We start from the raw sequence: 72089 nt of genomic DNA, 5'->3' as shown, positions 1-72089 counted from the left end.
CTATTATTTAAATAAAAAAATTAGTATAAAACAAAAATTTTTACTATTTCATATCAAATATTATTATTATTATTATTATTTTATACAAATTAATTTATGCTGCAGTAAAAATGCCCAAAGCCTTTGCCAAACAGGACCTTTAACTTTGAGTAATGCTAAATTAAAAGAATAATTATTAGTTTGAATAGAAGACTTTGAGTTAATGCTAAGGGGCCGTTCAAGAAGCATTGTCTTTGACCAATTGAGCTATATATCATAACAATAGTCTCAATCCACGTGATGCACCATCATTTTGTATATGGGAAACTTACCTGTGGACAATGTGGTAAGCACGTGGAAAAGTTCGGTTCAAAAAATGTTGAACGAGCGGATTGGGCCAACTCTGAGCAGTGTGGTACAAGAAATGTTTCGTTATCGGAAGCGAATTTGAAGGAGAATGGGACATTTACCCAAAAATAGGGTCCTCAAGCCTAAATGAACTCCTCATGGCACACCATTACTTGCCACAAACCATGCCTTTCTTCATCGGTCTTCAAGCTTATTCAACAGTTTAATGTTTCAAATACCTTTCTTCATGGCTTCTTGGATTAAAAAGTGTGTTTACGGAGCAACCCTGAGGCTTTATTGATTCTAATCAGCTTGATTTTGTTTGCCGCCTTCATAAATCTATCTACGGCATCAAGCAAGCATCACCGGCGTGTGAACCTACAATTATGTACGTGTGTTAAACTAATGATTAAAAGTAATTAAATTTACTTCTTTTTATAAGCTTAAGTTGTTGGGATAAATGGTAATTTAACATGGTTTCAGAGTCAAAGGTCCTGAGTGTTAGACCTCACCTATTAAAAGAAAGTGTGAGCCCATACGTGAAGTGAGTGTTAAACTAATGATTAAGTAATTAAATTTACCTCTTCTTATCAGCTTAATCTTTTGGAATAAGTGGTGATTTAACAATGTGCAAACCCACCGTCTTGCATTGCATAATCAACTATATATCACATTTTTATTTTATAATTATTGATTTTTTTTTAAAAAAAAAATTATGCATTTTCTATGCAAATAAAGTGGGTACAGTGCGCGAGCAAAACCTGACTTTCCTACACAAACATTGAATCGAAGAGGAAAAATCTTCCACCCACATAAACATTAAAGATTTGAAAAGAAAAGAGAACTTAGTAATAAAAGCTACCAGATAGTGTAGTATGAGAACAAGAAACTGACTGATAGGCTTAATTAGTTCACTTGTGTGAGAATTACAAAACTTTGTAAACCCATTTGATGGATTTGGTATATGCAAGAATGATGCAGCGTAACTTGGTAGGCTGTAGCGAAGAACATTAATAAGCAGCAGATAAATAATTATAGATCTTGAGTCTATCAATGATCAGATAATTTTTCTCAAAATATAGAGTCTATCTATGATTTCAAGGAAAAATATGAAGAAAACTCATCTATGAGTAATTCTTATTCAACAAAATTTAATAAACAACATAAACTGTTTTCTCTGGAGGCTATAAGTATATATTTATAGCCTAAAACCCTAAACCTAATAAAATATGACATAAATAACCCCAAAACCCTAAACCTAATAAAATAACGAAATAAAGACTCCAAAACCCTAACCCTAATAAAATAACAACATAAAGTCGGTTTAGAAAATAAGACAGCTACGCAATCTGCATCATTCTCCCCTTGTTGGAGAGAATTCGTCCTCGAATTCGGCCAATTCTTTCCACGGTCCATCGGATGCCCAGTTAACTCATTCCACTCGCTGTTTCTCAAGACCAAGACAAGGTAATATCCCAAAATAAGCGTGACACTTCTCATCATCGAAATACCTCGATGTTTGTCGTGAAATCCTCACACACCCCTTTGCTGTGTAGACTTATCATGCTTCTCTCATACTTTGCTCTTCCCACAAGCCATGAGAATCTCCAAAGAACTCATAAAGACCCTTTCAATCTTTGACAAAAAAAGTCTTCTCCACCATATAGATCTCATCACAATTTTGGTTAGAATAATTAGATAAAATAGCATCTATCCCAATGAAATCAACATAGTCAATTAGCTCAACACTAAAATCGAAGACTTTATCTTCGGGGCTCTTATCAGACACATGATATGTAGATCAAAAAGTGCAAAACTATCCGAAAGATTTACCTCTTCTAAGGGTTCCTCTTCTTCATGAAAAATTGCGATACTCTCTGAAAGATTTACCTCTTGTTCCTGCAATTCTAAGGGTTCCTCTTCTTCATGAAAAATTGCGATACTCTCTAAAAGATTTACCTCTTGTTCCTGCAATTCTTCAAGCTTTTTAGGACTCTTGATGTTGTGCGGATGATTAGGAACATTTGACCCCGGCACCAAATCAAGTTGAGGTTGAATGTCTCACAATGATGGTATAGCTTTCGGTAATTCTGCTCGGACCACATCCACAAATCTTCCCAACAGCTCCTTTATCGGACCCAGTACCACTCCCTTGATGCCGCTTTTCGTGTCCGTCAACTCCCATTTGGCTACAAAGGATTGACCATCCCCTTGTGAAGGTTTTGGCTCCTCCCATGCGCTATGTAGCAACGTCAATCTAGTTTTACCCAACATGAAGCTGTACGTGTTCTTTGTTTCATCATGGATAGCAGCTTTATCATCTTGCCACGGCTTGCCCAATAACAGGTGACACGTCTCCATGTCGACCACATCACACCATACAGTATCTCTATATTTAACTCCAATGGAAAAGGACACTAGCCAACGTTTAGAAATTGTTACCTCGTTTCCTTTTGTGAGCCACTCCAATTGATAGGGAGTAGGATGTCTCTTGGTCTCAAGCCCCAACTTGCGAATTGCTTTCTCCGAGACTATATTCTCATGACTCCTCGGATCAATGATAAGCTTGGCCCCCTTGCCTCCCATGGTACATATAGTTTGAAATGGTCGGCACGTACGTTTAATGTATCGGGACACCGAACGACACTTGATCTCCACCCCCTCCTTAGGCACCAACTCCACCATCTTCCTAGGTACTTCTTTTTGTGGAAATTTTCTATTTTTTTCTGCCACCATGAACTCTTTGGGTTGCAAGCAACCTTGGAATTCCGGTGTATCGAGTTTGAATCTACTCACCCGTTGATTGGCATGAGCGTGTGCAAGGTACTGACGCCCCTGCGTTCGGCGCTTTGTAAACGGGTTTCTACATCCATGCCCATTGTGACACCACCAGTCAGATACTTGGGTAGTGAGGTCTTCAGTTTGATCCCTTATAGCCCTGAGTCGATCCTCCTTGTATTGCCATGCCACCACTCAGCATTAGATTTGCCTTCCACCTCTGCGAATCGCGGTCTTGGTTGGCGACGACAACCATTCGGCAGAACGACTGCCGTTTGCTCCCTATGTGCTACCTCCGTGCGCACGTGCACCTCGTTCATGTCTGGAAAGCGATTGCTCATCCCCATTCATGGAAAGTAATTGAGCTCTGATACCAACTGATGTAGCGTGACTTTGTGAGTTGCAGCGAATAACATCAATAAGCAGTGGATAAATAATTCTAGATCTTGAGTCTATCAATGATCTGAGAATTCTTCTCAAAATATAAAGTTTATCGATGATTTCAAAGAAAAATATGAAGAAAACTCACCTATGAGTAATTCTTATCCAACAAAATTCAATAAACAACATAAACTGTTATCTCTGGAGGCTATAACCATATATTTATAGCCTAAAACCTTAAACCTAATAAAATATGACATAAATACCCAAAAAACCCTAAAGCTAATAAAATAACGAAATAACGACTCACAAAACCCTAACCCTAATAAAATAACAACATAAAGTCGGTTTAGAAAATAAAACAAACTGACGGCTACACAATCTGCATCAAAGAACCCCAAAAAAGAATTAGTTAATTCAAGGAAGAGAAAGGCATCACTACAAAAAAAACGACATTTTCTGACGTGGCTACAGTACCTACTTTGTTGCCACGTCAGAAAATTTCTGACGTGCAAATTTTAAAACGTCAGAAATTTTTTTTCTGACGTGTAAATAGTGACACGTCAGAAGAACAGACACGTCAGAAAATTCTGACGTTTTAGATGTTGGAGCGTCAGAAAAATATTACAAATTTGAAAAATTTAAAAATAATATAATTTCTGACGTTGCAAAATTTGCCACGTCAGAAATTTTCTGACGTGGTGGTCTGCCATGTCAGAAATTTTCTGACGTGGCAAACCACCACGTCAGAATGCTATATATATGTATATATATATATATATATATATATATATATATATATATATATATAATCAGATATGTATATTTATAAATATAATCTAATATATATATATATATTAGTTTTCTGACGTGCCATGTGTCACACGTCAGAAATTTTCTGACGTGCTAAATATTGCACGTCAGGAAAATGAAAAATTTCTAAAAAGACCGAAATTTTGAAATTTTTCCCCCTCCTTATTTTCCCTCCACTTTTTTTCTCTTTTTATTCTTTCCTCCTCACTTATTTTTCCCAGAGTCTGTCTGTCTCCTCTCCCTTCTCTCCACGGCAGATGCAAGAAATTAGGCAGAAGAAGGAGAACCAAAAAAAGGAGAAGAGAAGAAGAAAAAGAAAGGGAAAAAAGAAGAAGAAAAGAAGGTGCAGAAGAAAAAGAAAGGGAGATCGAAGAGAAGAAGAAGAGAAGAAAAAGAAAAAAAAAAGAGTAGAGAAGAAGAAGAAGATCGATGATCGAAGAAGAAGCTCAAGGAAGATTATGAAGTGCACCATCTCTACAGAGATGGCAGAGATGTGCGATCTCTGCACCCATGGTGCAGAGATCGCACATCTCTGCACCATGGGGTGCAGAGATGGTGATCCATCTCTGCACACCATAAACACATGTATGTGTTTATGGTGTGCATTACCTGCACGGCAGGAATTCTCAAAAAAATAATAATAATTTAAATTAATAAATTTTTAATTCAAAAACAAAATTTCAAAAAAAATTTTTTTTTTTAAAAAATTAATTTTTTAATTTTCTGACGTGTCAGAATTACCACGTCAGAAAATTTTCTGACGTGGTAATTATCACACGTCAGAAAATTTTCTGACGTGGCAGAAATGCCACGTCAGAAAATTTTCTGACGTGTGAGTGTGTAACACGTCAGAATTTTCTGACGTGTTGCCTACTCACACGTCAGAAAATTTTTTTTCCTGACACCTACGTTTCTGACACTCGACACGCGTCAGAAATGACCCGTCAGAAAAATTTTCTGACGTGTCGGACACTAGAACACGTCAGAAAACTCCTGTCAGTAAAAAATGGTTTTTTTGTAGTGCATGAGAGTGATTATTTTATTATTTTTAAGAATAAATATCAAATTGGTTGATGTGGTTGGCCTAAATTATAAATCACTCTTTATGATATAAAAAATAATTTATAGGTCTATATAGTTGGCCTAAACTACAAATTATTTCCTATGATATAAAAAAATAATTTATAAGTTCTCAGGATAGGTCAAAATAACAGTTTATCTCCTAAAATCTTTTTTTAGTAGCTTAACAAAGTCCATTACTTTTTCGCATCACACTCAATGAAGCATTTGTTATTATTAATTTCTGACTTTAAAACCTCAATTACAGTGCCCCATGTGTTCTTGGTAGTAAATTAACTAAACATGAAGGTGAGCTTATGTAGGATCCCTCAGAGTATGGGGCCCTGCCTCTAGGAATAGGATAAATGAAATAAAGAGGAACTGTTGGTTGAAATTTGAAGGGCAAAAGTCTAATCTTATTTTTAATGGACAATTTTATCCTTCAAAATAACCAACCGGATCCCTTCCATATATCTGTTTGCCTCTAACTGCCAATATTCGTCCGAGATTAACTACTCTCTCAGCCTTTTGTGAGGATGACGGACCAGGATCCCCTGGAATTAGGGGTGAATGCCAGATTCTGGAATTCATGGTCAAGATCTCTTGCAAGAGATCCAACGCCTACCGTGATGCCACATGTCCCACTAAATAAATAATAATAAAATAATAATTATTTTAAAAAAATAATAAATAAAAAACAAATAAATAGAAAAAAATAAATTATTTATTTATTATTATTTGGCCCTTGGGGGTGGCCGAACCACCCTCATGGCCAACACCCCCAAGGCCCAAAAGTTCAAAAAAAACAAAAAAAATGATTTGACCCTTGGGGGTGGTTTGGCCACCGTTTGGTCATGGGGTGGCTGAAGTGGTTCAGCCACCCCTAAAGGCCAAAAATATAAAAAATATAAAAAGAAAAAAAAAGTTTGGCCCTTGGAGGTGGCTGAACCACCCCAAGGGGCCAAATAATAATAAATAAATATATTTTTTTATTTTTTATTTTTTCAAAAAAAGTTAAATAATAATTTATTATTACTTATTTAGTGAAACACGTGACATCACGATAAGCTTTAAATCTATTTCAAGAGATCCCAACCATAAATTCCAAAATCTAAAATTCACTTCTAATTCCAAGGATCCTGGTCCGAGGAAGACAGGTGGATGTACATTCTACTGGTGTTTTCGTGGGCGATTTTCTTATCTCTTGGAAGCATAGCATGGACGCCTAGTAAATAGAATCATAAAGCACTCAAGTAAATTATCAATCGTTCACGTGATCGACAGTGTGCAGAGTTTGCTTTGGCTGGAGAATCGCACTCGTCATCTTCCATACTTCTTGGACAGAAAAAAGATGGGATTGGCTCAAATACTGTTAATCATTATTTTTCAAAAAAATTAACATCAAAACATTTTAATTTTTTTATTTTTAATATCAAATCATTTACTTTTTATTATTATTCAAATAAAAAAATCACTACGGAACAAAACTTTTTCACTTTTTTATTCTACTTTTTCATTTTTTTTATACCAAATATTCTTATTTTTTCTCACATCAATTTACATCAACTACAGTATTTAAGCCATCCCATTTGCCAAACCCTAGGTGTAATAGGGATCCACTAGAAAGTTTGATAGGTAGGGCCAAATTCCCAGGAATTCAACAATCATTCACTTACCAACCAAAAATTAACTATGCATGCCGACCATAGGTATTCCGATTTGGGTCAGATATTGTCGATAGTTCACGTGATATAGTCAGTGTGTAGGACAAATGATGCGATGTTACGCACTTGTCACTTTTTCACACTGTCTTGGACAGAAAAAGAAAAGCAGTGGTGTAAATGAGCTTGAATAAGCCGTACGTACGTACGTGGTATAATGCAGTTCTATTCAGATAAAACGAGGAGGGAAACAATTTAATAGGTGTACGTGCTTCTTCTTGCATTTGAGGTCATGTCCTTTCACTTCATTGTTTCTGTTTCACTTCGAAAGCCTTTGAGATTTTGGAAAATGTTAGCAAAGGAAGTGAAGAAGTCATCATCACAATTCACAAATTTGCTGGTTGTGGCTGTGCATGTATTAGCCTAGCTATAAAGTGCCAAATGACAGAAATTTTGTTGTTTTATTCCCACAAGCAAATTTGTAAGAACTTGACATACCATAACAACATAACATTCACACAACTATCCAGAAGCAAATTTGCTTGTGGAGATTTAAATATTATGTTGTTGTATGAATTAGTTGCTTCTGTTGAACAAAAGATGTATTATCATGTAATTTATGGAAATATATTATGTAATTTACGTACTTTGTGATTAATATTGTCTGACCTATGATTAATGAATTACAATTCCAAATTTAACATTCACTGACTAGAAGGAAAAAATAATTATTCGGAGGGAGGGGAATGGATTACCATAAGAGTAAATCTTCCAACTACCATGAGGATAAAGAAACAATAAAGAAAGAATTAAAAGAAATATTTAAATAGATTAGAGAGCAATTTAGAGAGTTTGTGGGGGTGTGTTTAAAAAGTGCATTTTTTGGTTCAATTTTTTTTTTTTACATGGAGAACAAAAACCCGATAAAAATATACTTAATTTTCGATCGTAAAATGCTACTTTTTTAATATATGACATTTTCAAAGCATTTTAATGTTTAAAAAGGCCTAAATTGCATAATTTGAAATACAAATATTACTCAATTCTGTATCGAAGTTGACTGATCATTGAAGTGGATATAAAAGTCCACAAAAGAAGGCCGGAAGAAAAAAGTTTTGTAGATAAGCACTCTCGTTAAAGAGCACTATAGAAATCAAAACAATATGGGTAACTTCACTGTAGACCCATAAACTTCTATCCGATTTGACAAACTTCTTAAATTTCAAAATCTTTCAATTTAGTCTCCTGAACTTTCAATTGTAATCAATTTGGACCCTTCCATCAAATTTTAAACATCACATGACGTTTATATTCCTGGCTTTTTTTTTATAAAATTTCAACTTTACCCTTAATTCTAAAAAGTTTTTTTATTAAAAAAAAAGAAAAGAAAATCAATGATATTTTGGTCTTTTTTAGTATTTCTAAATTCTAAATTTGACGGAGGGGTTTAAATTGAGAGAACTAAATTGAGAGATTTTAAAGTTTAAGAGAGCTTTATCAAATTAAGTAAAAATTCAAAGATCTTCAATAAAATTACCCAAAAAATCTACATTAATTTCTTCATTGACTTCAATTCCTCATCATCCATTTCCTCGTTTCTACCAACTTGTCTATATAAAAGTGAGTGGTAGACAGTAATGACTAATGAATCCAGTACAATAATAGCACTACCTTAGAATAATTTCATGTGAAACACAAATGTTTCATTTGATAATGATTTTATAAAAAGTGTTTTCTTTTTGGGGGACAATTTGGATATATTTAACAAACGTGGCCAACTTTTCTATAGAAATTAAGCAAAAGTTAGCCATGTTATTGCGTACGCGTCGACCTAAGAAGGGTGCCTTCTTCTTCGACAATTGGTGAATACTTAACAAATATGGCCAATTTTTCCACCAAAAAAAAAAACATTAGGCTGCGTCCTAAAAAGTGTGTTTTCTTTTGTTAACAATTTCGAGATATTTATTGATCAAACAGACAAAATTGGCCCAATTTTTCCACCAAAAGCAAAACTAGGCCATGTGGGGGTGTTTGTTAAACGACACCCCCACACCACGGCAATGTTTACTTGTAAAAATTAAAAAAATTAAAAAAAAAAAAATTGATATGGGAAAAATGAAAAAATGGTATTAAAAAGTAAAAAATTTTGTTTTGTAATAATTTTTTTATTTGAATAATAATAAAAAATAAATGATGTGATATAAAAAGTGAATGATTTGATATAAAAGTAAGAATGTTTTTATTTTTTATTTTTTATTTTTTTATTTAAATAAAGTGAATAGTGTGGTGGAATGTGGGGGAATGTGAGGGGGTTTAACAAACAAGGCCGTTATCGTCCTTTCATTGAAGAGATTTTCCTGTTCAAGATCTAAGAGGTAGACCGAAGAGTCCTCCCGATTCACAAAGTGCTATATATATATTTTCTCATTTTTTTCTTATTTTATTTATTTATTTAAATTATCATTGGATATATGAGACTCATGTGTAGAACTCATATAACTCCACAGATCCAATGCTAATTTTCAAAAGAAAGAAGATGAAAAAACGATCAAACGAGAAAATGAAGCATTTTTCTTCGCAAACTAACTTGTTTCAATCGATGAACTGCAAGTTTATTTCAGAGTCTCAGCTTCTACCATTATATTAAATAAAATGAAAGTTTACAAGCAATCACTCAATTGAGAAAAGCTATACACATTCTCTCTCATATATTTTTTAGTGTACATTTTCTTACGTGATAGTGAAAATAACTATGAGATTCAAAATCTAATGATGATTTTCACTGCCATGTCATAAAATGTGTATTTGGAAGTGTGGGAGTGGAAGTGTGAGTTCTCTTTTCTTATTAGCATGGGTTGTCCCAATCTACCAAAATTTTTACTTGTTTCGGCTTGAGTCGTCCTCTTTTCGAACAACACATTCAAAGGTAGGCGTGCTAAAAAGTAGGGCTAATTATTTTTTACACGACTCTCAAATTCGACATGAACTCAAGATAAAATTGATAGATTAAAATTGTGGAATTTGACTCATTTAATTAAATAGACCAAATTATAGTTGGCCTATTGAGAATAGCTTAAATGTACTTAATTTCTCTATGGTATTTAATTGAAAAATATTATTTAATCATTAAACATGAGATTAAATAATATACTAATTCAAGCGAGTGGGAATTAAATAATAAAACCAAGAAAGAGAAAAAGAAAGAACAAAGCAAAAGATGATGATAATTGTGGCTGTGCGTGAAAGAAAGTGTAAATCATTGTGGAGAAAAAACAAGAAAATTTTGTTTTCTTTGTGAAAGAATGGGCCGGATAAAGAAGTGGTGCATGAACAAAAGAGAACTGTCAAGTGGGCCCAAAAAGAGAAAAACAAGCTAAGCCATAAGAAAGAGAGTTGACCAAGAAAGTTTTTCATTCTTATTAAGTCACCGTCTATAATTGAGGGTGCCTTTAGCATTAAGATTTTATAAACTAAAAGCGCAATTTTAAATTAAATTACAGAAATTGAATTGCTTGGTATTGCATTATTAAGAAATTGTAATTTTGAAAATGTAAATTTTGTGCGTTTTCAAATCGCATGTAAGGATATGTTTTTTTGAAAATACACAATTTTAAATGATAAACTGTAATTTTATAGGCCAAACTGCAATTTTATCAAACGCTTAATTGCATTTTTAAAAATCACATTTTCAAAACAAAGCCTTAAAGTCCTTTTATGAGAAAAAAAAGAAAAAAGAAAGAAAAAAAGGACTTGTTTAAGCTCCTTTGCTATGTTCAGCTTTGCAAAGATATAGAAAAAACAACAGCAGCGTCCAAATTCAGCAACAACAGCAATTATCCCTTCCACCTCGTCTTTTGGCTTTTCCTTACTCTTGGGTTTTGTCGATATTTTGCTGGGAAACTTAGATCGGCTCTTGTGTTGCCGATCTACTCTTTTGCTGCTGACTTAAGCCCGAATGTGCCACTACACGCTTCTCCCCAGTGCCAATATGCCCAGTAGGCACTAGACTTTTTCTCTCTTCTTTTTGGCACGTGCCGGATGTGGTTCATGCAAGCCGGAGTGTGGATTGTGTGGATCTCATGTGCCGGGTTTCCTCGACTGGATCTTGCCATTGATGCTGGTTTTCTTTGTTTTGTTGAGTTATCTTGGCCTTTGAGATGAGAAGGGATAGTTTCGGTGTGAGGGGTTTGTCTCACGGCCGGGTCAATAAAGCTTATTTCTTTAGGGATAAGGTCTACCCATGTATTCATATCTAGTCTGCCTAGAGCAGATCTGTCCCTTAAATTAAGTGTGCACATAGGTTGGATCGAATGATGTAGATACGTTTTTGATTGTTAGATTTTCAGTGTATCTACAATGTTGTATTTTTCATAGCTTTTGGCTATATTTTCTCTGTAAGACCTTTACGCTCTGGATCTATTATTAATTATGGAATGAAGATGAAAGAATACCCTTTAAAAAAATAATAATAAAAAAATTAAAAAAAAATAAAAAAAAATCAAACACTCTTCTCACATACTCCTGCCTAAAAAGAGGGCAAAAATAAGAGGAATGATCCTAGTTGCAGGGGATCTCATCCCTAAAAATTGAAGGTGTTAGCAAGCAATTTGAGCCTAATAGAGAGGTTTTCAATGGTACTTGGAACAAAAAATTTCGGTTTTCTAGGGGCAATGCTACAATAAGAATAATGATATAAGGATGACTATAATTCTCTTAGAATTTTTTTTTTTTTTTTTAAATGATATGACTTTTAAAATCACTATTGATGGTCATTATTAAATTTCACCCTATTTGTGATTTTAAAAGCCACATCACATTTGAGAGGACTCTAATCCTCCTTATATCATTACTCCTACAGTAATACATACCTCTTTTATTTATTTATTTATTTTTATATATATATATTTTTATTAAGAGTGACCCCTGTTATAATTTTATTGATTCTGATTCTGCATACCAACAAAATTTATTAAGTATTTTGATAAAATTTGACTGTAAGAACTAAATTATTATTTTGGCCTTCCTAAAAAAAACATTTGAATTATTTTTTATAGCATAAAGAGCAATTTATAATTTATGTTACAAAATTAATTTTATATTCATCCCCAAGTAAATTCTCATATTTCAGTCAGATATTCTCAATCGTTCACGCGCGGGATCCAGTGTGCAGGACAAATGATGCGATGTTCCGCACTCCTCACCATAAATGACAAGAATAAATGAGCTTGAATATATAAGCGACGTGCTTCTTGCATTTTGAGAGTCGTCATATTTATCCTCACTTCAATGTTTCTGTTTCTCTTTTCCTTTTTCATTTTCTGTACTAAATTATTATTTACCTCAAAAATTTAAATAATATTATAATATTATTTCTTGTGGACTCAAACGAGTAATGTTAAATTTTTTTTTTGTCACTCCGACAATAATATGATTTTTAAAATCACAATTAGGCTTGTAATTAATCATTATTGAATTTTGATCAACTAGTGATTTTGAAAGTCACTTCATTCTTAGAGTGACACTAGATAAAACAAAAGTGACTTCAAGAATTATTCGGACTCAAACTCAACTAAGTAAGGCTCAACACGCAAAATAGTTAATTGAAATATAGAGTAAATAACGAAGTTTATGTTTGAATTAAGGATCTTTAGCTCTAGTTCACAACTTGTCCCAAAAACTTAAAAATTAATAAATAAAAAAATAAATTTAATCACGTAATCAACACTTTAACATTTTGTATAATTAATGATTATTAGTTTGATATCAAATATTCTCTATTTAAGGGCCGATTGTAATAAACTATTGGGATTGTAATCAAATCAATGAGATTTAATTAATATACTTACAACCCTATAAATAGAGACCTTTGTATTGTAGGTTAAAAAAAAAAAAAAAAGTTAATGAGTATAATGTAATTCTTAGGGCTATTCAGAGTGGTAGACATATGTGTCTAACACCAAACCACTCATAAATCCTAGTGTTATTTTCTCTCTCTTCATGTATCATTTTTTCAACAAATGAAAGCCACATACGGAGTACAAATGGTCGCTTAGTTTGTAGCAGCTTTCGCTTACATAATATAGAGTTTTCTTTTTAAAGAGAGATCGACAATTTTCTGTAGTTTAATAAGGTATATGTACCTTTTTTTCATATATATATATATATATATATATATAGGATAAACCTTTATTATTATGTATTATCTATTATTGATCGATCAATAATAGATAATATCGGGGGCCGCCTTCTAATAATTGAGCTGCTACACTATTCCCATAACTTTAAAAGTCAAGGTCTTGGAGTAGTTTTTCTCATGCCCATTCTTGTGCTTTATTTTTTAGCTTCTTCGTTTGAAGCTTGTTGAATGTTGATTTCATTAAAGGGATGGATCCCAGGTTGGTGGAGGTAGCACTTAATGGAAACGTTATTGAACTGAAAAGATTACTTGAAGAAGACTACCACTTATTGGATAGAAGTTTAGTAGCCATGTACCCTGAAACTGCCCTACACATTGCAGCCATGCGTGGGCGAACAGAGTTTGTGAGGGAGCTACTGAAGCTTAAACCAGATTTTGCCACCAGATTGGACAAGGACGGGTTTACCGCAATACACATAGCCTCTGCAAATGGGTTTGTGGAAACAGTGAGAGAGCTATTGAAGTTTAGCCGTGAGCTTGCCGTTTTCAAGAGCAGCGATGGAAGGACTTGTCTTCATTGTGCAGCTGTAACTGGGAGGGTTCAAGTCCTTAAGGAATTGGTCGGCTTTCGTCCGGACAGTATACGTGAGGTGACTCTAAAAAGCGAGACTGCATTTCACCTCGCTGTGAAGTATAACCAATTTGATGTCTTCAAAGCCATGGTTGATCTATCCAAGCAGATAAACATAAAGGATATTCTGAATGCGGGGGATGAAGATGGCAACACTGTCTTACACCTTGCAATTGCTAGGAAGCAGCGTCAGGTAAATTATGCCATCTTTCACTCTTACAGTACTCCATGTTGCTTTTCATAAATATTTCCACAATCTTTTCCTCTCTTTTTGCATTCTAAATAACGACGGCAGAAAGCAGCAACAACTAAAGGCCAAAAGAAACACTATGTCAGTGGCGGTGGTTCGGTGGTCTTAAAAAAAAAAATTTCATTCGGTTGGACATTTGTTAGGACGCGATCGAGTTTAACTCTACACACCGGAGAATCACTTACACAAACTTAATTAGTATTGTTTTTGTGGGGTTTGGTCAATTTATGACTTAATTAGTCTTAAAAAAACACCATGCATGGTTCTTAACGTTTAAGCTCTTCATTAGCAATTCTCTAGGGATAGGTGTTCCATGGTCATGTCCAAGTAAACTAGCTATAGTTAGTCATTCCTCTTGCCATTTTCTTAAAAAAAAAAAAAAAAAAAAAAACACAAAGACCAGGGAACGCACAGAAACTTCAGATTCGATCTGATCTTTAACAGTTTCTGATGAACTTAAAGACAAACAACCTCATCAGCTCAAAAGCCTTCATCAGCAACGGAGGATAATATATTAAAGATTGATGTACTGGATTAAAATGATTGGTAGCTTATTCATAACCTGTCTTTGTTAAGTATTATTTATACAAACAGTCCATATCAACACAGCAGCTCTACAGTCATCGAAGGAAGAATTATCAACTTCAACAATTATATGATCAAATTTGAATGGTTCACATCTTATCCTTGTTTTCACAAAAAAAAAAAAAAAAATAGTGATTTTTTATACGAGGTAAACAGTCAAAAAAAAAAAAAAAAAAAAAAAAAAACGCAAATCAATTCAAGTCGATCGTTTGTCAATGGTCGTGATGTTGAGGGTCGGGAAAAAAATTTATCGTTCTTAAACAAGAACCAATGAGAATTGTCGTCGTTTAATACTAATACGAAGTAAATCGGTTTACATCTTTAACAGTTCAATTCCTTTATACTTAAATTTAAACAACGAAAAAGTATACATCATTTAAACAATATTAACATTTTTATCACAATATTCTTGTCTTTTACTGTTTAAACGACAAGAATTTTGTAAAATAAGTTAACTATGTTCACTAAAAAAACGTTATACTATTTTATTAATAAAAAAATGGGTATTCTGAATACAATATAACCATATTTTTTTTCACTGGATAAATTCTATGGGAAGACAAATCCAGAGTTTTGGCCTAAGTTAGATTTGAAAGGACTCCTGAGAATTAATGAAGATTTATGTCGGATTTGGAGCATTACAGATATATATGGCCTTGAAGTAGATCGACTAGTTTTGTTCGTAGTTTTTTGCAGCTGGTTTCTAAAGAAAACTATAATAGTACGTAAAAGAAGTTAAAGAAACAAAGGAAAATATACACAATAATGAGAGTGGGAAAAAGAATAGAAATAAAATATTTACATGGTTCGGTCTTTTTGACTTATATTGACAAGATAAAATCCTAGCAATTACAGTATAAAAAACAATCTCATAAATAGAACGCTTAGTGTTTGACAAGAGATCCTGATTCTCTCAAACAACCTACTCAAATTTATCCTATTACGGATTTAATTAATCTTTAGGTTCGTAACATTATAATAGTCTCATAGCAATCATACTTATTCTAAATTAAATATTCATGCAAGCAATTCAATCCTCCAACAGCAAAATCCTTAACATTCATGCATAAACAACATTAACTCTTCAATCTTCTCACATTTATCATGACCCAGTAAACTCTGTTGATCCAACATCTTCGAATTTTGTGAGTGCTCTTACAGGTTGTGGAATTGCTACTTGGTAGTGATGGTAGCCAACTAAAAGCACCAGTCCTTGTGAATCTGACCAACAAGAGTGGCATCACTGCTTTGGATGTGTCTGATGTGATACACCAAATGGTGGGTGAACCCACTGATTTGATGCTCAGGGATTTGCTTCTGCGTGCAAAAGCCTTGAGAGCGTCAGAGGTTCAACACGTTGAACCAGCTCTAGTATTTCTTCACAGGCAGATCCCAGTGACACAACTGCCTCCCGAGACTAGTACTCCCCAGACTCTCAGTCAGTTCTTATTATCTCACATTAAACTTCTGAACCCTTTGACATTTTTGAAAACGTTAGCAGAGGAAGTGAAAAATTCACCACCACAAACTCAAAATGCTTTGCTGGTTGTGGCTGTACTTATTGCAACTATGACCTATCAAGCCATATTAAGTCCTCCCCTTGGCGTTTCTAGCAAAGACGACGATTCAAAAGGCAATCCAGAAGGCAATATTTCACGGTACAATTATGGATACATTTCACGAGTCCCTTATGAAGGCAACTTATACAGTAAACTCCTGGACTTCCTTCCATTCATGGTTCCCAACACTATTGGATTTTTTGTATCGCTTACGGTGATTATTTTGGCTATGGATCATGAGTTTCCACTCAAAGCATTGCTAGGGATCGCTGTGCGTTGCATGGGTGCAAGTTATATTTGCGGGCTTTTGTTGATTGGACCTCCGACGTCGTATACTGGTAAAAATGCTTCCACCTTAGCCAAGATAATAATAGCAATAATCGTCTTGATCGACTTACTTCGCTTGACCTATTGGTTAGTCAAGAGATGGTTCAAAGAAACTAGACCGTCCCGACAAGCAAATGAGTCTTTCGCAACAACAAAATGTAACTTGAGCTATCTAGTCAAGAAATGGTTCAAAGAAAGTTACCCATCATCTGGTCATAGTTGAAGATGAATTCTATCACTTATTTGAGTCGTAGTTCAAGTCTATTTATATTATTCTTATCTACCGTAATTCTCCTAGCTATAAATAGCAGCTTGTTGTATTGTAAACATATAAATAAAAATTAAATGTAGTTATTTGAGCTTTATTATATGTACAAAGGTTATAGACTTCAACGGTAGATATATAAGTGATAGTCTTTTACTTTGAAATAGTATCTGAACTTGAAGAAAATTAATGGTAGTCCTTGACTTTTAGTATGATGTGCTTGAATGTGATGTATAAATTGTCTATTAATTCTTAATAGAATAAACTCTAAACTACGGCATGTAATGTAATTCTGATGCTTTCTATCTTGACCTTTATATTTTGAAGTCAAATGCTATTTCTCTTTCTTATAAGAATTTGGTCATAGTTGTAACTCAACGTGAAAATTCTGATTTAGACTCCAAATTTAACAAATAAAAAATATCTCAATTTTATCATACCCCTCAAATTATTTAGATTATCAATTTTTAATCCAAACACCACACATATCAATACCAAAATCAAAGCAAGCATAAAAGACCCATCACTCATTCTTTTTCTTAATTTCTTTCGTAAGAATTAATAATGGGAAAGACCGGCCACCTCATGTGTAATTTCATTTTTCTGTTTTCCCCTTGTTGAATAAAAGAGAGAGAGATTCAAAAGAATACCCAAGCAAAGAATCAATACTAAAGAGAGAAGAGAGATTAGTCCCACAACATTGCACCGGGAAAAAATTGTTCATGTTTCGCAACCACTAGATAACATCCTCTCTCTCCTTTATCCACTCCCTCTTTCCACATTTTCTACATGTACGTATTATGTAAATCATTGTATGGGATATCGATTGATGAAGCATTCATATTATATATATATTGCTTACTTTGTGAATCAATTATGTCAGCATATATATGCACATTCCCTCATATATTCATTGAACAACAGCTAAACATGCATGTGCTGATCGAGTACCTCGATCAAAGGGATAATTGATTACAAATTATTACATCTGACTTAATTACTCTTTGCCTTTTATTATTTTGACATAGTGTTGTGAATACACTTGTGAGTCTTGAGTACTGCATTGAGAAAGTGTAAAGAAAAATAACAGTTAATATACTATAATAGACCACTATAAGCATATATTTAGCTCATTAATTAATTAGCATCCATATATATATTATTAGCGGCGACAGTAAAATCATTGCTAATAATGGTTATTAGCTTAAACTTTTGGGCTAATATGATGTCCAACTAATTGGCTGGAATCCGGATGATACACGTACGTTCTGCTAGTGGCTATGGTGTTTTCTTGGGCAATTTCCTTAATTAGTGGTTTTTGTGGCTCTTGCAATTGCTGAGTTGTGTTGGTTCCGCATGCTTTTTTGGGGAATTGCCTGGTCCTCTATCATCTCCACCTATTGTTTGGTGTGATCAATAATGTTGGGGATATAACATTAATTGGCATCTAACCTAGTGTTTCATGCTATTACAAAGCAAAGCATATAGAAGTTGATTATCTTTTTATCGGTGAGAAGGTTGTCAATAAGGACCATCGGATTAAGTATATCTCTACTTGATCAATAATTAGTTGCTGATTTATCGACTAAGGGCCACACAGCAGCATGGTTTTGCTTTTTACGGGCCAAACAAGACGTCAGTTATATCATGACAAATGAGCATATATAGCATGTCCTTGTCCAACACGATCCTTTAGAAAAAGGCCCAACAACATGTCTCAAGCTAAGAATTTATTCGAGCTCCACCAAAGAGTGATTATATAGAGAGAGATTTGGGATGGCGACTGTATAGGATCACGTGTATCTCACTCGACGATTTGTCATTAAATTGATGAATTAGAATAATTAGTGCTACAGCGGCCGAGTGAAAACCCCGCAGGAATTGTCAATATTAGAACTGCATTAAACCACGTATGGATGTAGAATCAGAATTTTACATGAATTAGAATAATTAGTGCTGCATATATATATATATAAAGAGATTTTTTAAGGGGTTCAACCCATAAAAGAAGATAAATTTGAGGTCTAATTAAAATTTATGAAGTGATACGGATACCAATGTGTTTCTTGCATTCGGGAATCATATCCTCACTTGATCATTATTGTTTCTTTTTCTCTTTTCCTACTTTACCTTTTGATTAATTAATTATATCCAGATATGGTATGAATGGTCCCTTCAGTTTCACGTCAATGCCGGATTTGTGCATTTTTTTGGCTATAAAATAGAGAACATCTTTTCTCTTTTCCCCATTCAGGGCTTCTTTTTTTCTGAGTGGGCTTGTTGTTAATTTCCATTAAAAAAAAAATGGATCCCAGGTTGGTGGAGGCAGCACTTAATGGAAACGCCATTGAACTGCAGAAATTACTTCAAGAAGACCCCCTCGCACTTGACAGAGGTTCAGTGGCAGTGTACCCTGAGACTGTCCTACACATTGCAGCCATGAGTGGGCAGACAGAGTTTGTGAGGGAGCTACAGAAGCTTAAACCAGATTTTGCCACCAGATTAGACAAGGATGGGTTTAGCGCAATACACTTAGCCTCCGCAAATGGGTTTGTGGAAACAGTAAGAGAGCTATTGAAGTTTAGGCGTGAGCTTGCCCTTCTCAAGAGCAGCGATGGAAGGACTTCTCTTCATTGTGCAGCTGTAGCTGGGAGGGTTCAAGTCATTAGGGAATTAGTTGGCTTTTTCCCCGACTGTATCGGAGAAGTTACTTTAAGAGGCGAGACTGCGCTTCACGTAGCCGTGAAGTATAACCAGTTTGAGGCCTTTGAAGCCATGTTTGATATACTGAAGCAGCTTAACATGCAGGAAATTCTGAGTGCTGGGGATGAAGATGGCAACACTGTTTTACACCTTGCAGTTGCTAGGAAGCTGCAGATTCAGGTAATTAATGGCCGAATTAACCACTTCAAGATACTTTTCCTCTTTCTTGGCATTCAAATAACGAGTGTGAAAGTTTCTCTATTCTTGAAGGATATATATATATATACCATTTTGCTATGTCTATATGGAACATTCTGAAACCAGTACGGCTCTTTACCTTTTTAGTCATTTGACCATTTATTTACCAATTTGGATTGATATATATTCGGGACTAGACTTTCAAAATACTCCTCCTTTCTAGGAAAGAAAGAAAGAAAAAAAAAATTGCAAGAATTTAGGAGTTGATCAGGATTTAACGGAATTTGCAAAAATACCCACGCCTGAATGTTAGAAACAACTTTTTTTTTTTTTTTTTTTCTTAAAAGGAGTATTTTAGAAATTTTGACCGGATTTAATAGAAAATACTATTGAATGGTTGAAATTGAAAAAAATTGAAAAATTGAAACACTAAATTGACATTTTTTAAAGTGTAAGGGGTATGAATAAGTATAATTTCAAAAGTGATGAAAGATCATGGGTGATAATTGAAGTTTTTCAAATTTATGTCCACGTAATTGTGATTGATTATCAAATCTTTGTTATTTGATTACATTATTTATATATATATTTTTTTTACTACCACCTTTTCCTGATAAATAGGGCTAACTGGTATTGTAAACATCATCAAGAAATAAAAGTACAATGTAGTCCTAAAGGCTTTTAACACGTGGATGTAAGTTATAGACTGAACTAAGCAATTCTTAAGTGTTTCTCTCTCTTCTCCTTTGTGTTTATTTTCTTTTATTCCGCTATTAAATTTCATTTTCCATTCGATTATAAAATTTCTTTATATAAAATTTAAGGGTTAAATACCTTATCCACCCCTGGAGTTTCACAATTTTACTTTTAATCACAGGAGGTCCCTGTAGTTTGTCTAATGACCGAGATGGTCCTTCCATCCATCTTTCGTTAGTAGACATAACGGAAATCCAATTATATTTCAACACGTGTCCTAATTGCCAAATCATCAAATACTGGATTTACACTCTTGCCACGTAATAAATTTTTTTTTTACCCCAAATACCTTTGATTAAAAAAAAAAAACCCAAACCCATTCTTCCCCAACCCCAATCTCCGGTGAATCTGCCTTCTTCCCCAACCCCCGGCCATGAACCAAAGATTGCATCAGTCTATATCCAGTAACACATTTGGAACCGTATAAATTTCGAACCTTTCATTTAATTTACGAGGTGGGTTTAAGATTGAGGTTGAATTTTCAGCTACAAGAGAATGATTCAGTTTTGGGCTTGGTTTGGATCTCAGAAAGTGCTTAAAATGATTCTTGAAAGTGTTTTCAATATTTTTCAGAGAACAAAACAAAACCTTTAATTGGGATCAGTATTGAGCTAAAAACTTTAGTTTTATTATGTGGCAATGGTGTAAATTCAGTCATATTTGATGATTTGGCAATTAGGACAAGTGTCGAAATGTAATTGGTCCCTAAGTCAGTGACGTGAATTTTCATTAAGTCTACTAACGATAGATGGATGGAAGAACCATCTCGGTCTTTAGGCAAACCACAGGGATCTCTTGTAATCAAAAGTAAGCCCTAGAGGTTAAAAAATAAAGTTGTGAAACCTCAATGGTGAATAAGGTATTTAACCCAAAATTTAATTCATGCCTTGTTATATACTTCAATGCCTTCACCATCTATGCTATCTGTTACAGACCGTTAAATTGCTATGTGGTGGTGATGGTAGCCAACAAAAAGCAGTCGATGTGAATGTGACCAACAAGAGTGGCTTAACTGCTTTGGATGTGTCCGATATCATACAGCAAATGATGATGGGTGAACCCACTGATTACATGGTCAGGGATTTGCTTCTACGAGCAGGAGCCTTAAGAGCGTCCGAACTTGAACACATTGACACTGCTCATGTTCATCACAGGCAGATCTTCGTGATGGCGGCACCGCCTCCCCAAACTCTCTGGCAGTTCTTATTACATGAGATTTCACTTTTGAACCCTTGGAGATTTTGGAAAACATTAGCAAAAGAAGTGAAAAAGTCACCACCACAAACTCAAAATGCTTTGCTCGTTGTGGCTGTTCTTATCGCAACTATAACCTACCAAGCCATACTATCTCCCCCCAATGGCATTGATAAGGGCGACGATTATACAAGTGCTATTATTGCAAACCGTTTACAAGAGTTCATTCCGTTCATGGTTCCCAACTCTATTGGATTTTTTGCATCGCTTGCAGTGATTGTTTTGGTTATTGATGAGTTTCCGCTCAAAGCATTGTTGGGGATCGCTGTGCGTTGCATGGCTGCAGGTTATCTTTGCGGCCTTTTCTTGATTGGACCTACTAGTATAAATTCTTCACATTGGGCGATGATAACAATAGGAATAATCGTCTTGATGGACTTGGTTCGCTTTAGCTACTGGTTGGTCAAGAGATGGTCCAAAGAAATTAGAAATAGAAGTAGAAGAATCTAATGAATTAAGTTTGTTAGTTGGGAGTTTTTGAAGTTGAAGAAAATGGTCCTTGAGTTTTAGTATGTGTGCTTTAATGTGATGTAGAAATTTCATATTGTTAATAGAATAAATTCTAAGCTGCGGTATGTAATAGTTCTGATGCTTCCTATCTTCACCTTTATATTTTACAGTCAAATGCTATTTCTCTTTCTTTTAAGAATTTGGTCACAGGTGCAACTCAACGTGAAATTTCTGATTTAGGACCAAAGTATAACAATTCAAAAAAATTCTCAATTTTATCCCTCAATTTAAATGTTTTGTTTCAATTTTCAATCCAAACACCATCGATATCAATACCAAAATCATAAAAGACTCATCACTTGTCATTTTCTTTCTTCGGTGAGAATTAATAGTGGAAAAGACCCCCTAATGCCCACATATGCATAGCATCAACATTGAATATCTTGTCACTGGTACTACTCTCGCAGAAGCACATTAGTTTAACTGCAGAGTTCATGACCATCACGGCTTTAAAAAGTGTTGTTGTCATTACGGGTGTAAGTATACATATAAGCACATCTCCATCTTTATACTCAGACGATGTGGGATGCCATATAGATCCTCTTGCTTCTTACCGCGGGAATTCGTGCATCCATCATTAGTATAAGCCATGTTGCCCCACTAGCCGTTAACCTTTAAGATTAAAATGTATTGGGCTTATTTCAAAAATCTTATCAATCCCCTCTCTCAAACGTTCTCTCCTCTCTCCTGAAGAAAACTTTTCCTTTCTACCGACAGCCTATGGAAGAGGGAGTTATGGCTCCCTTCTTCCATCCCTTCTCCCTTACTTTTCCTTTCCTTTTTTCTGCTACCTTTCTTTCCTCCACGGAGGTCCTATCTGCCTTTTCAGAAGTCTTATCTTTGTCCAGAAGTACCATCAGCCCATCCTCCACCTCCAATCCCTCGGTTTCAGCCTTCCTCCATCATCATTGGCCCCGGACCCGCCTCTCGGAGTACATCCACGCCTCTACCTCCGCTTTTGATGCTGCTGTTTTTGGGTCTTAGATTTTCCCTACTTTTTGTCTTGTTTTCTTTTTTGTATGTACTGTTCTCTTGTGTATCTGTGCTGGATATTTCTTCTATAGGCTTTGAATCGTTCCTCATCAGCGGTTTCTTTGTTGTTGTGGTTATCTTTCGAGTGTGCTGCAACAATTCTCAGGGTTGCACCATTTATGGTGTACCTTTACAAACCAGCTATTTTGGTGGCCAGGCTTCGTGGTTGTACCAAGAAACGATAGGTCCGTGTCATTTATTTGATGCATTCCCTTTTATTTTTTGTTTACCTTCTTTGATGAGAACGTTTTTGGACTTATTGTTGGGTCGCCTAGCCCGGTGATGTTTTTCCCCTTCCCTGTTTTCCCATATTTGCTTAGAAAAAAAAAAAAAAAAGTATTGGGCTTGCCTCTCATTTTTATTAATTAAATGACTAGGGCCCAATCCAAACAAGCCCCAACAAGGGGACATTAAAAGAGACCTAGCTCTTTTATTGTTTATCGACGTTGCTAACCATTAATAATAAATCAATTCTCTCTCATAAGAATCTATGTTCTCATCATCCCATGTTAAAATATCAACAACCCGAATGGTCGATGTTAGTTCTTGTGTTGGCTTAATTCAGTTCAAAAATGCAGATGTTACTGTTCATAGGCTCAAACACTAATATAGAATGCTCAGAATCAAATCTCCACCGTCCATAATGTAGATTCATGTGTCATGAATGTCCTTGCAAAATTTCATCTCAATCGGACCACAAACGCCCATCGATCGGAGTTGTTGATCAAGGCTGAACAACATTTTCAAAATGTTGTTTTCTCCCCACTGTAGGCCATGTCCGGACACGGTGCTAGGTTGTCCAGATAGGCTTTTCAGCAAGTATATTTTTGCTCCGCAAGGCCCTGTCCAGACAACCCATTAACCTGTCTAGACACCCCGTACCTATTATGCCCAAAAATGTGTTTTTAGTGGGCCCAAGTGTAGGGTTTGATGTACTGATATATATATATATATATATATATATATATATATATACATCATTATAAAAGAGAGAGACACGAATTTTCGCCCCCAGAGAGTTCGTCAGAGGCTGTGCTAAGAGAGATCATATGTGGTGAGCATTAAATTAAATCTCTTAGATTTTTAGTTATTCCTTTGATAAATCTACGGTTGAGAAGTCTATCGGAAGAGTCCGGTAAAGGAGAATCACATTGAAGAAGATTGTGAGCAAGAAGACAAGTTGTAGGCTTGTCGATCTTACAGAGCCAAGGTCTTGCAAAGGGTTGTAAGTGTTTTTAGTGTCTGTAATTTCTAGATAATCATTTGATAGTGATTTCCTGAGTTTGGCTGCCCTGGAGAAGTTTTACTTTTAGATCGGTTTCTAAAAGGTTTCCTCTTCGTCTTCAAAATCCTTGTGTATGATTGTTTATATTTTGGCGATTGTTTGCTTTGATAAATATTTGTTAATTCCGCATAATTCCGCATAAATATTTGATAAATATCTGTTTAGAGTTTTTCAATTGGTATCAGAGTGGGTTCACTCTGTTTGGATTAAATTCCTGAGTGAGATCTGTTGACTCCTGTTTGCTATAAATACTTCTCAAGGGGAATATGATCTTATAAACTCCTTCAACAATTTGTTAGAAAAATTCACTCTTTTGAGACATCAACACACAAATTGTTTGGAGGATTTTCAAGATCTTGAACATATGAACGAATCTATTGTTACTAAATTGTCTGAATCACATGCTTTAATTGAATCTTTAAAATCTAAAAATCTTGTTTTGGGTTCTAAAGTTGATTTGTTAGAGAATAAATTAAAAAAAGTCAGAAACTCAATTGAAAAAATTCTCTAGCAATTCTCTTGAGAATATGTTGCATACTCAGAATTTTGATTGTGATAAATCTGAGTTAAGTTTTGATTGTCATGTTGTTTTGTCTTCTAACAATGATTCTACTTTTGAGATAATATTTGTTAAATCAGAAAAAGTAGAAGACTCTTTGGTTAAAAGAAAAACAGCAGCGCCTCGTCCTCACAAGGTAAGAAAGTTAAGAAAATTCATATTGAACCTTGTGTATCTTACCCCAAGTATAGAGTCGTTCATCCTCTTAGGAATCTACCTCCTAAAAGGTTTATCCCTACTTGTCATCATTGTGGAAAAGTTGGTCACATTCGACCCAACTGTTTTAAATTGAAACCTCATGCGCATAAAAATAAAATTTCTGTTTCTAAGAAAGAACCTTTGGGGTTATGCACAATGATGATGAGAGGTTTGTTTAGATTAGACAAAATTGAAAATGTTCATCTCTCTACACCTTCTTTTAAGAAGGTTTGGGTGATGAAGGATTATACCATTCACCCATTGAGGGGAAGTGGTAGTGATCTCACCTAAATTTATGTGAGTAAATAACATGTCTAGGAATGGTTGTTTTGCTTATTTTTGAAAATCCTAGAGCATGTTATTTTTCTTTTCTTTGCATTTTTTTTTTTTTTTTTGCTTTCTAGTTTATGCTTTGCAATTTTTTTTGTTGTTACTCTTTTTGTGTGAAGAGTGTATACATGTTAGTTTTGAGATTCTTGTTATGAGGCATATTCATAAAGGACTTTTCAAGAAATTCATATATCATGATCTTTGAAAGGCTTATAGATGGATGTTGTGTGCAGACTACCAAGATTTTTGTCTACTTGCTAATCAAATGTTCATGAATGTGTAATGTCTTGTGAAGACCTAGAAGTAGTTATTAAACCAAATCATTATTTTGTAGTGGGACTTATAAGATGTGATAAAAGTTTAATGCTAAAGGACATTCATTTATTGCCTGTTGTAATCTTAATTCAAGCATATTGTTTTTTTTTTTTTTTTTTTTTTTTTTTTTTTTTTTTGGCATTGCATTTTTGTTTGTGTTTCATTTGTTTTCGTTTGTGTGCATTTTTTTTGTGAAAAATTTTAAAAAGACAAAAATATGTTACTTTGATTGTTTTCTTTTCTTTCGTTTGTCTTATGCACCTAGACAGTCCATTAATTTCTCATGTTTCTTTCATGGATTTAATTCCTTGTGTCTTGGAATGTTCTTAATATGCATTAGATGAAAATTTGCTCAATGGACTTGTTCTTGTGGTTACCTAAAGCCTAAACTTATGTGGTACATTTTGCCTTTGCTTACTCTTTTGTGCACATTTAAGTTGAATTTGAGGTTATTTCTTAACTTTAAATGTGAGGTATGTTAGGTAACTAGATGAGGTTTTGACTAGTCGTACTTTTTTCAAATTGACCATACACTTGTTGAACCTAGGGTTTAAAAATTCCTGCTTTCCTCCTTTTGTGATAAGCACCAAAAGTTTAAGTACACTTTCTCAAAGAGAAAAAGAAACAAAATATAGTGAAAAAAAAAAATCAAAATATCATGTTCCATATGGAATTTATTTCACTGTGTCAAACTTGTGCAATTTTTTTTTTTTTTTTAAAAGAGGAATATATTGGATGAGAGTGGCTAGACCCTAGTATGATAAGGTTTGACTTTTGATTTGATATATTTGCCAAAATCTTATGTTGGTGAAAACTTTCTCTTTAAGTTGTAAGTTGGTAATTTTTCTCATTTGATGGCTTACACACATACCACACAAGCATGGGTTAAATGGAACATTTTGTCTTTTGCTTGGGTTAAGCAATATGAGTTCCTTGTCATTTCTAGTCTTATGTATATTTTGCATATTTTGAGCATGTTTGAGATATTCATTGTTGAAATACATGAGTCGTTGATGTGTGTATCATGTGTGTTCATTTGACTTTTGAGGGGGAGAAACATGTTTTGCTTTTTAGTTTCTTGTTGATTATTCAATCATATGTTTTGGGGGGGGGGGGGGGGGGGGTTTGGTGATGTGTGTTCATGATCTTGCATTCTACGTCATTTTTTTGTGATCATGACTTTTATTTATGTATTCCTGTTTTACATATGCTTTGATGTATTTTGTGAAGTGTTTCAAGAAACATGAAGACATTTTGTCATTTTGTGACAAAAAAGGGGAATAAATATGGGGAGATGATGGGATTGGCTCGGCATTTTGGTTTTGTCACCGAATTGCCAAAATGAGAGTTTGTTAGTTCTTGTGTTGGCTTGATTTAGTTTCAAAATGTAGAGGTTACTATTCATGAGCTTAAACACTAATATAAAATGCTCATAATCAAATCTCCACCGTTCATAATGTAGATTCATGTGTTATGAACGTCCCTGCATAATTTCAGCTCAATCGGACCACAAACGCCCATCGATGGGAGCTATTGATCACTATTATACCCAAAAACGTGTTTTTAGTGGGCCTAGGTCTAGGGTTTGATGTACTGATATATATACATCATTATAGAAGAGAGAGACACGAATTTTCGCCCTCAGAAAGTTCGTCGGAGGCTGTGCTAAAAGAGATCATATGTGGTGAGCGTTAAATTGAATCTCTTAGAGTTTTAGTTATTCCTTTGATAAATCTACGGTTGAGAAGTCTATCGAAAGGGTCCGATAAAGGAGAATCACGTTGAAGAAGATAATGAGCAAGAAGACGAGTTGTAGGCTTGTCGATCTTACAGAGCCAAGGTCTTGCAAAAGGTTGTAAGTGTTTCTAGTGTCTGTAATCTCTGGATAATCTTTTAATAGTGATTTCCTGGGTTTAGCTGCCCCAGAGAGGTTTTACTTTTAGATCGGTTTCTAAAAGGTTTCTTCTTCGTAACCAAAATATCTATGTCTGCCTCTTTATTGCTTTATATATTTGGATGATGGAATTGTTTATTGCTTCATAGTATTAATTCCGCATAAATTGTGATAAACAAGTTTTTAGAATCGGCATAGCGTTTTTCAGTCAACATTGTTTAAAAGGAGATTGCATTATTATTGAACATTGAACAATCCATATAGTAAATATCATGGCTTCATTTTCAAATCAACATCTTACTTGGAGCTTCCAAGGGAAGATGATCCTCTCCGGTTCAAATGAATTGAATATTATCTAGTTAGTTATAGTGGAGGAGTATTTTTGTCTTTTTACTTTTTGAGGGGACAAAAATATCCTTCCACTATAACTAACTGGATATTTTTCATTTCAAATTAAATGAAGATGATCCTAATTCGCTTCTCGAATGGCCATGAGTGAAGTAATAACGTCTCACTGTTCATACATTGAGTAAAACCTGAAGATTCAATTTCTTAGCAGGTTTTCAATCAAATTCAAACTACTTGAGTGTTTTTAACATTTGAGAGAACAAATTAAGGTATACTTTTACTATTATTTGTAATTGTACATATTTTTCCTATGTTTGAGAATATGTCACATTACATAATTTAATTATATTCATGATGTACAATGGGTATGCACATAAACTAGTAAACAAAGCCAGAAAGGCTTGAATTGTATCACATTTCCTTGATTTCTTTAATAAGAGAGCAAGATAACAAAATATAGAATCATTAGATAACTAGACAACAAGGCCCCCTAATCCCCTCTTCTAGTTTCTAGCTCCAACCAAAGATGAATGAAAAAAAACATCTCCCTCACCTAATTTTTATAAATAAAGATCATAGTTACACTAACTCAGAAATACAAACTACTCGAAACTCATTTCTAGCCACAGGAATATATTCAACAAAAGCTAGCGACCTTAAAGAAACCAATCTATCCTTGTACTTCCAAGACATCTCGGTCCTCGGTGTCGCCAATGCCATGCTTCATCCCAGTTGCAGGTGTTGTTGGCAAGGCTCATACATTCACCCAATTCGGAACTGTCTTTGTCACCAATGACTTTACCACTGAAAGTGCAGATCCAAATTCACTGGAAGTTGGCCATGCACAAGGCATGTATGTGACAACGGGGTTGGACGGGTTGAATTCACATGTGATGCTATCAATTGTGTTAGGGTTATCCCACATCGGTTGTGGAAGAGGTTGGTGGTCAGTTTATAAGTGTGAGGGAAAAGCCTCACCTCTTGAGCTAGCTTTTGGAGTTGAGATAGGCCCAAGGCCACCCAACATTAGTATCAAAGCCCAGGTTTACTAACAAGTCTCGGCCTAACAATCTACGAGAGAAACGGGTTGCCGCCCCTCCGACCCAGGGCCCGATGTGTGAGGGAGAGATTGTTGGGGTTATCCCACATCGGTTGTGGAAGGGGCTGGTGGTCAGTTTATAAGCGTGAGGGAAAGTCTCACCTCTTGAGCTAGCTTTTGGGGTTGAGAAAGGCCCAAGACTACCCAACACTGATATCAGAGCCTAGGTTTACCAACAAGTCTTGGTCCAACAGTCCACGGGAGAAACGGGTTGTAGCTGCCCCAACCCAGGGCTCAACGTGTGAGTGAGAGATTGTTGGGGTTATTCCACATCGGTTGTGGAAGGGGTTGGTGGTCAGTTTATAAATGTGAGAGAAAAGCTTCACCTTTTGAGCTGGCTTTTGGGGTTGAGATATGCCCAAGACCACCCAACAAATTGTGTTCACAAATAAGGAATACTTTGTAAGCACCTTGGAAATACAAGGAGTTAGTAAGCAATTTGAAGCTGTTAGAGAGGTGTCAGTGGTGGCTGGCAGACAGGGAAATTCCGGTTTGCTAGGGGCTATACTACTTTTGAGACATATTCCTTTCATTTTCCTACCCACCACGCTGTTTTTCGGTGCAACATGACGGTGCAGCATTACTAGCTAGTTGAAAATATTGATAGGGTTAGAGAAATAAGATATATGGACCTGTGGTTCTTGGTCAAGGCTAAAATGCCAAGTCTTTGTTTTATCCTTATTTTGTGTTTTACACATAATGGGCGTTGCCTTATCCCCAGCAACGGTAAATTCCCCTTTGTTAAAATGAACCTGCTTTCTACGGTCTCAATTTCAGCATTTTCTTATTCGTAGGTAGCCATTCTTTTATTTAAAGGAGAAATTATCAATAAACAAACAAGAATGAGTTGATTATATTTTATAATACAATTTAATGTGTTTTTGAGGTAAAGACTTCTTCGAAGTAGCTATTGAATGTTACAGCTTAATGGGTTTACGTCAAGTGGTATCAAAGAAAGGCTAATTATTTTCTATAGCAATCACCAATTCATGACGACGGAACAACGACATAATAATAGGCTCCTTGAACTGCTGCACCAGGTACCAATACTATGAAGGGGATGAGCAAAGTGTACCACCAATTTATCCAATTAACCCAATCCCAACCAGCAACCACTACCATTCCAAAACCAAAAGAAACCACCATCCAAGCATCATTGCTACACAAAACGCAGCCACCGTTGACACCAAATTGCTCAACCATAAGACTCATACTTTTTTAAAAATTGTGTTTTTGAAATTACTACTTTTTAAAATTGCACATGCGTTTGGTAAAACATGTTAAAAAACATTTTTTCTATAAATTAAATGTTTGGATAACATACATGAGTATGTATATGGATATATGTTTGTGTATTGCATAATGCATTTATATACATACATATAACACATGAGATTAGAGTATTTAATATTCAAGTTAATTTATTTAATTAACTCAAATATAATTAATTAATGATTAGTATGGATTTACAAAAATATAAGCAATCATAATATTTAATTTATATAAGAAATGAATAAGTTAACAAAAAAGGCTGGTGATAAGGTCAAACTCGATTCGTGTTTGAAATAAAATAAAATAAGCTAAGCTCAAACAGAATTTCTAGCTCGGTGATAAGTTCGAGCTCGACTCGTGTTTAAAATAAAATAAAATGATACAATACAGCCATAATTAAAAAGTCAACTTAATTTCGTAAATACCAAAATAACTGGTCCAGCTTAATTTGTTTTTAACCCTTATTTATAACATTACAACGGAGTTGAACACCATAATTTACATAATTATGTTGCTTTAGTTTTAAGGCTCGGATTCGGTTTCTGCATCAGCAGCTTCACCAGCTAATTATCTGGGGCAACAATGAAGGCAGCCCCCGCCACTTCGATAGTTCTTATAACCCCTACTATAACATCGATTGTGGCATCGATGGTAGTCGCCAGGTCCCCCATATCGATCGTTTCCTGGATATCCATCGTATTTGGCATCATCTACTCCATTGGCCTCTTTTGTGGCCTCCACTGCACGTGCAATTAATGAAACATGTTACTATAATATAATTGTGATCTTACTGTGACAATATTAACATTAATTAGCACACATAATGAAAAACAAGTTGTTAGTGATCCCAACGCACCGTTTTTCTGGTCAGAAGAAGTCTCAGTCAGGTCCCTCGCCGAAGTGATAAGAAGAACAATGGCCAACAAGAGACCTAGCAAAAGCAAAGCCTTGGAACCCATTTTTCTTAGCAAACAGAACTTCTAAACAAAGAAAATATTAATTGGAGAGTGGTGAAAAAATCAGTGGTCTTTCTTTTAGGTATTCACAGGCCAATACTAAATTTGGAATTTAGATCATTTTCAATCCATTTGACCGGAATAAGATTTGGTCCTTTAAGATGAAAAACCTCTCAAGTGTCCAAATGGACGGGAGAGGATTCCGGTCCATTAATTTGGAAGGGCGCCCTACAATATTGTTTTAATATATATATATATATATATATATATATATATATATATATATATATATAATGCAATACACGCTTTGGACATGTTTGAAGCTATATATGGAAAGCTTCTCTACGACCATCCCTTGGTAATTAAAGAAGACCAGTATTTTTATAAAAATGATGGACGGGACAGTTTCGATTGGATTTCTTGTCAATTGAAACTTCTTAATTTGATTCATCTTTTTTGACTTCAATTCTCCTTAACGATTTTATTTACTTTGCTTTACTTTTGTTAAGGTTAGTGTTCGTACGTTTTCCAATATCCATGATACTTCCTTATATCTCGAGACTAAATGCAGAAGCAAAAGAAATGGATTACAGCTAGCTAGAAATTACCTACCATTATTATTATTATTATTGCATGAATTTAAACCAAATTAATAATTAAGTATAACAGTTGGATGTACAGGTTTATGTAGAATAAAATAAGACTAGTCTTAAACTTAATTTTATACCAAGTAATAAGTTATAATTGTATACAAAAGTTACATGTTTATAAAGTCATCGTTAACTAGAACTGTTCTTTCAAACATAAAAGTTTTATAATTTGCTATTGACATATAAAAATGTAGAAATTTAAATCATCTAGCCATTTAGGGAATGAAAAAATCATCATAGACGGGTCATAATATAAAAAATATTATTTTTATAAAAATTTTTAAACTTTTTGGGTTGCCTTTGAAGTTTTGGTCGACGAAAGTCCTACACCCAAGTTAAGAACTCTCCAATAAATGAAAGCCCTAAAGAAATTATCAAGATTAAGTGTCACATTTGAAAATGTAGAGAAAATTGGGGTTCATAAAAGAAAATTATTTAATTAATTCATGCCTCATTACATTATTTAATGCGTTCACTATCTTTTTTTTTTTTTTTTTTTTTTTTTTTTTTCGCGTTCACTATCTACAATACGTGTTATACAGACTGCGAAATTGCTACTTGGTGGTGATGGTTGCAGCCAACATAAAGCAGTCAATGTGAACGTGTCCAACAAGAGTGGCTTAACTACTTTGGATGTGTCCAATGTGATACAACAAATGGTGGGTGAAGCCACTGATTTCATGCTCAGAGATTTGCTTCTGCGCGCAGGAGCCTTAAGAGCGTCAGAAGTTGATGAAGGCGTTGACATCGCACAAGTTCGTCATAGGGAGATCTCAGTGATGGCATTGCCTCCCCAGACTCTTAGCAGACTCTTAGACAGTTCGTATTAAATGACAATTCACTTCTGAACCCTTTGATATTTTGGAAAACGTTAGCAAAGGAAGTGAAAGAGTCATCATCAGAAACTCAAAATGCTTTGCTGGTTGTGGCTGTTCTTATCGCAACTATAACCTATCAAGCAATACTAAATCCTCCCAATGGCCTTTGTACTGGCGACAATTACACTGCGGCTAATATATCAGCCAATTTACGAGAATTCCTTCCATTCATGGTTCCCAACTCTATTGGATTTTTCGCATCGCTTGCGGTGATTGTTTTGGTTATGCATGAGTTTCCACTCAAAGCATTGCTGGGGTCGCTGTACGTTGCTTGGCTGCAAGTTATCTTTGCGGGATTTTGTTGATTGGACCTACTGATATAAATGGTTCACGATTTGCACTGACAATAATAGGAACAATGGTCTTCATCGACATAGCTCGCTTCGGCTTCTGGTTAGTCAAGAGATGGTCCAATGAAATTAGAAATAGAGAATCTAAGACAGAGAACAACCTTTTTGTGTGGTTTTCCTTGCCAAATATAGTAGCCTAGTGTTGCATATCTACTGGTCGGAAAAGCCGTGAGCATGTGAGCATGCATGTGAATTAAGGTTGTTAGCTAGCTTGTTGGGAGTATGTGAGCTTGAAGAAAATGGTCCTTGATTTTTAGTATGGTATGCTTGAATTTGATGTACAAACTTCATATCCTTAATAGAATAAACTCTAAACCGTGGCATGTAATTCTAATGCTTCCTATTTTCACCTTTTATATTTTATGGTCAAAGCTATTTCTCTTTCTTATAATTAGAATTTGGTCATAGGTGAAACTCACTGTGAAAATTCTGATTTAGACTCCAAATTTAACAAATCAAAAAAATCTCAATTTTATCACCCAGGCTCGGAATATATATCAGGATTATCAATTTTCAATCCAAACATCATAGATATAAGATATCAATACCAAAATCAAATTAAGCAAGCACAAAAGACCCATTACTTGTCCTTCTCGATCTTTCTTCTGTAAGAATTAATATCTCATGTGTAATTTAATTTTTCCTTATTGATCTTAGAAGAGGGAGAGAGAAATCCAAAACATTACCCAAGGAAAGTATCGATCAGTACTAAAAAAAAAAAAAAAATTAAGAGATTAGTCACTAATTACCACTGCACTAGGAAAAAATTGGTCATACCGGGTCACATCCTCTCTCTCCCTTATCCACCTCCTCTTTTCCTCATTTTCTATATTGGATGATGTACATCATTGCTTGGGATATCGATTGATGAAGCATTTGAAGTATTTCATTCATATTATTATTATTATTATTATTATTATTATTATTTTATAGATATTTCACTCATATTATTAGTGTGCATATGTGTTGACACTGACACCCACTGATGCATGGTAGCACCATTGAGTGTCTGTGCACCACAAACTTTTATATGTCCTTCATTCTCGCAAGTAATCTATGTAAGTTCACAAATTTAATGATTAATTTGTCAAATGAGATGAGCTAAATATATAAAAAAAAAAAAAATATTGGCCCATATCATTTCTCTTATCCATGTAAGCCCTTTCCCTCTTTACGGCAAGAATTCGTGCATCCATCAATCTAGGTGCAAGCTACATTAGCCGTGAAAGAGTGTTGGGCTTCACTCTCATTCTTATTAAATGACCAGGGCCTAATCCAAAAAAAAACACCTCAACAAGGGTACATTGAAAGACCTACCTCTCCCAGTTTAAACGGATACTCACATTCCTTGTCTATTTGTTTATCGTCGTTGATATTAATTCAATTCTCTCTCATACGAATCCATGCATGTTATCATCATCCCATGCATTATTGAACACTAATAGAATAGGCTTTGGTTGCCTTTTTCTTTATAATTTTTTGTACATGTTACGGTACTCTCATCTCCGGATCGGGGCTTCGGTGTACACAAATTGTATGCAATATAAACAATACACTACAAAAAACAATTTTTTACTGGAAATTTTTGACGTTTTATGGTGTTCGACACGTCAGAAAATTTTTCTGACGTATGTTGATTGTTAGAAGCATCGGGGTCAATAAATTTTTTTTCTGACGTGGCAATTTTAACACGTCAGAAAATTTAAAAATTAATTAAAAAAAATAATTTAAAAATTTATTAATTAATTAATTAATTATTATTATTATTATTTTTTTTTTGTAATTTCTATGCACCACTCGTTTCTCTGCAGCACTTTGAATGGTGCAGATAAATTTCTCTGCACCACTCGTTTCTCACCACTGGAGTAGTGCAGAGAAAGGAAAAAATTTTCTCGATCTGCACCTCTCCGACCAGCTCTCCCTTTTCTCCATTTTCTCACTCTCTATCTCTTCTTTTCGATCTCCATTTTTAAAATCCCAAACCCAAACCGAAAAAATCTTCAAAAAATCAAAAACCCAAACATCAAACCCAACAAATCTTAAAAAACCCAAAAAAATCTCCTGATCTTCTCTTTTTTTTTTTTTTTTTTTTTTCTTCTTCTTCTTCCTTCGATCTACTGTGCGCTTCTCAATTTTTTCTGTCACCTTTTCTTTTTCTTCTTCCTCTAGACTATGCCACTTCCCAATTTATTGTTAGTATTGGTTGCAGTGACGGCCATATATTTAGTCAAAGGTACGGACCTCAAAGAAACGACGCTATCCTTATACTTGCAAGACATCTCGGTCTTCGGGGCCGCCAATGCCACGGCTGTCCGAGTTGCTCGTATTGCTGGCAAGGCTTGGACATTCACCCAGTTCGGAACCCTCTACGTCACCGATGACAACATCACCGAAACCTCAGATCGGAATTCAGCCAGAGTTGGACAGGCACAGGGCATGTACGTGACGGCGGGATTGGACGGGTTGAATTCGCATGTTATGGTGTCGATAGTGTTCACAAATAACGAGTACAATGGAAGCACCATACAATTGCAAGGTATTAGCAAGCAATATGAGGCTGTTAGAGAGGTTTCGGTGGTCGCCGGAACGGGGAAATTCCGGTTTGCTAGAGGTTATGCTACTTTCGAGACATATTTCTTGGACATTCCTGCCCAATACTCGGTTATCCGGTGCAACGTCACCGTCCAATATTACTAGTGGAATTACTGTATATTCTTGGTGTGTAATTTTATTGTTTTCGAAACCATATATTGAGATGCCTTGGCCTCAGAATCTCAGATGGCGATTCTGTGATGATGACTTTTTTTTTTTTTTTTTGGGTTTGTGTGGAGTTAAATAAATTGCTCTATAGCTGTCGCCTTTCGGGTCTTTTTGGCCAAAAAGACTTTAATGGAACAATACTATTCATAAAAAAAAAAAAATAAAAAAAAAATAAAAATAAAAATAAAAATCAATCTCTCACCATTTGAACTTTTTATATCGCTCAATAATTTATGTTAATATTTTTTTTTTTTTTCATCTTTTATCTTACAAATTTAATATATCAATCATTAAATTTTGTTGACTTATGTGAATTTTACGTACAAATTCAATGATGATATCACCCATTTACTATAGAGGTAGTTAAAAAATGGTTAAAAATAGAATAAATTATATCATTTCTCTTTTATATTACATCAATTACGTTTTACTATTATTTAAATAAAAAAATTACTATAAAACAACAATTTTTACCTTTTCACATTAAATATTATTATTTATTTTTTTTGCATATAAATTAATTTATTCTGCAGCAAAAATGCCCAAAGCCTTTGCTAAACAGAACCTACTTTGAGTAATGCTAAAGTAAAAGAATAATTAATAGTTTGAATAGAAGACTTTGAGTTAATGCTAAGGGGCAGTTCAAGAAGCGTTGTCTTTTACCAATTGAGCTATATATTATAACCATAATCTTTTTTATTTTTTTTTTATTTTTTTGATATGTCCACACAAGAGGGAAGAAGAGAGATTCAAACTAGTGACCTCCGCTTTATTAGGCGTGATCCCAACCGATTGAACTACCTCTTAGGGACATTATAACCATAATCTCAATCCACGTGATGCACCATCATTTTGTATATGGGAAACTTAGAGCATTCCCAGCAAACTCGCTATAAGAGAGTATGTTCCCTAAGTTTAAGGAATATGTTCAAAAAATCACAAAAAACATCATACATCAGACTCCCTAAATGAACCTTTAACATCAGAATTGCTATAATGGAACCCAATATTTTGGGTTCCACTATTACAATCTTTATAATTATTAAAATATAAAAAAAAAATGATTCTCTCTCATCTCTCCTCTCATATATATAATATAATTAAAAAAATAAATATTTTAATGATATAGTGAATGATTAAGAGAAGCTATTAGGGTGTATTTTGACATAAAAAAATAAAAAATAGTTTAAATCCTTAAATATAAAAAAATAAATAAATAAAATAAATAAATAAATAAATAAAGAAAAAGACGAAAGAGCTGCTGAAAATATTCTTCTAGACATGTGGTAAGCACATGGAAAAGTTGGGTTAAAAAATGTTGACCGAAAGGATTGGGCAAACTCTGAGCAGTGTGGTACAAGAAATGTGTCGTTATCGGAAGCGAATTTGATGGAGAATGGGACACGTACCCAAAAATTGGGTCCTCAAGCCTAAATGAAATCCTCATGGCACACCATTACTTGCCACAAAACATGCCTTTGTTCATGGGTCTTCAAGCTTATTCAACAGTTTAATGTTTCAAGTAACCTTTCTTCATGGCTTCTTCTATTAAGAAGTGTGTTTATGGAGCAACCCTGAGACTTTATTGATTCTGACCAGCTTGGTTTTGTTTCCCGCCTTCGTAAATCTATCTAGGGCATCAAGCAAGCATGATGGGCATGTGAACCCACAATTATGTGCAAACTCACCACCTTGTGCCGCATGATCAACCATATATCATATTTTTATGGGTTAAATATTCCATACTCCCTTAGGATTTTCTAGCTTTATTTTTTCTTCTATGTGGTTTCATTTTTATCACAGGAGGTCCCTGTGGTTTTGATAAGCGACCAAATTAGTCTATCCGTTAGTTGACCGTTAGGATTGACACGTGGATCAATCAGACGTCGACACGTGGCACATATTTAATTTTTTTTTTTAATTTTTTAAAAAAATGTATTTTTTTTAAAAAAAAAAAAAAAGAAACGGAAAAAAAATTGGGGGTGGCTCTTTTGGCCATGGGGGTGGCCTGGTGATGCAGCGTAGGATTGTGGTGAACAAGAAAAACAGCAAGTAGAAGGGATAAATATTTCTAAGATTGTGAGACTATCACAAGAATCAAAGAAATCTTCTTAAAAACTATAGATTATATCTATGGTTTAAGGAAAAACACAAAGAAACTCAACTCTGAGTAATTCTTATTAAACAAACTCAATAATAATCATAAACTGAATTGTTAAAGGCTATAAGCATATATTTATAGCCCAAGACTCCTAGTCCTAAGATAACAATGAAATAGAGTTAATTTAGAAGTCTACGAAAGACAACTAAACCAAATAAAAGACTAACAAAGAAACCTAATTCAAATAAAGACTGAAAGATAAGATAGAATAAACGACTAACAAAGAAACCTAATGAAAGACTAAAAGATAAGATAAGATAAGCCATTCTAAACTATATCTGCATCATTCTCCCCAGGTTGAACAGAATTCGACCTCGAATTCGAATCCTCATTCGGCGAATCACCGGTGAATGGTACAAGGTGTTTGACATTGAAAACGTCAGATGTCTTGATATGACTAGGTAGGTTCAACCGGTACGCATTTGAATTGATCTTCTCTATAATCTCTACCGGACCAATCTTGCGGGCAGCCAACTTGTTATACTCGCCAACAGAAAACCTATCTTTAGTTAACACAGCCCACACAAAATCCCCTTCCTCGAACTCAACAGCACGGCGCTTTTTATCCGCATCCTCCTTATACTTTGTGGTAGATTGTTGTAAATTCTTGATGGTGAACTTGTGACCTGTGTGTATCTGAGCTATTAAGTCCTCAGCTGTAGCATGCGGCCGCTTCAAATCGGGAAGAGGAACCAAATCCAATGGGGCACGAGGATTACTCCCATAAATGATGGTAAATAGGCTAAGGCCAGTGCTCCGGTTAGTGGAACGGTTGTAGGCGAACTCGGCTTGGAACAATTTTTGATCCCATGATTTGATATTCTCCCCCACCAAGCTTCGAAGTAAGGCTCCCAATGACCGGTTAACGACCTCTGTTTGTCCGTCCGTCTGTGGATGATATGCACTGCTGAAATCAAGCCTAGTATGGGATAACCTCCACAAACAGCGCCAGAAGTGGCTAAGAAACCTTGTGTCGCGGTCGGATACGATAGACAATGGCAAACCATGGAGGCGGTAGACCTCTCTGAAATACAATTGGGCGACATTCACCGCATCGGCGGTCTTCTTACACGCAATGAAATGCACCATTTTTTAAAATCTATCAACAACGACAAAGATTGAATCATTACCTTTTTGGGTTTTAGGTAAGCCTAGCACGAAGTCCATGCTCACGTTGGTCCATGGCCCTTCCGGAATAGGAAGGGGCATATATAACCCGGCATTAGTAGCCGACCCCTTGGACACTTGACATATTCTGCAGCTCTTCAAAAATTTGTCCACTTCTTTCCGCATACTCGGCCAATAGAACTGGTCCGCCACCAGTTGTAATGTTTTATCCCTTCCCATGTGACCTTCATAATGGCGCTCATGGATGATTTTCAACCTTAGACTACCTTCAGGAATGCATAATTGAGTACCTTTGAATAGGAACCCATTACACAAATTGAAGTCTCTTCGCTCGCCCGATGACACCTCCTCAATAATAGGACCAAAAAACGGATCACTAGACAAAGAATCTTTTAATAATTCAAAACCGAGAACCTCTGTTTTCATGGTGACTAATAGTGATGATTTCCGTCTGAGGGCATCTGCCACTTTGTTCAATGCTCCGGACTTGTGCTTGATTGTGAAGTTGAATTGTTGGACAAAAGCGGCCCATTTAGCATGCCGAGATGACAATTTATCTTGACTGCTGAGGTGTTTAAGTGCTTCATGGTCCGAGTACAAAATGAAGTTGTTGTAGGCGAGGTATGAGCTCCAATGTTTCAGTGCTTGTACTAATGCGTAGAACTCAATATCATAAGTGCTATAATTGAGTTGGGCGCACTTTAACTTCTCACTAAAATAGGCTACCGGTTTGCCTTTTTGGCTGAGTACCGCTCCAATTCCTACTTTTGATGCATCACAATGCAACTCAAAAGGTAGGTCAAAATCTGGAAGAACTAGTAAGGGAGCGGTGGTCAATTTGACCTTAATCAACTCGAAGGCGGTGGTGGCTGCTTCACTCCATGAGAATTTACCCGCCTTCATGCATTCCGTAATCGGTGCTAAGATGGTACTAAAGTTGTAAATAAAGCGCCGATAAAAAGATACTAACCCATGAAAACTGCGGACCTCATGTAGTGTAGTGGGGAGAGGCCAATCCCGAACTGCTGCTATCTTTGACTCATCCACCGCTAACCCGTCCTTGGACACCACATACCCAAGAAAAAGAACGGATTCCATCATGAAATTGCATTTTGCCGGGGCTGCGTAAAATTTCTCCTTGCGCAAGACACTTAGTACCTCCCTTACATGTTGAAGGTGCTCCTCAATGGTAGAGCTATATATGAGGATATCGTCGAAGTAGACGACTACAAACTTTCCAATGAATGGGCGGAATGCCTGATTCATAACTCTCATAAAGGTACTAGGAGCGTTAGATAAGCCAAACGGCATTACTAACCATTCGTAGAGTCCTTCACGTGTCTTGAACGTGGTCTTCCATTCGTCACCAACCCGTACCCGAATTTGATGGTACCCACTCTTCAAGTCTAACTTCGTAAATATTGTTGCCCCACTTAATTGATCTAATAAGTCATCTAATCTAGGAATAGAAAATCTGTACCTTACTGTGATCTTATTGATGGCGCGGCTATCGACACACATTCTCCATGATCCATCTTTCTTAGGTGTAAGCAAAGCTGGAACTGCACATGGGCTCAAGCTTTCCCGGATATGTCCCTTGGTTAGTAACTCTTCCACTTGTCGGCGCAGCTCTTCATGCTCCTTGGGACTCATGCGGTAGTGTGGTCAGTTGGGGAGATTAGAACCGGGCACCAAGTCGATTTGGTGTTGAATGTCGCAAAGAGGCGGCAGCTCTTCCGGTAATTCTTTTGGGAACACATCGGCAAACTCCTCCACTAATCCCTTGATTGCAACCGGGACCTCCTCCTTCGCGGGAGTGCATTCCTTCCCAACTAGGACATATACTTGATTGGAATCACGCATCTCCTTAATGAATTCCCTCTTAGCTAAGAGATTTTGGCCCGCCCCTTTAGAAGGTTTAGGTTTGTCTCCCGGGTTAGGCAAAAGAGTGAGTTTTACATTATCAACCAAAAAATTATAGATGTTCTTCCTTCTGTCATGATGGCATTCCTATCATATTGCCAAGGCCTTCCTAGCAATAAGTGGCATGCATCCATGGCCACCACGTCACACCAAGTTTTGTCTTTATATCTTGATCCAATTGAAAAAGTTACAAGGCAGCGTTTGGATACTATTACCTCGTTTCCCTTCTTGAGCCACTCCAAGCGGTATGGTGTAGGATGTTTTTCTGTTTCAAGGGCTAATTTTCGGACCGCTTCTTCTGCCACCACGTTTTCACAACTGCCTCCGTCGATGATAAGTTTGCATACTTTTCCCCCTATGATGCATGTGGAGTGAAAAAGATTGTGGAGCTGCCCATCATCACCTTCCTCCTTACGAGGTGTTAAGCATATTCGTCGTATCATCAAAAGAGGACCGTCATCTCCGGATACAAATTCTCCGTCATCGTTCCCATGGTCCTCAATGGTGGTGTCATACTCCTCATCCTCACCTTGTTCATCGAAGGTGTCTCCCGACTCAATAAGCAAACCTTTACCGTATTTGTCCCCTTTTCGGCAATCCACCATTCGATGGCCTGATTCTCCACATCGAAAGCATTTAGGGCCACTCGTAGTTGCCCCTCGGTTGGATGGACCCGTTGTGGTTGGGATCCGGTTTTGAGTTGGGGTTTGCGTGGGGCTTCGAGCCGTGAATGGCCCGCTTGATCGGTTTGTACTTCCCCCGGTTCCACGGCCAAAAATTCCATAGGACCCTCGTGAGGCCGTTTTCTCAAGCAAGAGTGCTCTTTGATGGGCTTCCGACACATTCTTTGGGTCAAAGAGGTTTAACGAGTCCTGAATTTGGTGACGTAAACCCCCAATGTATCGTGACACTAATTGATCGTCGGTTTCGGCTAGATCAACACGTGTTAGATACTTGTAAAATTCTTCCGTGTATTCGTCCACGAACTTTGACCCTTGGCTCAAGTTTTGCAGCTTTTGATACATAGTTCGAGTGTAATTATAGGGTAAAAAGGCTGGCCTCATATGCTTCAACAGTTTCTCCCACTTGTTGATCTTCGTCTTGCCTTGCCGCCCTCGGGATTGCTTCAATTGCTGCCACCATGCAACTGCCCTTCCCCGGAATTTGGTTGCGACTAAAGAAACTCGTCGATCGTCAGGCACCCCTTTGAAATCAAGAATTTCTTCAACGGCCGCTACCCAATCCAAGAATTCTTCGGGTTGGAGACCCCATTGAAATTCTGGAATATCGAGTTTGAAACCGCTTTCCCATCGATTGGCTTGGGCTTGGACGTGGGGTTGATGCCCTTGTACTCCGTGCCTTGCAAAAGGATTCCGGGCTTCATTCTCCGTACATTGTTCGTTTTCCTCCTCCGAGCTGGTCGGTGATGGTTGTCGACGGTGCTCATGGCGCCCCTCCGGATTGGCCGCTCGAGCATTGGAGGCTGCAAGTTGGGCCTTCAAATCAGCGACCGTTTCCACTAGGGTCTAATGTTCCTAATCATCCGCACGACATCAAGAGTCCTAAAAAGCTTGAAGAATTGATAAAACAAGTGGAAGAGGTAAACCTTTTAGAGAGTATCGCAATTTTTCATGAAGAAGAGGAACCCTTGGAAGAGGTAAGTCTTTCGGAGAGTTTTGTAACTTTTCATGAAGAAGAGGAACCCTTGGAAGAGGTAAATTTTTCGGATAGTTTTGCACCTTTTGACGACAATTCTACATATCATGTGCCTGATAAGAGCCCCGAAGATAAAGTCTTCGATTTTAGTGTTGAGCCAATTGACTATGTTAATTTCATTGGGATTGATTCTATTTTATCAAATTATTCTAACAAAAATTGTGATGAGATCTATATGGTGGAAAAGGCTTTTCTGTCAAAGATTGAAAGGGTTTTTGTGAGTTATTTGAAGATTTTCATGGTATATGGGAAAGACAAGGCACGAGAAAAGCATGGCAAGTCTACACGGCAAGGGGAGGTGCGGTGCCTTCAACATCATCGTCGCAGTCTGCTGATGATTAGAGCCATCATGTTTCTTATGGGGTGTGGCCTTATTGTGATCTTGAGGAACTGAGACTGGAACGAGTTAACAGGGCACCCGAAGGACCGTGGAAAAGACAGTCCGAATTCGAGGGCGAATTCTCTCCAACCTCGGGAGGATGATGTAGATTGGAATTCAAGGCTTATCTTCCGAACCGCTTCCTCCGAGACTACATTTATACCACTCCTTGGATCGATGACAAGCTTGGCCACCTTGCCTCCCATGGTGCATGTAGTCTGAAATTGTCGGTACATACCTCCAATGTATCGGGACACCGATTGATGCTTGACCTCTACCATCTCCCAAGACACCTTTTTTTTGTATAAATTTTCTATTTTTTCTTTTTGGGTGTCGAGCTTGACTCCTGTATCCCGTGATATAGCATGGGCTTGTGCCGTTAGAAATTTCTTCCGCACTCTACACCCTGCATAAGGATTGACAAGTTCACCCTCAACGATAAATTTGTCTTCCGCCCCCGCGTATCTCGGTTTTGGTTGACGACGACGAACGCTCGGACCATCCATGTCGGCCAAGTGATCGGTAGGGACCCCGTGTTGGGTGCGCGCACGCCCTTCCTTCCGCACGGTTAGACCACCAAACCTCTCCTCCATGTGCCGCAAACGAATCGCCGGTTGCTCCTTACGTGCTGCCTCCGTGCGCACGTGCACCTCATTCATGTCTGCAAAACGGTTGCTTCTCCCCATTCATGGAAAGTAATTGAGCTCTGATACCAACTGATGCAGCGTAGGATTGTGGTGAACAAGAAAAACAGCAAGTAGAAGGATAAATATTTCTAAGATTGTGAGACTATCACAAGAATCAAAGAAATCTTCTTAAAAACTATAGATTCTATCTATGGTTTAAGGAAAAACACAAAGAAACTCAACTCTGAGTAATTCTTATTAAACAAACTCAATAATAATCATAAACTGAATTGTTAAAGGCTATAAGCATATATTTATAGCCCAAGACTCCTAGTCCTAAGATAACAATGAAATAGAGTTAATTTAGAAGTCTACGAAAGACAACTAAACCAAATAAAAGACTAACAAAAAAACCTAATTCAAATAAAGACTGAAAGATAAGATAGAATAAACGACTAACAAAGAAATCTAATAAAAGATTAAAAGATAAGATAAGATAAGCCATTCTAAACTATATCTGCATCACCTGGCCACCCCCATCTGGCCGGATGGGGGTGGCCGAAACCACCCCCAGTACCCACTGGGGGGCCATGGAGCCTTGGGGGTGGTTTCGGCCACCCCCTTGGAGCCAAAGGGGGTGGCTCGAATGGCCAAGAACCACTCCCAATTTTTTTGTTTTTTTGTTTTAAAAAAAATTAAATATGTGCCACGTGTCGATGTCTGATTGGTCCACGTGTCAGTCCTAACGATCAATTAACGGATTGACTAATTTGGTCACTTATCAAAACCACATGGACCTCCTGTGATAAAAATGAAACAACAGGGAGAAAAAAATAAAGTTGAAAAACCCTAAGGGGTATGGAGTATTTAACCCTATTTTTATTTTATAATTATTGAATTTATTTTTTTAAAAAAATTATGCATTTTCTATGCAAATAAAATGGGTACAGTGCGCGAACAAAACCTGACTTTCAATTCCTACACAAACATTGAATCGAAGAGGAAAAATCTTCCACCTCCATAAACATTAAATATTTGAAAAAAACAGAGAACTTAGTAATATTAATAAAAGCTACCAAATAGTGTAGTCTGAGAACAAGAAACTGACTGATAGGCTTAGTTCACTTGTGTGAGAATTACAAAACTTTGTAAACCCATTTGATGCATTTGGTATATGCAAGAACCCCAAAAAAGGAATTAGTTAATTCAAGGAAGAGAAAGGCATGAGAGTGATTTTTTATGATTTTTAGGAATAAATATCAAGTGGGTTGGTGTGGTTGGCCTAAATTACAAATCACTCTTTGTGGTATAAAAAATAATTTATATGTCCATAGTTAGCTTAAATTACAAATCATTCCTTATGGTATAAAAAATAAGGGTTAAATACCAAATACCCCCTGGAGTTTGGTTACTTTATTTTTACCACCCTGGAGTTTTATTTTTATCACAGGACCCTCTGAGGTTTTGATAAAGGACCAAGTTAGTCCAATCTGTTAGTTGACCGTTAGGACTGATACGTGGACCAATCAGATGTTGACACGTGACACTTATTTAATTTTTTTAAAAATTAAAAAAACAATGTATTTTTTTTTTTTTTAAAAAAAAAAAAGAAAAAAAAATTGGGGTGGCCGAGCCACACCTTGGCCATTTGGGGTGGCTCGGCCACCCCCTTTGGCCATGGGGGCAGGCCACCCCCATGTGGCCAAAGGGGGTGGCCGAGCCACCCCAAATTGGGGGTGGTTTCGGCCACCCCCAATCATCGGAGGATTTTTGATCTGGGTCAGCACTCCCGCCCTTCCCCGCGGCTCTCAGCAACCTGCGCATCCATACCCAGCACCTTCGACAACATCTGCATGGTCCCCAGAACCTCGCCGCCACCTAGATAAACTTCCGGTGCCGAGCCCTCCCTCATAGGAAACACTTGGATAGAATCAACTTGGAGTTATTGGAGTCACTGGAACCTGGTCTTCTGTGATGGAGATTCTTGCACCCAAAGCCTGATTAGCAGGGAATTTCAGTCCCTCTGCTTGAACCAAACCCACAACATGGCCGGCCAGTTTCCCGTCGTCTTCGTCTTTATCATCGTCGTCGTTTTCACTGACGCCGTTTTCCGATAGTGAGGGCAAGAGCGAGAGTTGCAAGCCGTCGGTGTCGGACTCGGCGTCACCAGTTATGGCCGGCATTGAGTTTACGGGGCCGGCGTTGAAGATGGGTTCGCCGGAGACTGGGTTTTGAGAGTGAGGAGAGTGTAAATAATATTTTATTTTTTTATTATTTTATTTTACATTTATTTTTTTAACTGTAAATAATATTTTATTAATTTATTTATAGAGGGACACGTGGCTTGATTGTAGCTCTTAGATGACATTGGATGGTTTAGATGTATAAAATTTGGGATGGGCAATTTTGAGCCCATTGTCGGGATCCCGGTCCGGTGTTTTCGTGGGCGATTTCCTTATTTCTTGGAAGCATGACATGCACGCGAGTTGAGATTTCCGGTTGCCATGAGGTAGCCAAGCGTCAGACACCTCCTTATTATTATTTTTTTAAAATTGAAGAAGAGAGATATTAAAGAGAAATTCAAATTTGAGGTATTAGCACTAAATTTATAATGATAAAATTCATTTTAAATGATACAATCCCTAAAGGGTTAACCTTTCAGCTCTAGATTTTAGTTTTAAATCAAAAAATAAATTTTGAGGTATTAAAAATTAAATATTAATTCATAAAAATTTAACAAAAAATATATATATATATCTAGTAGAATTAGGAAAAGAGATTTTTTTATAAATTTTTTTTTTTCTAATAAAGTCACATCAAACTTTTACAAACACTTGTTTAACTTTGACAGCCAAATAGCCGGACTGCATGCACTAAATAGAATCATCAACCACTCAAGTAAATTATCAATCGTTCACGTGATCGAGTGACAGTGTGCAGAGTTTGCTTTCGCCGGAGAATCGCACTTGTCATCGTCCATACTTCTTGGACAGAAAAAAGCATAGGTGTAATAGGGATCCACTACAAAGTTTGATAGGTTGGGCCAAATTCCCAGGAATTCAACAATCATTCACTTACCAACCAAAAATTAAAATTGCAGTGGAATTGCCAAGGAATTTTTTATTTTAATTAATCTGGACCGTTGGATTCCATCAAATAGTCTAAAGCTCGCCACATGTCCTATATAAAAGAAAATAATAAAATATTATTTATATTTTAAAAAATAAACATAAAATAAAATAATTAAAAATTAAAAATTTAATTTAATAATATGGGGTCGCCGGCCACCCCTATTCACCAATAGAGGTGGCTGGCCAGCCCAGCGCAGCCATGAGGTGTCGCCAATCACCCTCAACTGACCCTTGGGGGTGGCCGGTGCCACCCCTAGGGCCCCAGGGGGTGGTTCGGCCACCTCCTATCACCAAACTCAAAAACTCAAAATGCTTTGCTGGTTGTGGCTGTGCATGTATTAGCCTAGCTATAAAGTGCCAAATGACAGAAATTTTGTTGTTTTGTTCCCACAAGCAAATTTGTAAGAACTTGACATATACCATAGCAACATAACATTCACACAACTATCCCACAAGCAAATTTGCTTGTGGAGATTTAAATATTATGTTGTTGTATGAATTAGTTGCTTCTGTTGAACAAAAGATGTATTATCATGTAATTTATGGAAAGATATTATGTAATTTACGTACTTTGTGATTAATAGTCTTACATATATATGATTAATGAATTATAATTCCAAATTTAACATTCACTCGACTAGAAGGAAAAATAATTATTAGGAGGGAGGGAAATGGACTACCATAAGAGTAAATCTTCCAACTACCATGAGGATAAAGAAACAATAAAGAAAGAATTAAAAGAAATATTTAAATAGATTAGAGAGTGATTTAGAGGGTTTGTTGTGGGCGTGTGTTTAAAAAGTGCACTTTGGTTCAAAACTTTTTTATAACATGGAGAATAAGAACATGATAAAAATATACTTAATTTTCGATTGTAACATGCTATTTTTTAATATGTGACATTTTCAAAGCGTGTTGATGTTCAAAAAAAAGGCCTAAATTTCATAATTTAAAATACAAATATTACTCAATTCTGTATCAAAGTTGACTGTCATTGCAGTGGATATAAAAGTCTACAGAAGATGGGAAGAAAAAAGTTTTGTAGTTAAGCACTCTCTTTAAAGAACACTATAGAAATCAAAATAATAACCTATGTACCTTAATTTCTTCATCTACTTCAATTCCTCATCATCCATTTCCTCGTTTCTATCAACTTGTCTATATATAAGTGAGTGGTAGACAGAAATGAATCCAGTACAATAATAGCACTACCTTTAATTTAGAATAATTTCACGTGAAACACAAATGTTTCATTTGATAATGATTTTATAAAAAGCGTTTTCTTTTTGGGGGACAATTTGGATATATTTAACAAACGTGGCCAACTTTTCTATAGAAATTAAGCAAAAGTTGGCCATGTTATTGCGTACTCGTCGACCTAAGAAGGGTGTCTTCTTCTTCGACAATTTGTGAATATTTAACAAATATGGCCCATTTTTCCACCAAAAACAAGACTAGGCTGCGTCCTAAAAAGTATGTTTTCTTTTGTTAACAATTTCGAGATATTGATCAAACAAACAAACATGGCCCAACTTTTCCACCAAAAGCAAAACTAGGCCATGTTAGAGATAAGGGCTAGACTAAGACTCTCGTGATTCACAAATTGCTATATGTTGTCCACGCATTTGTGAGAGTTTGTCTCACGTTGAAGAAATATAAATAATAAGAGCATTTAATATATATAAGTAGATCAAAACTCATTAATTTAAATTTTTGAGTTAGAAGTGATGTCCTAATATGTATATTAATTTACTCTTATTTGACTCTCTTTGTGTTTCTTTCCTCAACAATTGATATCGGAGCTTATGCTTTCTTTTGGAGTAAGTGTGACACTCTTGTGTGTGGACCCAAGTTCATTAGCTTAGGCATTTGGGTTAGAAGTGATGTACTAATATATATTAATTTTTACTCTTGTTTGACTCCCCTTTATGTTTCTCTCCTCAACACTATACAATTTTTTTTTTCTCATTCTTCTTTTACTTTTTAAAATTATCATTTGATCTGTGGAACTCATGTGTACGACTCATTTGACTTCGTAAATTCAATGATAATTTTAAAAAGTAAGAAGATGATAAAATAATCAAAAGAGAAAATGAAGCATTTTTCTTTACAAAATAACTTGTTTCGATCTATGAATTTCAAGTTTAGTTTAGAGCCTCAGCTTCTTACCATTATATTAAATAAAATGAAAGTTTACAAGCAATCGCTCAATCGAGAAATGCTATACGCATTCTCTCTCATATATTTTTTAGTGTACATTTTCTTACGTGGTAGTAAAAATAACTAATGAATTTAAAATATAATGATGATTTTTACTACCATGTCATAAAATCTGTATCTGAAATTGGGAGTAGCATTTCTCTGTTTTTGGTAGCATGGGTTGTCCCAATTTACCAAAATTTTTACTTCTTGATCCGGTGAATCAATAATCATTAAGTCATCCTCTTTTTCGAACTACACATTCAAAAGTAAGCGTGCTAAAAAGTAGGGTTAATCAAACTCAAGATAAATTGATTGATTAAAGTTGCAGAATCTAACTCGTTTAATTAAATAGATTGAATTATGGTTGACCTATAATAGTATAAAAGTACTTAATTTATCTATTAAAGCGAACATTATCATTACTTAGTCTTATCTAATTCTTGCATTTTGTATTTAATTGCAAAAATATTATTTAATTATTAAAACATGAGATATGATTAAATAATAGACTAATTCAAGTAAGTGGGAATTAAATAATAAAACCAAGAAAGACAAAAAGAAAAAAACAAAGCAAAAGTTGATGGTATTTGTGGCTGTGCGTGAAAGAAAGTGTCAAGTGGGCGGCTAAAAGGAGAAAAACAAGCTAAGCCATAAGAAAGAGAGTTGACCAAGAAAGTTTTTCGCTCTGATTAAGTCACCGTCCATAATTGAGGGTGCGTTTGGAATTATCATTTTATTAAAAAAAAGTGTAATTTTAAATAAAATTGCAGAAAGCATATTATTTAACGTTACTTATTAAAAAATTACAATTTTGAAAATACACATTTTTTTACGCAGCTTAAATACTACACCAAAGTATTAGCAACAAATATATGTGACTAGTCTCAACCGTAGCGAATATTGAGAAATGTTATACTTATTCTTATTTTTTTTACACAATTTTTATTGGTGACTTTTAAAATTATTATTGAATAAAAATTTAATAAAAATTCATCTCATATTTAATTGTGGTTTTAAAAGCTATCTATGAGCATAAAAAAATTGTGTAAAGTAGTATACGTAGGAGTAAATGTAGCATTATTCACCAACATTTACAATTTTTTCAATTTAACTTTTTGAAATATTTTGTTTAATAATTATTTTATATAATTTATTTAATTCTTAGGCCCAATACTTAACACAGAGCTATAGCTGAAGAGAAATTTTACACGTTTCTAAAATGACCGTGAAAGTTATTAGTAATTTTTTTTTAATTAAAGTTGGGGTTAAATACTTTTAACCCTTATAATTTTATATATATATATATATATATATATATAAGTTTCAGTTTGTATCATAAATAATACCTTGATTATAATTAAAAATAAAGATAGCACCTTTGTTCATAAATTGATGAAAATTTATGTGAATGACTTTAAAAATTGACACATGTTCATATATTTTATTAAAAATTATAATTTTTTTTAAAAAAATTTACATTCTTTTAATTTGTTGGCTGCAACTCAAATAAGTAATAACCGGTGCATGAATGTATTCAGATTTCGGTCAGATACTGTCAATGTTCACGTGGCCAGTGAGCAGCAGGACAAATGATGACATGTTCCGCACTTGTTGCTTTCCAACACTTTATGCCATTGGTGTAATTGAAAAGATAAATCATGAGCTTGAATAACCCACCTTCTTCTTTCTTGAAATATATCCTTACTTCATTGTTTCTGTTTCTCTTTTTCTATTTTCTCTTTTTGGGTTAAATTATTATTTATTTTAAAAGTTTGAACAATAATTTATCACAAAAAATAAAATATTTAATTAAAATAAGAGATAAATAATACAGTTAAGATTCGAATTCATGATTTTGGATTTTAATATCATGTTAAATCATTACTTATCTTAAAAGCTTAAATTAATATATATATATATATATATACTTTTATAGAATAAACCTTTATTTTTTTGATAAACCTTTATTTTTTTGATAATTATTATCTATTATTAATTGGGGCCGCCTTCTAATAATTGAGCTGCTACACCTTGACTTTAAAAGTCAAGGTCTTGGAGTAGTTTTTCTCATGCTCATTCATCTGCTTTATTTTTTAGCTTCTTCGTTTGAAGCTTGTTGAATGTTGATTTCATTACAGGGATGGATGCCAGATTGGTGGAGGCAGCGCTTAATGGAAACGTTATTGAACTGAAAAGATTACTCGAAGAGGACTCCCTCTTACTGGATAGAAGTTCAGTAGCCGTGTACCCTGAAACTGCCCTACACATTGCAGCCATGCGTGGGCAAACAGAGTTTGTGAGGGAGCTACTGAAGCTTAAACCAGATTTAGCCACCAAATTAGACAAGGGCGGGTTTAGCGCAATACACATAGCCTCTGCAAATGGGTTTGAGGAAACAGTGAGAGAGCTATTGAAGTTTAGCCGTGAGCTTGCCCTTCTCAAGAGCAGCGATGGAAGGACTTCTCTTCATTGTGCAGCTGCAACTAGGATGGTTCAAGTCATTAGGGAATTGGTTGGCTTTTCCCCCGACTGTATCAGAGAAGTGACTCTAAGAGGCGAGACTGCGCTTCACATAGCCGTGAAGTACAACCAATTTGAGGCCTTTGAAGCCATGTTTGAGATAGTGAAGCAGCTAAACATGCAGCAAATTCTGAGTGCTGGGGAAGAAGATGGCAACACTGTCTTACACCTTGCAGTTGCTAGGAAGCAGATTCAGGTAAATTATGCCATCTTTCACTCTACATTACTCCAATTTTTTATTTACTTATTTTTGCATTCTAAATAATGACGATATAACGTACCATCGACTAAAGGCCAGGAAACACCATTTGTGGCATGGTTTAATGGTCTTTAAGAAATTTTTTCAAGAGGTTAGACATATATTAAGGTGTGAGTTAACTCTTCGTACTAAAAAATCATTTATACAAGTCTGATTAGTATTATCCTTACGGGTCCGGTCAAACTATGCCTTAATTAGTCTTAAAAAGGCACCTTGGTTCTTAATTAATGTTTAGGCTTCTCATGAACAATTCTCAGAAGATAAATACTTGGATATTCTTGTTAATGTAGAATAGCTATAATTGGTGGTTACTCATGCCATTTTCTAAAAAAAAAAAAAAGAAAATGAAAAAAGTGAAACCCACACAAAAGACAAACAACCTCATCTCCTCAAAAGACTTCATCAGCAACGGAGGATAATATATTAATGATTGATGTGCTGGATTAAAATGATTGGTAGCTGATTCATAACCTGTTTTTGTCAAGTATTATTTATACAAACAGTACTCCATATCAACACGTACAGCAGCTCTACAGTCATCGAAGGAAGAATTATCGACTTCAGCAATTATATGATCAAATTATGTTTGAATGGTTTACATCTTCTCCTTGTTTTCACTAAAAAAAAAAAAAAATAGACCTTTTTTATACGAGGTAAACAGTTAAAGAAAAAAACGACACAAATCAATTAAAGTCGTTTGTCAATAGAAAAAAAATTTGTCGTCCTTAAACAAGAACCAATGAGAATTTGTCGTTCTTTAGCAGTTCAATTCCTTTATACTTAAATTTAAACGACGTAAAAGTATAAATCATTTAAACAATATTAAAATTTTTATCACATTGTTGTCTTTTACTGTTTAAACGACAAGAATTTTGTAAAATAAGTTAACTTTGTTCACTAAAAAAACGTTATATTATTTATTAATAAAAAATGGGTATACTGAATATATATACAATATAACCATATATTTTTTTTCACCGGATAAATTCTATGGGAAGACAAATCCAGAGTTTTGGGGAAAGTTAGATTTGAAAGGACTCCCGAGAATTAATGAAGATTTATGTCGGATTTGGAGCATTACAGAGATGGCCTTGAATTAGTAGAGTAATTTTGTTCGTAGTTTTTTGCAGCTGGTTTCTAAAGAAAACTATAAGAGTAAAAGAAGTTAAAAAAATAAAGGAAATATACACAATAATGAGAGAGGGAAAAAGAATAGAAATAAAATATTTATACGGGACCTATATATACTTAATCTAAATTAAATATTCATTCAAGCAATTCAATCCTCCAACAGCAAATTAAAGGAACGATTAATTTGAAACAATTAAGTTCAAGAACAAAAATCCTTTACTTTCATGCATATATAAACAACATTAACTCTTCAATCTTCTCACATTTATCATGACCCAGTAAACTCTGTTGATCTAACATCTTCGAATTTTGTGAGTGCTCTTACAGGTTGTGAAATTGCTACTTGGTAGTGATGGTAGCCAACTACAAGCACCAGTCCTTGTGAATCTGACCAACAAGAGTGGCTTCACTGCTTTGGATGTGTCTGATGTGATACACCAAATGGTGGGTGAACCCACTGATTTCATGCTCAGGGATTTACTTCTGCGTGCAAAAGCCTTGAGAGCGTCAGAGGTTCAACACGTTGAACCAGCTCAAGTATTTCTTCACAGGCAGATCCCAGTGACACAACTGCCTCCCGAGACTCTCAGTCAGTTCTTATTATCTCACATTAAACTTCTGAACCCTTTGACATTTTTGAAAACGTTAGCAGAGGAAGTGAAAAATTCACCATCACAAACTCAAAATGCTTTGCTGGTTGTGGCTGTACTTATTGCAACTATGACCTATCAAGCCATATTAAGTCCTCCCCTTGGCGTTTCTAGCAAAGACGACGATTCAAAAGGCAATCCAAAAGACAATATTTCACAAGACGATTATGGATACATTTCACAAGTCCCTTATGAAGGCAACTTATACAGTAAACTCCTGGACTTCCTTCCATTCATGGTTCCCAACACTATTGGATTTTTTGTATCGCTTACGGTGATTATTTTGGCTATGGATGAGTTTCCACTCAAAGCATTGCTAGGGATCGCTGTGCGTTGCATGGGAGCAAGTTATATTTGCGGGCTTTTGTTGATTGGACCTCCGACGTCGTATACTGGTAAAAATGCTTCCACCTTAGCCAAGATAATAATAGCAATAATCGTCTTGATCGACTTACTTCGCTTGACCTATTGGTTAGTCAAGAGATGGTTCAAAGAAACTAGACCGTCCCTACAAGCAAATGGGTCTTTCGCAACAACAAAATGTAACTTGAGCTATCTAGTCAAGAAATGGTTCAAAGAAAGTTACCCATCATCTGGTCATAGTTGAAGATGAGTTCTATCACTTATTTGAGTCGTAGTTCAAGTCTATTTATATTATTCTTATCTACCGTAATTCTCCTAGCTATAAATAGCAGCTTGTTGTATTGTAAACATATAAATAAAAATAAAATGTAGTTATTTGACATTTATTATATGTACAAAGGTTATAGACTTCAACGGTAGATATATAAGTGACAGTATAGAATAAACTCTAAACTACGGCATGTAATGTAATTCTGATGCTTTCTATCTTGACCTTTATATTTTGAAGTCAAATGCTATTTCTCTTTCTTATAAGAATTTGGTCATAGTTGTAACTCAACGTGAAAATTCTGATTTAGACTCCAAATTTAACAAATAAAAAATATCTCAATTTTATCACACCCCTCAAATTATTTAGATTATCAATTTTTAATCCAAACTCCACACATATCAATACCAAAATCAAAGCAAGCATAAAAGACCCATCACTCATTCTTTTTCTGAATTTCTTTCGTAAGAATTAATAATGGGAAAGACCCACCTCATGTGTAATTTCATTTTTCTGTTTTCCCCTTGTTGAATAAAAGAGAGAGAGATTCAAAAGAATACCCAAGCAAAGAATCAATACTAAAGAGAGAAGAGAGATTAGTCCCACAACATTGCACCGGGAAAAAATTGTTCATGTTTCGCAACCGGCCACTAGATAACATCCTCTCTCTCCTTTATCCACTCCCTCTTTCCACATTTTCTACATGTACGTATTATGTACATCATTGCTTGGGATATCGATTGATGAAGCATTCATATTATATATATATATTGCTTACTTTGTGAATCAATTATGTCAGCATATATATGCACATTCCCTCATATATTCATTGAACAACAGCTAAACATGCATGTGCTGATCGAGTACCTCGATCAAAGGGATAATTGACTACAAATTATTACATTTGGCTTAATTACTCTTTGCCTTTTATTATTCTGGCATAGTGTTTTGAATACACTTGTGAGTCTTGAGTACTGCATTGAGAAAGTTTAAAGAAAAATAACAGTTAATATACTAAAGTAGACCACTACAAGCATATATTTAGCTCATTCATTAATTAGCATCCATATATATATTATTAGCGGCGACAGTAAAATCATTGCTAATAATGGTCATTAGCTTAAACTTTTGGGCTAATATGATGTCCAACTAATTGGCTGGAATCTGGATGATACACGTACGTTCTACTAGTGGCTATGGTGTTTTCTTGGGCACTTTCCTTAATTAGTGGTTTTTGTGGCTCTTGCAATAGCTGAGTTGTGTTGGTTCCGCATGCTTTTTTGGGGAATTGCCTGGTCCTCTATCATCTCCACCTATTGTTTGGTGTGATCAATAATGTTGGGGATATAACATTAATTGGCATCTAACCTGGTGTTTCATGCTATTACAAAGCAAAGCATATACAAGTTGATTATCTTTTTATCGGTGAGAAGGTTGTCAATAAGGACCATTGGATTAAGTATATCTCTACTTGATCAATAATTAGTTGCTGATTTATCGACTAAGGGCCACACAGCAGCATGATTTTGCTTTTTACGGGCCAAACAAGAAGTCAGTTATATAATGACAAATGAGCATATATAGCATGTCCTTGTCCAACACGATCCTTCAGAAAAAGGCTCAACAACTTGTCTCAAGCTAAGAATTTATTCGAGCTCCACCAAAGAGTGATTATATAGAGAGAGAGATTTGGGATGACGACTGTATAGGATCACTTCTATCTCACGCGACGATTTGTCATTAAATTGATGAATTAGAATAATTAGTGCTACAGCGGCCGAGTGAAAACCCCGCAGGAATTGTCAATATTAGAACTGCATTAAACCACGTATGGATGTAGAATCAGAATTTTACATGAATTAGAATAATTAGTGCTGCATATATATATATATATATATATATATATATATATATAAAGAGATTTTTTAAGGGGTTCAACCCATAAAAGAAGATAAATTTGAGGTATAATTAAAATTTATGAAGTGATACGGATACCAATGTGTTTCTTGCATTCGGGAATCATATCCTCACTTGATCATTATTGTTTCTTTTTCTCTTTTCCTACTTTACCTTTTGATTAATTAATTATATCCAGATATGGTATGAATGGTCCCTTCAGTTTCACGTCAATGCCGGATTTGTGCATTTTTTGGCTATAAAATAGAGAACATCTTTTTTCTTTTCCCCATTCAGGGCTTCTTTTTTTCTGTGTGAGCTTCTTGTTAGTTCCCATAAAAAAAAAAATGGATCCCAGGTTGGTGGAGCCAGCACTTAATGGAAACGCCACTGAACTGCAGAAATTACTTCAAGAAGACCCCCTCGCACTTGAGAGAGGTTCAGTGGCAGTGACCCTGAGACTGTCCTACACATTGCATCCATGAGTGGGCAGATAGAGTTTGTGAGGGAGCTACTGAAGCTTAAACCAAATTTTGCCACCAGATTGAACAAGGACGGGTTTAGCGCAATACACTTAGCCTCCGCAAATGGGTTTGTGGAAACGGTAAGAGAGCTATTGAAGTTTAGGCGTGAGCTTGCCCTTCTCAAGAGCAGCGATGGAAGGACTTCTCTTCATTGTGCAGCTGTAGCTGGGAGGGTTCAAGTCATTAGGGAATTAGTTGGCTTTTTCCCCGACTGTGTCAGAGAAGTTACTCTAAGAGGCGAGACTGCGCTTCACGTAGCCGTGAAGTATAACCAGTTTGAGGCCTTTGAAGCCATGTTTGATATACTGAAGCAGCTTAACATGCAGGAAATTCTGAGTGCTGGGGATGAGGATGGCAACACTGTCTTACACCTTGCAGTTGCTAGGAAGCTGCAGATTCAGGTAATTAATGGCCGAATTAACCACTTCAAGATACTTTTCCTCTTTCTTGGCATTCAAATAACGAGTGTGAAAGTTTCTCTATTCTTGAAGGATATATATATATATATATATATATATACCATTTTACTATGTCTATATGGAACATTCTGAAACCAGTACGGCTCTTTACCTTTTTAGTCATCTGACCATTTATTTATCAATTTGGATTGATATATATTCGGGACTAGACTTTCAAAATACTCCTCCTTTCCTAGGAAAGAAAGAAAAAAAAAAGAATTGCAAGAATTTAGGAGTTGGTCAGGATTTAATGAAATTTGCAAAAATACTTACGCCTGAATGTTATAAACAATTTTTTTTTTTTTTTTTTTTTTTTTGTATTAAAAGGAGTATTTTAGAAATTTTGACCGGATTTAATAGAAAATACTATTGAATGGTTGAAGTTGAAAAAAATTGAAAAATTGGAAGACTAAATTGACACTTTTTAAAGTTTAAGGAGTATGAATAAGTATAATTGCAAAGTGATGAAAGATCATGGGTGATAATTGAAGTTTTTCCAATCTATGTCCATGTAATTGTGATTGATTATCAAATCTTTGTTATTTGATTACATTATATATATATATATATATATATTTTACTACCACTTTTTCCTTATAAATAAGGCTAACTGGTATTGTAAACATCATCAAGAAATAAAAGTACAATGTAGTCCTAAAGGCTTTTAACATGTGGATGTAAGTTATAGAGTGAACTAAGCAATTCTTAAGTGTTTCTCTCTCTTCTCCTTTGTGTTTATTTCCACTATTAAATTTCATTTTCCATTCGATTGTAATTTTCTTTATATAAAATTTAAGGGTTAAATACCTTATCCACCCCTAGTTTCACAATTTTACTTTTGATCACAGGAGGTTCCTGTAGTTTGCCTAAAGACCGAAATGGTCCTTCCATCCATCTTACATTAGTAGACTTAACAGAAATCTAATTACATTTTGACACGTGTCCTAATCGCCAAATCATCAAATACTGTATTTACACCCTTGCCACGTAATAAATTTTTTTTTACCCTAAACGTTTGATTAAAAAAAAAAAAAACCCAAACCTATTCTTCCCCAACCCCAATCTCCTGTGAATCTGCCTTCTTCCCCAACCTCCGGCCATGAACCAAAGATTGCATTAGTCTGTATCCAGTAACGCATTAGGAATTGCATAAATTTCGAACCTTTCATTTAATTTACGAGGTGGGTTTAAGATTGAGGTTGAATTTTCAGCTACAAGAGAATGATTCAGTTTGGGGCTTGGTTTGGATCTCAGAAAGTGCTTAAAATGATTTTTGAAAGCGTTTTAAATATTTTTCAGAGACCAAAACAAAACCTTTAATTGGGATCAATATTGAGCTAAAAACCTTAGTTTTACTATGTGGCAATGGTGTAAATTTAGCCATATTTGATGATTTGGCAATTAGGACAAGTGTCGAAATGTAATTAGTCCCTAAGTCAGTGACGTGAATTTCCATTAAGTCTACTAATGACAGATGGATGGAAGGACTATCTCGGTTTTTCGGCAAACCACAAGGATCTCTTGTGATCAAAAGTAAGCCCTAGGGGTCAAAAAATAAAGTTGTGAAACCCCAATGGTAAATAAGGTATTTAACCCAAAATTTAATTCATGCCTTGTTATATACTTCAATGCCTTCACCATCTATGCTATTTGTTACAGACCGTTAAATTGCTATGTGGTGGTGATGGTAGCCAACAAAAAGTAGTCAATGTGAATGTGACCAACAAGAGTGGCTTAACTGCTTTGGATGTGTCCGATGTCATACAGCAAATGATGATGGGTGAACCCACTGATCATTACATGCTCAGGGATTTGCTTCTACGCGCAGGAGCCTTAAGAGCGTCCGAACTTGAACACATTGACACTGCTCATGTTCATCACAGGCAGGTCTCGGTGACGGCGGCACCGCCTCCCCAAACTCTCTGGCAGTTCTTATTACATGAGATTTCACTTCTGAACCCTTGGAGATTTTGGAAAACATTAGCAAAAGAAGTGAAAGAGTCACCACCACAAACTCAAAATGCTTTGCTCGTTGTGGCTGTTCTTATCGCAACTATAACCTACCAAGCCATACTAACTCCCCCCAATGGCATTGATAAGGGCGACGATTATACATGTTCTATTATTGCAAACCGTTTACAAGAGTTCATTCCGTTCATGGTTCCCAACTCTATTGGATTTTTTGCATCGCTTGCGGTGATTGTTTTGGTTATTGATGAGTTTCCGCTCAAAGCATTGTTGGGGATCGCTGTGCGTTGCATGGCTGCAGGTTATCTTTGCGGGCTTTTCTTGATTGGACCTACTAGTATAAATTCTTCACATTGGGCGATGATAACAATAGGAATAATCGTCTTGATGGACTTGGTTCGCTTCAGCTACTGGTTAGTCAAGAGATGGTCCAAAGAAATTAGAAACAGAAGTAGAAGAATCTAATGAATTACGTTTGTTAGTTGGGAGTTTGTGAAGTTGAAGAAAATGGTCCTTGAGTTTTAGTATGTGTGCTTTAATGTGATGTAGAAATTTCATATTGTTAACAGAATAAATTCTAAGCTGCGGTATGTAATAATTCTGATGCTTCCTATCTTCACCTTTATATTTTACAGTCAAATGCTATTTCTCTCTCTTTTAAGAATTTGGTCACAGGTGCAACTCAATGTGAAATTTCTGATTTAGGACCCAAGTTTAACAATTCAAAAAAATCTCAATTTTATCGCTCAGTTTAAATGTTTTATTTCAATTTTCAATCCAAACACCATAGATATCAATACCAAAATCATAAAAGACTCATCCCTTGTCATTTTCTTTCTTCAGTGAGAATTAATAGTGGAAAAGACCCCCTAACGCCAACATATGCATAGCATCAACACTGAACATCTTGTCACTGGTACTACTCTCGCAGAAGCACATTAGCTTAACTGCAGAGTTCATGACCATCGCGGCTTTAAAAAGTGTTGTTTTCATTACAGGTGTAAGTATACATATAAGCACATCTCCATCTTTATACTCAGGCGATGTTGGACGCCACATAGATCCTCTTTCTTCTTACTGCGGGAATTCGTGCATCCATCATTAGTATAAGCCATGTTGCCCCACTAGCTGTTAACCTTTAAGATTAAAATGTATTGGGCTTATTTCAAAAATCTTATCAATCCCCTCTCTCAAATGTTCTCTCCTCTCTCCTAAAGAAAACTTTTCCTTTCTACCGGCAGCCTATGGAAGAGGGAGTTACGGCTCCCTTCTTCCATCCCTTCTCCCTTACTTTTCCTTTCCTTTTTTTCTGCTACCTTTCTTACCTCCACAGAGGTCCTATCCGCCTCTTTTGAAGTCCTATTCGCCTCTTCAGAGGTCTTATCTTTGTCCAGAAGCACCATCAGCCCATCCTCCACCTCCAATCGCTCAGTTTTAGCCTTCCTCCATCGTCATCGGCCCTGGATCCGCCTCTCGAAGTACATCCACGCCTCTACCTCTGCTTCTGATGCTGCTATTTTTGGGTTTTAGATTTTCCCTACTTTTTGTCTTGTTTTCTTTTTTGTATGTACTGTTCTCTTGTGTATTTGTGCTGGATATTTCTTCTATAGGCTTTGAATCATTCCTCATCAGCGGTTTCTTTGTTGTTGTGGTTATCTTTCAGGTGTGCTGCAATAGTTCTCTGGGTTGCACCATTTATGGTGTACCTTTACAAACCAGCTCTTTTGGTGGCTAGGCTTCGTGGTTGTACCAAGAAATGATAGGTCCGCATCATTTATTTGATGCGTTCCCTTTTATTTTTTGTTTACCTTCTTTGATGAGAACGTTTTTGGACTTATTGTTGGGTCGCTAAAGCCTGTGATGTTTTTCCCCTCCCCTGTTTTCCCATATTTGCTTAGAAAAAAAAAATAAAAAAAAATTATTGGGTTTGCCTCTCATTTTTATTAATTAAATGACCAGGGCCCAGTCCAAACAAGCTTCGACAAGGGGACATTAAAAGAGACCTAGCTCTTTTATTGTTTATCGGCGTTGCTAACCATTAATAATAAATCAATTCTCTCTCATAAGAATCTATGTTCTCATCATCCCATGTTAAAATATCAACTACCCAAATGTTTAATGTTATTTCTTGTGTTGGCTTAATTCAGTTCCAAAATGCAGAGGTTACTATTCATAGGCTCAAACACTGATATAGAATGCTCAGAATCAAATCTCTACCTTCCATAATGTAGATTCATGTGTCATGAACGTCCCTGCAAAATTTCATCTCAACCAGACCACATACGCCCATCGATAGGAACTATTGATCAAGGCTGGACAACATTTTCAGAATGTTGTTTTCTCCCCATTGCAGGTCATGTCCGGACATAGTGTTAGGCTGTCCGGACATGCTTTCCAGCAAGCATATTTTTACTCCGCAAGGCCCTGTCCGGACAACCCATTAACCTGTCTGGATACCCCGTACCTATTATGCTCAAAAACGTGTTTTTAGTAAGCCCAGGTCTAGGTTTGATGTGTATATATATATAAGAGAGAGGCACGAATTTTCGCCCCCAAAGAGTTCGTCGGAGGCTGTGCTAAGAGAGATCATATGTGGTGAGCGTTAAATTGAATCTCTTAGAGTTTTAGTTATTCCTTTAATAAATCTACGGTTGAGAAGTTTATCGGAAGAGTCCGGTAAAGGAGAATCACGTTGAAGAAGATTGTGAGTAAGGAGACGAATTGTAGGTTTGCCAATCTTACAGAGCCAAGGTCTTGCAAAGGGTTGTAAATGTTCCTAGTGTCTGTAATCTCTGGATAATCTTTTGATAGTGATTTTTTGGGTTTGGCTGCCCCGGAGTGGTTTTACTTTTAGATCGGTTTTTAAAAGGTTTCCTCTTCGTCACCAAAATCCTTGTGTGTGATTGTTTATATTTTGGTGATTGTTTGCTTTGATAAATATCTGTTAATTTCGCATAAACTGTGATATTTATCTATTTAGAGCTTTTCAATTGGTATTAGAGCGGGTTCACTCTGTTTGGATTAAATTCCTGAGTGAGATCTGTTGACTCCTGTTTGCTATAAATACTTCTCAAGAGGAATATGATCTTATAAACTCCTTCAACAATTTATTGGAAAAATTCGCTCTTTTGAGACATCAATACACAAATTGTTTGGAGGATTTTCAAGATCTTGAACATGTGAAAGAATCTATTGTTACTAAATTGTCTGAATCACATGCTTTAATTGATTCTTTAAAATCTGAAAATCTTGTTTTGGGTTCTAAAGTTGATTTGTTAGAGAATAAATTAAAAAAATCAGAAACTTAATTGGAAAAATCCTCTAGCAATTCTCTTGAGAATATGTTGCATACTCAGAATTTTGATTGTGATAAATCTGAGTTAAGTTTTGATTGTCATGTTGCTTTGTCTTCTAACAATGATTCTACTTTCGAGATAATATTTGTTAAATCAGAAAAAGCAGAAGACTCTTTGCTTAAAAGAAAAAGAGCAACTGCCTCGTCCTCACAAGGTAAGAAAGTTAAGAAAATTCATATTGAACCTTGTGTATCTTACCCCAAGTATAGAGTCGTCCATCCTTTTAGGAATCTACCTGCTAAAAGGTTTATCCCTTCTTGTCATAGTTGTGGAAAAGTTGGTCACATTCGATCCAACTGTTTTAAATTGAAACCTCATGTGCATAAAAATAAAAATTTTGTTTCTAAGAAAGAACCTTTGGATTATGCACAATGTTGATGGGAGGTTTGTCTAGATTAGATAAGATTGAAAATGTTCACGTCTCTACACCTTCTTTCAAGAAGGTTGGGTTAGGTAGGATTATACCATTCACTCATTAAGGGGGAGTGGTAGTGATCTCACCTAAATTTAGGTGAATAAATGACATATCTAGTAATGGTTGTTTTGCTTATTTTTGAAAATCCTAGAGCATGTTATTTTTTATTTATTTATTTTTTGTTTTTGCTTTCTAGTTTATGGATTGCAATTTTTTTTTGTTGTTGTTGTTACACTTTTTGTGTGAAGATTGTATACATGTTAGTTTTGAGATTCTTGTTATGAGGCATATTTATAAAGGACTTTTCAAGAAATTCATATGTCATGATCTTTGAAAGGCTTATAGATAACATGTTGTGTGCGGACTACCAAGATTTTTGTCTACTTGCTAATCAAATGTTCATGAATATGTAATGTCTTGTGAAGACCTAGAAATAGTTATTAAACCAAATCGTTATTTTGTAGTGGGACTTATAAGATATGATGAAAGTTTAATGCTAAAGGACATTCATTTATTGCCTGTTGTAATCTCAATTCAAGCATGTTGTTGTTTTTTTTTTCTTTTTTTCTTTTTTGCATTGAATTTTTGTTTGTTTTTCATTTGTTTTCGTTTGTGTGCATTTCTTTTGTGAAAAATTTCAAAAAGACAAAAATATGTTACTTTAATTGTTTTCTTTTCTTTCGTTTGTCTTATGTACCTAGATAGTCCATTAATTTCTCATGTTTCTTTCATGGATTTAATGCCTTGTGTTTTAGAATGTTCTTAATATGCGTGAGATGAAAATTTGCTCAATGGACTTGTTCTTGTGGTTACCTAAAGCCTAAACTTATGTGGTACATTTTGCCTTTGCTTACTCTTTTGTACACATTTAAGTTGAATTTGAGGTTATTTCTTAACTTTAAATGTGAGGTATGTTAGGTAACTAGGTGAGGTTTTGACTAGTCGTATTTTTTTCAAATTGACCATACGCTTGTTGAACCTAGGGCTTAAAAATTCCTGCTTTCCTCCTTTTGTGATAAGCACCAAAAGTTTAAATGCACTTTCTCAAAGAGAAAAAGAAACAAAATATAGTGAAAAAAAAAATCAAAATATCATGTTCCATATGGAATTTATTTCACTGTGTTAAACTTGTGCAATTTTTTTTAAAAAGAGGAATATATTGGATGAGAGTGGCTAGGCCCTAATATGATAAGGTTTGACTTTTGATTTGATATACTTGCCAAAATCTTATGTTGGTGAAACTTTCTCTTCATGTTGTAAGTGGGTAATTTTTCTCATTTGATGGTTTACACACACACACACACACACACACACACACCACACAAGCATGGGTTAAATGAAACATTTTGTCTTTTGCTTGGGTTAAACAATTTGAGTTCCTTGACATTTCTAGTCTCATGTATATTTTGCATATTTTGAGCATGTTTGGGATATTCATTGTTGAAATACATGAGTCGTTGATGTGTGTATCATGTGTGTTCATTTGACTTTTGAGGGGGAGAAACATGTTTTGCTTTTTTAGCTTCTTGTTGATTATTCAGCCATATGTTGAGGGGGGTTTTTGGTGATGTATGTTCATGATCTTGCATTCTACGTCATTTTTTTGTGATCATGAATTTTATTTATGTATTCCTGTTTCACATATGCTTTGATGTATTTTGTGAAGTGTTTCAAGAAACATGAAGACATTTTGTCATTTTGTGACAGAAAGAAGGAGTAAATATGGGGAGCTGATGGGATTGGCTCTGCATTTTGGTTTTGTCACCGAATTGCAAATGGAGAGTTTGTTAGTTATTGTACTGGCTTGATTCAGTTCTAAAATGCAGAAGTTACTGTTTATAGGCTCAAACACTAATATAGAATGCTTAGAATCAAATCTCCACCATTCATAATATAGATTCATGTGTCATGAACGTCCCTGCAGAATTTCAGCTCAATCGGACCACAAACGTCCAACGATCGGAGGTGTTGATCATTATTATGCCCAAAAACGTGTTTTTAGTGGGCCTAGGTCTAGGGTTTGATGTACTGATATATATACAACATTATAGAAGAGAGTGACACGAATTTTCGCCCCCAGAGAGTTCGTCGGAGTTTGTGCTAAGAGAGATCATATGTGGTGAGTGTTAAATTGAATCTCTTAGAGTTTTAGTTATTCATTTGATAAATCTACAGTTGAGAAGTCTATTGGAAGGGTTCGATAAAGGAGAATCACGTTGAAGAAGGCAATGAGCAAGGAGACGAGTTGTAGGCTTGTCGATCTTACAGAGCCAAGGTCTTGCAAAGGGTTGTAAGTGTTCCTAGTGTCTATAATTTCTAAATAATTTTTTGATAGTGATTTCTTGGGTTTGACTGCTCCGAAGAGGTTTTACTTTTAGATCGGTTTCTAAAAGGTTTCCTCTTCGTAACCAAAATATCTATGTCTGCCTCTTTATTGTTTTATATATTTGGGTGATAGAATTGTTTATTGCTTCATAGTATTAATTCCGCATAAATTGTGATAAACAAGTTTTTAGAGTGGGCATAGCGTTTTTCAGTCAACATTGTTTAAAAGGAGATTGCATTATTATTGAACATTGAACAATCCATATAGTAAACATCACGGCTTCATTTTCAAATCAACATCATTTTCAAATCAACATCTTACTGGGAGCTTTGAAGGGAAGATGATCCTCTCCGGTTCAAATGAACTGAATATTATCTAGTTAGTTTTAGTGGAGGAGTATTTTTGCACTATAACTAACTGGATATTTTTCAGTTCAAATGAAATGGAGATGATCATAATTCGCTTCTCGAAGGGCCATGAGTGAAGTAATAACGTCTCACTGTTCATACATTGAGTAAAACCTGAAGATTCAATTTCTTAGCAGGTTTTCAATCAAATTCAAACTACTTGAGTGTTTTTAACATTTGAGAGAACAAATTAAGGTAGAATTTTATTACTATTTGTAATTGTTCGAGAATATGTCACATTACATAATTTAATTATATTCACGATGTACAATGGGTATTCACATAAACTAGTAAACAAAGCCAAAAAGGCTTGAATTCTATGGCATTTCCTTGATTTCTTTAACAAGAGAGCAAGATAACAAAATATAGAATCATTAGATAACTAGACAACAAGGCCCCCTAATCCCCTCTTCTAGTTTCTAGCTCCAACCAAAGATGAATGTAAAAAAACATCTCCCTCACCTACTTTTTATAAATAAAGATCATAGTTACACTAACTCAGAAATACAAACTACTCGAAAGTCATTTCTAGCCACAGAAATATATTCGACAAAAGCTAGAGACCTTTAAGAAACCAATCTATCCTTGTACTTCCAAGACATCTCGGCCCCCAGAGCTGCCAATGCCACGGTTCATCCCAGTTGCAGGTATTGCTGACAAGGCTCATACATTCACCCAATTCGGAACCGTCTTTGTCACCAATGACTTTATCATCGAAAGCGTAGATCCAAATTCACTGGAAGTTGGCCATGCACAAGGCATGTACGTGACAGCGGGGTTGGACGAGTTGAATTCACATGTGATGCTATCAATTTTGTTGGGGTTATCCCACATCGGTTGTGGAAGGGGTTGGTGGTCAGTTTATAAGTGTGAAGGAAAAGCCTCACCTCTTGAACTAGCTTTTGGAGTTGAGATAGGCCTAAGACTACTCAACTCTAGTATCAAAGCCCAGGTTTACCAACAAGTCTCGGCCCAACAGTTTACGGGAGAAACGGGGTTGCCACATCTCCAACCCAAGGCCCGATGTGTGAGGAGGAAATTGTTGGGGTTATCCCATATCGATTGTGGAAGGGGCTGATGGTCGGTTTATAAGTGTGAGGAAAAGTCTCACCTTTTGAGCTAGTTTTTGGGGTCAAGAGAGGCCCAAGACCACCCAACACTGGTATCAGAGCTCAGGTTTACCAACAAGTCTTGGTCCAACAGTCCACTAGAGAAATGGGTTGTAGTTGCCCCAACCCAGGGCCCGATGTGTGAGGGAGAGATTGTTGGGGTTATCCCATATTGGTTGTGGAAGGGGTTGGTGGTCAATTTATAAGTGTGAGGAAAAAGCCTCACCTCTTAAGCTAGCTTTTTGGGGTTGAGATAGGCCCAAGACCACCCAACAAATTGTGTTCACAAATAAGAAATACTTTGGAAGCACCTTGGAAATACAAGGAGTTAGCAAGCAATTTGAGGCTGTTAGAGAGGTGTCAGTGGTGGCTGGCGGACAGGGAAATTCTGGTTTGCTAGGGGCTATACTACTTTTGACGCATATTCCTTTCATTTTCCTACCCATGCCACCACGCTGTTATTCGGTGCAACGTGACGGTGCAGCATTACTAGCTAGTTGAAAATATTGATAGGGTTAAAGAAATAAGATATATGAACCTGTGGTTCTTGGTCAAGGCAAAAATGCCAAGTCTTTGTTTTATCCTTATTTTGTGTTTTACACACAATGGGTGTTGCCTTATCCTTAGCAACGGTAAATTCCCCTTTGTTAAAATGAACCTGCTTTCTGCGGTCTCAATTTCAGCATTTTCTTATTCGTAGGTAGCCATTCTTTTATTTAAATGAGAAATTATCAATAAACAAACAAGTATGAGTTGATTATATTTTATAATACAATTTAATGTGTTTTTGAGGTCAAGACTTCTTCGAAGTAGCTATTGAATGTTACAGCTTAATGGGTTTACGTCAATTGGTATCAAAGAAAGGCTAATTATTTTCAATAGCAATCACCAATTCATGATGACGGAACAACGACGTAATAATAGGCTCCTTGAACTGCTGCACCAGGTACCACTACTATGAAGGGGATGAGCAAAGTGTACCACCAATTTATCCAATTAACCCAATCCCAACCAGCAACCACTACCATTCCAAAACCAAAATAAACCACCATCCAAGCATCGTTGCTACACAAAACGCAGCCACCGTTGACACCAAATTGCTCAACCATAAGACTCGTACTTTTTTAAAAATTGTGTTTTTAAAATTACTACCTTTTAAAATTGCACATGCGTTGGTAAAACATGTTAAAAAATTATTTTTTCTATCAATTGAATGTTTTGATAACATACATGAGTATGTATATGGATATATGTTTGTGTATTGCATAATGCATTTATATACATACATATAACACATGAGATTAGAGTATTTAATATTCAAGCTAATTTATTTAATTAACTCAAATATAAAATTTTAATTAACTAATGATTAGTATGGATTTACAAAAATATAAGTAATCATAATATTTAATTTATATAAGAAATGAATAAGTTAACAAAAAAGGCTAGTGATAAGCTCAAACTCGATTGGTATTTGAAATAAAATAAAATAAGCTAAGCTCAAACAGAATATCTAGCTCGGTAATAAGTTCGAGCTTGACTCGTGTTTAAAATAAAATTAAATGATACAATACAGCGCTAATTAAAAAGTCAACTTAATTTCGTAAATACCAAAATAACTGGTCCAGCTTAATTTGTATTTAACCCTTATTTATAACATTACAATGGAGTTGAACACCATAATTTGCATAATTATGTTGCTTTAGTTTTAAGGCTCGGATTCGGTTTCTGCATCAGCAGCTTCACCATCTAATTATCTGGGGCAACAATGAAGGCAGCCCCCGCCACTTCGATAGTTCTTATAACCCCTACTACAACATCGATTGTGGCATCGATGGTAGTCGCCAGGTCCCCCATATCGATCGTTTCCTGGATATCCATCGTATTTGGCATCATCTACTCCATTGGCCTCTTTGGTGGCCTCCACTGCACGTGCAATTAATGAAACATGTTACTATAATATAATTGTGATCTTACTGTGACAATATTAACATTAATTAGCCACATAATGAAAAACAAGTTGTTAGTGATCCCAACGCACCGTTTTTCTGGTCAGAAGAACTCTCAGTCAGGTCCCTTGCTGAAGTGATGAGAAGAACAATGGCCAACAAGAGACCTAGCAAAAGCAAAGCCTTGGAACCCATTTTTCTTAGCAAACAAAACTTCTAAACAAAGAAAATATTAATTGGAGAGTGGTGATAAAATCAGTGGTCTTTCTTTTAGGTATTTTCAGGCCAATACTAAATTTGGAATTTAGATCATTTTCAATCCATTTGACCGGAATAAGATTCGGTCCTTTAAGATGAAAAAACCCTCAAGTATCCAAATGGACGGGAGAGGATACCGGTCCATTAATTTGGAAGGGCGCCTACAATATTGTTTTAATATATATATATATATATATATATATATATATATATATATATAATGCAATACATGCTTTGGACATGTTTGAAGCTATATATGGAAAGCTTCTCTATGACCATCCCTTGGTAATTAAAGAAGACCAGTATTTTTATAAAAATGATGGACAGGACAGTTTCGATTGGATTACTTGCTAATTGAAACTTCTTAATTTGATTCATCTTTTTTGACTTCAATTCTCCTTCACGATTTTATTTACTTTACTTTACTTTTGTTAAGGTTGTTGTTCGTTTTCCAATTTCCATGATACTTCCTTCCATCTCGAGACTAAATGCAGAAGCAAAAGAAATGGATTACAGCTAGCTAGCAATTACCTACCATTATTATTATTATTATTATTGCATGAATTTAAACCAAATTAATAATTAAGTATAACAGTTGGATGTACAGGTTTACGTAGAATAAAATAAGACTAGTCTTAAACTTAATTTTATACCAAGTAATAAGTTATAATTGTATATAAAAGTTACATGTTTATAAAGTCATCGTTAACGAGAACTCTTCCTTCAAACATAAAAGTTTTTTAATTTGCTATTGACATATAAAAATGTAGAAATTTAAATCATCTAGCCATTTAGGGAAAGAAAAAATCATCATAGACGGGTCATAATATAAAAAATATTATTTTTATAAAAATTTTTAAACTTTTTGGGTTGCCTTTGAAGTTTTGGTCGACGAAAGTCCTACACCCAAGTTAAGAACTCTCCAATAAATGAAAGCACTAAAGAAATTATCAAGATTAAGTGTCACATTTGAAAATGTAGAGAAAATTGGAGTTCATAAAAGAAAATTATTTAATTAATTCATGCCTCATTACATTATTTAATGCGTTCCCATCTCCACCTATTGTTTGGTGTGATCAATAATGTTGGAGATATAACATTAATTGGCATCAATAATGTTGGGGCAATTTTTTTTTAATTTTTTTTAAAAAGAGATTTTTTAAGGGGTTCAACCCATAAAAGAAGAGAAATTTATGAAGTGATGCGGATACCAATGTGTTTCTTGCATTCGGGAATCATATCCTCACTTGATCATTGTTTCTTTTCCTCTTTTCCTACTTTACCTTTTGATTAATTAATTATATCCAGATAAGGTATGAATGGTCCCTTCAGTTTCACGTCAATGCCGGATTTGTAGCATTTTTTGGCTATAAAATAGACAACATATATCTTTTTTCTTTTCCACTTTCAGGGTTTCTTTTTTTCTGAGTGAGCTTCTTGTTAATTTCCATCAAAAAAAAAAAAAAAAAAAAAAAAAGAATCCCAGGTTGGTGGAGGCAGCACTTAATGGAAACGCCATTGAACTGCAGAAATTACTTCAAGAAGACCCCCTCGCACTTGAGAGAGGTTCAGTGGCAGTGTACCCTGAGACTGTCCTACACCTTGCAGCCATGAGTGGGCAAACAGAGTTTGTGAGGGAGCTACTGAAGCTTAAACCAGATTTTACCACCAGATTGGACAAGGACGGGTTTAGCGCAATACACATAGCCTCTGCAAATGGGTTTGTGGAAACAGTAAGAGAGCTATTGAAGTTTAGGCGTGAGCTTGCCCTTCTCAAGTGCAACGATGGAAGGACTTCTCTTCATTGTGCAGCTGTAGCTGGGAGGGTTCAAGTCATTAGGGAATTAGTTGGCTTTGTCCCTGACTGTATCGGAGAAGTTACTCTAAGAGGCGAGACTGCGCTTCACGTAGCCATGAAGTATAACCAGTTTGAGGCCTTTGAAGCCATGTTTGATATACTGAAGCAGCTTAACATGCAGGAAATTCTGAGTGCTGGGGATGAAGATGGCAACACTGTCTTACACCTTGCAGTTGCTAGGAAGCTGCAGATTCAGGTAATTAATGGCCGAATTAACCACTTCAAGATACTTTTCCTCTTTCTTGGCATTCAAATAACGAGTGTGAAAAGTTTCTCTATTCTCGAAGGAAATATATATATATACCTTTTTAGTCATCTGACCATTTATTAACTAATTTGGATTGATATATATTCGGGACTAGACTTTCAAAATACTCCTCCTTTTCTAGGACAAAAAAGAAAAAAGAAAAAATTGTAAGAATTTAGGTGTTGATCAGGATTTAACGGAATTTGCAAAAATACCCATGCCTGAATGTTAGAAACAATTTTTTTTTTTTTTCAAATTTTTTGTTAAAAGGAGTATTTTAGAAATTTTAACAAGATTTAATAGAAAATACTATTGAATGCATGATTGAAATTGAAAAAAATTGAAAGATTGAAACACTAAATTAACACTTTTTAATGTTTAAGGGGTATGAATAAGTATGATTATAAAAGTAATGAAAGATCATGGGTGATAAGTGAAGTTATTCCAATCTATGTCCACGTAATTGTGATTGATTAACAAATCTTTGTTATTTGATTACATTATTTATATATATATTTTTTTAACTACTACCTTTTCCTGATAAATAGGGCTAACTGATATTTAAAACATCATCAAGAAATAAAAGCACAATGTAGTCCTAAAGGCTTTTAACATGTGGATGTAAGTTATAGACTGAACTAAGCAATTCTGAAGTGTTTCTCTCACTTCTCCTTTGTGTTTATTTTCTTTTATTCCACTATTAAATTTCATTTTCCATTCGATTATAAATTTCTTTATATAA

The 72089-nt window shown here is 35.5% G+C and overlaps 4 protein-coding genes and 5 pseudogenes across 4 annotated transcripts; all 9 read left to right on the top strand.

Moving 5' to 3' along the window:
* Positions 1-13391: 13391 nt before the first annotated feature.
* On the top strand, positions 13392-16929 carry LOC148585214 (uncharacterized). Its single transcript, XM_088516998.1, has 3 exons — positions 13392-13979; positions 15783-16254; positions 16318-16929. The coding sequence occupies exons 1-3, from the start codon at positions 13404-13406 to the stop codon at positions 16728-16730; spliced, it is 1461 nt and encodes a 486-aa protein (XP_088373124.1). The 5' UTR covers positions 13392-13403; the 3' UTR covers positions 16731-16929.
* Positions 16930-19076: 2147 nt separating this feature from the next.
* LOC148585213 (ankyrin repeat-containing protein BDA1-like) lies at positions 19077-22133 on the top strand. The gene is made up of 2 exons (XM_088516376.1): positions 19077-19655; positions 21363-22133. Exons 1-2 carry the CDS (start codon positions 19077-19079, stop codon positions 22131-22133), a joined length of 1350 nt encoding a protein of 449 aa, XP_088372502.1.
* A 6382-nt stretch (positions 22134-28515) lies between these two features.
* LOC148585212 (dirigent protein 22-like) lies at positions 28516-29840 on the top strand (annotated as a pseudogene).
* Positions 29841-31794: 1954 nt separating this feature from the next.
* LOC148585211 (ankyrin repeat-containing protein ITN1-like) lies at positions 31795-33499 on the top strand (annotated as a pseudogene).
* Positions 33500-35531: 2032 nt separating this feature from the next.
* Positions 35532-36056, top strand: LOC132180367 (dirigent protein 22-like). The gene has a single exon (XM_059593163.2). It carries the CDS (start codon positions 35532-35534, stop codon positions 36054-36056), a length of 525 nt encoding a protein of 174 aa, XP_059449146.2.
* Positions 36057-51446: 15390 nt separating this feature from the next.
* On the top strand, positions 51447-54778 carry LOC132181525 (uncharacterized). The gene is made up of 2 exons (XM_059594782.2): positions 51447-52101; positions 53623-54778. The coding sequence occupies exons 1-2, from the start codon at positions 51526-51528 to the stop codon at positions 54550-54552; spliced, it is 1506 nt and encodes a 501-aa protein (XP_059450765.2). The 5' UTR covers positions 51447-51525; the 3' UTR covers positions 54553-54778.
* Positions 54779-56819: 2041 nt separating this feature from the next.
* LOC148585210 (ankyrin repeat-containing protein BDA1-like) lies at positions 56820-61182 on the top strand (annotated as a pseudogene).
* A 5179-nt stretch (positions 61183-66361) lies between these two features.
* Positions 66362-67528, top strand: LOC148585209 (dirigent protein 1-like; annotated as a pseudogene).
* Positions 67529-69482: 1954 nt separating this feature from the next.
* Positions 69483-72089, top strand: part of LOC132181563 (ankyrin repeat-containing protein BDA1-like) — a 5300-nt pseudogene continuing 2693 nt past the window's right edge.

Source organism: Corylus avellana, chromosome 5 (genome assembly GCF_965113065.1).
Source record: "Corylus avellana chromosome 5, dhCorAvel1.hap1.2, whole genome shotgun sequence".
In the NCBI taxonomy this organism is placed as follows: Eukaryota; Viridiplantae; Streptophyta; class Magnoliopsida; order Fagales; family Betulaceae; genus Corylus; species Corylus avellana.
Note: the sequence above shows the minus strand (reverse complement) of the source record. Positions and strands in the feature narration are given on the sequence as shown.

Coding starts and splice junctions, on each gene's coding strand:
- LOC148585213 (XM_088516376.1), top strand. CDS start 19,077: ATGGATCCCAGGTTGGTGGAGGCAGCACTTAATGGAAACGCCATTGAA. Junction 19,656..21,362: donor CTAGGAAGCTGCAGATTCAG/GTAATTAATGGC, acceptor TATCTGTTACAG/ACCGTTAAATTGCTATGTGG.
- LOC148585214 (XM_088516998.1), top strand. CDS start 13,404: ATGGATCCCAGGTTGGTGGAGGTAGCACTTAATGGAAACGTTATTGAA. Junction 13,980..15,782: donor TTGCTAGGAAGCAGCGTCAG/GTAAATTATGCC, acceptor GTGCTCTTACAG/GTTGTGGAATTGCTACTTGG. Junction 16,255..16,317: donor CAAAGACGACGATTCAAAAG/GCAATCCAGAAG, acceptor TCCCTTATGAAG/GCAACTTATACAGTAAACTC.
- LOC132181525 (XM_059594782.2), top strand. CDS start 51,526: ATGGATGCCAGATTGGTGGAGGCAGCGCTTAATGGAAACGTTATTGAA. Junction 52,102..53,622: donor TTGCTAGGAAGCAGATTCAG/GTAAATTATGCC, acceptor GTGCTCTTACAG/GTTGTGAAATTGCTACTTGG.
- LOC132180367 (XM_059593163.2), top strand. CDS start 35,532: ATGCCACTTCCCAATTTATTGTTAGTATTGGTTGCAGTGACGGCCATA.